This window comes from Heterodontus francisci, chromosome 1 (assembly GCF_036365525.1).
Source record: "Heterodontus francisci isolate sHetFra1 chromosome 1, sHetFra1.hap1, whole genome shotgun sequence".
NCBI classification, from domain to species: domain Eukaryota; kingdom Metazoa; phylum Chordata; class Chondrichthyes; order Heterodontiformes; family Heterodontidae; genus Heterodontus; species Heterodontus francisci.
Genome location: NC_090371.1, coordinates 195,911,189 through 195,983,277, shown reverse-complemented (window position 1 = coordinate 195,983,277; position 72,089 = coordinate 195,911,189). Strand labels below are relative to the sequence as shown.

The 72,089-nt window shown below is 44.7% G+C and overlaps 1 protein-coding gene across 1 annotated transcript; it reads left to right on the top strand.

Moving 5' to 3' along the window:
- The first annotated feature begins 18,821 nt into the window (after positions 1-18,821).
- On the top strand, positions 18,822-71,830 carry LOC137374178 (serine-rich adhesin for platelets-like). Its single transcript, XM_068039966.1, has 11 exons — positions 18,822-19,533; positions 29,205-29,291; positions 30,437-30,670; positions 38,176-38,198; positions 39,505-39,659; positions 43,685-43,788; positions 43,933-44,016; positions 53,977-57,019; positions 62,376-62,531; positions 63,078-63,145; positions 65,935-71,830. Exons 1-10 carry the CDS (start codon positions 18,988-18,990, stop codon positions 63,134-63,136), a joined length of 4,491 nt encoding a protein of 1,496 aa, XP_067896067.1. The 5' UTR covers positions 18,822-18,987; the 3' UTR covers positions 63,137-63,145; positions 65,935-71,830.
- The last annotated feature ends 259 nt before the right edge of the window (positions 71,831-72,089 follow it).

Here is a 72,089-nt window from a genome sequence, read left to right as displayed (position 1 = left end):
AGGGGCATCTGTTGCTCACGGCATTTCTCCTGCATCTGACGAAGGGAGAACAGCAGGTCAACGGTCGATCTCTCTGCACGAAAGCCACACTGTGCCTCAGGGTAGATGCACTCGGCCAGCTTCTGGAGCCTGTTTAGAGCGACTCGAGCAAAGACTTTCCCCACTATGCTGAGCGGGGAGATTCCACGGTAGTTGTTGCAGTCACCGCGGTCACCTTTGTTTTTATAGAGGGTGATGATATTGGCATCGTGCATCTCCTGGGGTACTGCTCCCTTGTCCCAGCACAGGCATAGCAGTTCGTGTAGTGCTGAGAGTATGGCAGGCTTGGCACTCTTGATTATTTCAGGGGTAATGCTGTCCTTCCCAGGGGCTTTTCCGCTGGCTAGAGAATCAATGGCATCACTGAGTTCCGATTTGTTTGGCTGTATGTCCAGCTCATCCATGACTGGTAGAGGCTGGGCTGCATTGAGGGCAGTCTCGGTGACAACATTCTCCCTGGAGTACAGTTCTAGGTAGTGCTCAACCCAGCGGTCCATTTGTTTGCGTTGGTCAGTGATTATGTCCCCTGATTTAGATTTGAGGGGGGCGATCTTCTTGATGGTTGGCCATCATACATTCCTCTGATGTTTCCGGTGTCTGAGGCCAGCTGAATATGACTGCATAGGTGTTGCCAGTAGTCGTTTGCGCAGCGCCTGGCTGTTCTTTGTGCAGTGCTTCTGGCTGCTTTAAGTGCTGCGGATGTTAACTCGCTGGAGGCTTTCTTGTAGTTCAACAGTGCAATGCACTTAACGGCTATGACAGGTTCCAGCTCTTCATTATGAGATTGAAACCAGTCTGCATTTCTCTTTGCACTTTTGCTGTCGGTGGTCAAAGCTGACTCATAGATGGCGTCTCTGATGTGGGCCCACTTGGTCTCAGCATCCCCTGTGGGAGTGTTTTGAAGGGCTGTTATAAGTGAATTTAGAAATTTTTGTTACAGCTGAGGGTGAGAAATTCTGCTCGTGTTGATGCGCGAGTGGCCCTTCTGCTTGGAATGATGTAACTTCTTTGGTTTGAGTCTAACCTTGCTGCACACCAGGGAGTGGTCGGTGTCGCAGTCCGCACTGTGGAAGCTGCGTGTGATTTGAACACTGTTTAAGGCGGCTCGCCTTGTGACAATGAGGTCTAGCTGGTGCCAACGATGCGATCTTGGGTGCCTCCATGAAACCTGGTGACAGGGTTTAGTGTGAAAGAACGAGTTGGTGATGCAGAGGTTATGATAGGTACACAACTCAAGCAGTCTCTGCCCGTTCTCATTCATCCTTCCAACGCCATAGCGCCCAAGGCAGGAGGGCCATGAGTCATGGTCGGCCCCAACCCTGGCATTAAAGTCCCCCAGCAGGAATAGGTGTTCGGTGATGGGGATGCTGCTAATGATGTTATGGAGTTCCTCGTAGAACTGATCTTTAGCTTCATGTGGGGAGCAGAGTGTTGGAGCATAGATGCTGAGTAGGTGTACTGGACCAGAGGCGGTGAGCAGTCGGATGGACAGTATGCGTTCCGAGCCATTTGAGGGAGGCTCTATCATGCTGAGCAAGGAGTTTCTGATGGAAAAGCCCACTCCATGCTGTCTTGGTTCTTCAGGATCCCTGCCCTGCCAGAAGAAGGTGTAGTCTTGCTCTCTTAGAGATCCACTCGCGGGGTGGCGTGTCTCCTGAAGTGCTGCAATGTCTACATTGAGTCTACTGAGCTCGTTGTTAATGATGGCGGTCTTCCGAGAATCGTTGATTTGTGTAAGGTCTTCTGACAGGCCAGGACACATAGTTCTGACGTTCCAGCTTGCAAAGTGAAGGGCTGGTACCTTCTTTCCTTTTTTCGTGTTGTTTGGTGCGGTGTATCAGTCCACCTTTCGGGCAATGACCCTGAGCTCCAAGCACCCATTGAAGCAGGTAGACTGTGGCGGGACAGGACCTTATTGACCGGGGGCTGCCCGGTTTGAGGCGGGCGGTAGCTGTCCAGTGAGGTGCAATGACCTCTCCCACCGACAAAGGCAACCCGTGGCGCCCAGTTTCTACGCCAATTTATCTGGACTTATAACCCGTAACTGCTGCCTTCCGTGTTGTTTCAGTCACTGTGAGGCAACTATGGAGTGACCTCTCCATGGCGCAAGCCTGGGCGTATGTATGGAGGTTGTGAGTTGCCCAAGCGTCAAAACCCCTTTCTCGGCCTTTCTGGTGGGGTCCAAAGGAGTGCAGAGCACGACGTTTGGCACCGGTATGGCTGCAGGAACTGCCGGAAACATGCCAAAGGTGACACATGACCGCCTACGGGGTTCCGCTCCTGATTTTCTGTTAGGGTTTACTCCCTTAGCCTTGGTCTCTCCCGAGACGCCCACAAGGCAGTGGGGTTGTTAGGGCCCCTACACAGGTGTAGGATGGTGCCGGTGGGAGGAGGGTATGCGAGGGGGAGGGGTGGAGGGAGGGGGGTGCGAGGCGGACCTGGGAAGGGGGCTGTAAGGGGGTGGGGAGGTGCAGGGGAAGGGGGTGCAGGGGGAAGATGGTGCGAGGGGGGGACTGGGACGGGGTTGTGAGGGGGTGAGTTGAGAGGGTGCAGCAGGGAAGGGGACGGGGGTGGGGAGAAGGGGGAGGGGAAGGGGGGGGAAAGCGGGTGCAGGTAATAAGCTATTTCCTCAGTGCCCACCATCGACGTCCGGAAAGCTCATCCGCGTCCTTCGGGACGTGAAGCATCTTTTGGTAGACTTACAGAGGTGATTACATTCGCTAAGGGTTTTTTGATGTGGTTTATATAAAGGCATACAGCATTGCCGACAGTGCGCTGCAGATGCTCTCCGAGCCATCTCCCACGGGCGCTTTGAAGTTGCGGCCGAGGAGCCGTTTGTGGGTTTTTTGGGTGTTCGGGGCACCTTTTCTCAAGGCTTCCCTAGGGTCCCGCTGCTCCTTCTTCACCTCAATGGACTTACCGCACGCCGTGGCTGCAGTCACTCTGGACAGTGAAGGCAGCAGGATCGGAGATAACAGGCAGTTAATTGCCTGATGGGCACAGAATCAGGTCAGGCCTCCCGGTAAAGATGTGCAAAGGTAACCCGACCCCAGTCCGAATGCAGGAGCCGGACGCCCGACATGACCAGCCCGAACCCGACACGTGCCGTCGGATCCCGTCGGGGTCGAGTAGCAGGCCTTTACATCAGTACATGGGTAAAGCTGAGAGGTCAGAACCATCATCCAGCACCAGTTCCACTCCTCTCTGTAGTGCCAGGTTGTGCAGAGCGCAGCACACCATCACTATAGGTGAGATCCTTGAATGGCCAGATGAGGGCACCCCCAGACCGGTCAAGGCATTGAAACCACATTTACAGCAAACCAAGGGCCTGCTCAATGGTTTCCCTGGTCGTTAAAAGACTACAGTTATATCTATCGTGTGCCTCTATGATGGGTTCCTGCACTGGTGTTATCAGTCATGTCTTCGGCGGAAACCCCTTGTCATCCAAGAGCCATCCATGGAGGGGGTCCAGTAGCTGAAGAGTTGAGGCACCTGAGACTGCCTCAGTATGAAGGCATCATGGCAGCTGCCTGGAAACCCTGCACATGCTTGCAGCATTTTTTGTGGTGGTTGCATACCAGCTACATGTTGAAGGAGTGGAGCCCCTTCCTGTTGACAAATATACGTGGCTACTCTGAGAGAGCCTTAATGGTCACATGGGCAGTCTATCATGCCCTGTACCAGAGGGAATCCTGACATGGAGGCAAAGCCAATAGCCTTCTGAGTTTGACTTGCAGCATCTGTTTTGAAATGGATGTAGTCTGATGTCCTCACATACAAGACATCCGTCACCTGTGTGATGCAGATATGTGCGGCAGGTTGCAAGTTCCTGCAGATGTCAGCAGCTGACCCCTGGAATGATCCAGACACAAAGAAATTAATTACTACGATCACCTTGACTGCTATGGGCAATGTGTGTCCACCCCCTCCTTCTGCCCTTGGGTCCTCCACCAAAAGAGCTTTAGCCACAACCTTCGGAGGCACTGCTGTTCAGAGAGGTCCAGGAAGCTGACCCTTTGCCGGTACACCCTGTGTTGAGGGTAGTGCCTTCTTCTATCTCCTAGCCCTCAGCCAACCATTCTGTGCCGTCCAGCTGAATGTGCTTACTGCAGCTGCTGCTCGTCCTCCAGTTGCTGTCCATCCACCTGTGGCTGCTGAGTGGGTCTTGCTGCTGCTTCTCCTCAGTGGTCCACCCAACCTCAGAATAAATGTCCCATGGAGCCTAAGATACACAAAAGTCTGTAGCCCTTTTGAGTTGGCATATTATGGTGCAGAAAGCTTCAGCAATTTCTTTCTCCCCAACACTATCAGTAATAGCAGTCTCAATAAGCTATTTCTGCAATGGCAAGCCTGTCTATGGCTGACCTCAGCCTTGCTGCTTTCCCCCTTTATAGTACTGAGTACTTGTCAGTTTCAGGCCTCAATGACTTCCTGCTGTGCACTCACCTCCTCTGAGTTAATGAGTTCCAGACACTGTGTGGGTCCCGTGCGCCACTGGTAAAATGCCATTTCCATGGGGAAATGGCTGGGAATTGCCTCATTAACAAGTTCAAACGGCTTCCCTTGCCGACAGCACACACAACCCACCCTTGGGAAAAACGGGGAGGTGGGTGGTGGTGGTGGGGTAACATATTGAGAAACCGCCTTTTTTCCCAATTTTCCCAGCCCCCTGCCCTCCCACCTCCGATCCCACCTCCATGGGCCTGGGGAAAGTATCTCTGTTTCTCTCTCCACAGATGCTGCCTGACCTTCTGAGTATTTCCACCATTTTCTGTCTATATTTCAGATTTACAGTATCCACAGTATTCCGTCGTTTAGATTATTTATACAGATTGAATTGCCATTGAAAACGGAATTGAAAAAACTTTCCTTTGAATCATTTTTGAGGTTTAAGGAAATTATATATATAAAAAAACTGGAAGCTGCTTAAACAATAAAAGTTTGAGCATTTAGCTACAGTTCATTTGTTTATACATAAACACTGTATACATTAACAAACTCACCAATAGTGCACTAAATTTTTCACTCCTACAATCAGTGCATGTCAGGAGTACATATCAGGAAAGTTTAAACGCACCGTTTGTAATTTTCTGTTTAATCACTTTAAGCAGCAGTATATTTATACTTAACTTGCTTTAAGAACTGGTTAAAGATGAGGACATTGGTGACAGGCACACCTGAGGGCACGACAGGGGCTACAGATGGTCAGGAGAGAAGTATGGTGGGCTGAAACAGAGTGAATTCTGTGATTACAGCCACACTTGCCTCAGTTGGGATTGGCTAAATCTAAACAGACCAGAGCTCGAATTTGAGAACAATTGAGTTTGTAAGGCTCATTGCAACACAATGCAGTTTGTCCGTGCAATGTAAATGTTCTATTACCAGAAGTGCTTATTCAGGGACTGTTGTTCCTCAAGGCAGGATCCTCGTGGTTTTGTCATTTTGTCAAGGTTTTTTTTGGCATTGCAATCTTCATGGAGGTAGCATGACCAAATTCACAGCAGTGTTGTTTTCTGGAGATTTGAATATCATTATCAAATGTGATATTTAGTGAGACTAAATTAGAGAATATTCTGTTCCTTTAGCAGCCTTCAACAGTTTTTCTTCTTGAAAACATGATTTATTTGTGTATTGCTGAAAACAGAGACATTTTGTCGAAGCTTTTCATCTGGCACTCATCAAAACAATTCAAAAGAATACCGATGTATGGGACAGCAACAAATTTATATTACAGAAGAGAGTGCTGATTGGTTGGCAAGTGGACTCTGATTGGTCGAGGCATTGCCATGGAGAATGCACGCTGGAAGTAACTTGGGATAAGTTAAAAGCACTGTCTCTGGAGAAGTTGAGGAAAATGGCTGAGCAGTGTGGGTTTGCTGTTATTGGCAAGGTTAGGAAGTCTGAACTCTTAAGGCTAGTGGCCAACCATTTTTCCCTTGAATCTGAAGAAGCAGAAGCAGTGTTCGAAGCAGACCCAGACAGGGTACTGCTAGCAAAGATACAATTGGAATAAAGGAAATTTGAATTAGAGGAGAGGGAGAAAGAGAGAGCCTTCCTGATGGAACGTGAAGAAAAACAAAGACAGGAGAAAGAAAAAGAGAGAGAGGAGAGAAAGACAGGAGAGGGAGAGAGAAAGAATATTCCGGAAGGAATGCGAGGAAAGAGAGTTGAGGCGGCTTGAGTTAACTAGGGGGGGGGGGGGGGTGATGGTGACAGAGTAACCCCAGTGAAAGCATGGCCAATATGGAGGAGGGTAAATCAGGGCTGGGTACAGAATTGTTAAAACTAGCTCATCTAATCCCAAAATTCAATGAGGAAGATGTGGAAGAATTTTTTATGTCTTTTGAGAAATTGGCAAGGCAGCTAAAATGGCCAGCCGAGACCTAGCCTCTTTTATTGCAAAGCAAGCTAACTGGAAAAGCCCATGAGTTTTATTCCCTGTTGCCAGATGACAGCTCATCAAATTATGAACTGACCAAAAATGCTATCGTCAGGGCATATGAATTAGTATCCGAAGCCTATCGTCAAAAGCTTAGAACACTCAAGAAGCAAGCAAATCAAACTTATCTGGAGTTTAAAAGAAGGAAACAGCTGGCTTTTGACCAGCTCAGCTATGAGAATCTCCGGGAAGTAATTCTGTTAGAGGAATCTAAACACACTCTCCCACTCTCCATAAAGACCCATGTAGAGGAGCAGCGGATTCAGAGAGCCTGGCAAGCGGCCGTTCTGGCTGATGTGTTTGCTTTAATTTATAACTCAATTTCCCAGGGGAGAACCTTTCCTAATCACTCCCACAAATCCGAAAAGGACAAAGGGTGGGAAGGTGATATCCGCCCAGGCAGTCCTGGGAGAGAAAGGAAAGCAGGAGACACAGGGTGCCCTCCTCCAGCCAAAAAGGAAGGTGCTGTAAAAGCAAGAGTGAGACCCGGAGACCTGTGTGCTTCCATTGTAATAAAGCAGGGCATTTAAAAGCTGACTGCTGGAAACTAAAGGGAAAACCGGTCGGGTTAATCAGGGCACACCCGCTCGGTGAAGAAAAGAACCTGATGGAAAGCACAGCAGAACAAGCTGTGGCTTTAAGAACTGTGCAATAAGAGTGAGACCCAGGAAGCTTACTACTGCAAGTGCAGGAAAATTTAATAGGATTCCTGAAGGTTATCAGGTTTATGTTTGAAGGGAAAGTAGCCCCTTACCCCTTGAGTGGGGCAAGCAAGCCAATAGTGATTCTCAGGGACACAGTGGGCAGTAGATCCCTTTTTACTGGGAAAAGGCCTGACCTTTCCCCCAGACAGTACAGTGAACACCGAAATGGTGGTGAATGGTATTGGGAGGGCAATGTATGCCTGTACCTGTACACCGGGTGCATTTGGAGTGTGACCTAGTTTCAGGACCGGTGACCATTGGGCTTGTCCCTCATTTGACTGTGGACAGGGTTTCAAGGCCGGCTATCTGACCCGAACCCAATGGAACCCGACGATATGTGTTGGGTTCGAGTCGGGTCGGGCCACACTTCCGGGTCCGGCATTCGGGCTTGGGTCAGGACGGGCTGAATTGGACACACTCTATCACCACCTCTGGTAAGTGGCTCCAATGTTAATGTACTTTTTCGACTTCAAAGTTGGTTTTGTTGCAGTTATTTTAAGCTTGTGCAGATAAGCAACAAAGTGAAAAATGGAAGGTAGGTTAACTGATGGTCAGGTCGGGCGCGGGAAAAAATGAAAGGACTCGGGCCAGGTCGGGCTCGGATGTGATTCTGTCAGGCTTGGGTCAGGTTTCATTTGCAGACCTGAGCCAGCCTTTAATGGGGTTGACCTGCTCCTAGGTAATGATCTGGTGGGGGTGAAGGCGGTAACCCCCCCCCCCCCCCCCCAGTAGTGAAAGAAAGACCACAGGAGGTCAGAGAGACAGGGCAGTGGCAGGAGACGGACCCCTGTAGTTACCCTGTATGTGTAGTGGATCAGGCCATGATAATACCAGCTCCCCCAGAGGAGACTGCACTGGCACTGCAGGCAGACGACCATGAGGTTTGCCTTTCCAAGACTTTCTTTGGAAAGTTAGGAGACCCAGGGAATCAATTAAATGGATTTTCCTTCAGCAAGCTGACCCAGTATTGGGAGAGTTAGCACAGGTTGCTCAGTCTGAAAGTGAAGCAGAGGGAATCCCTGATTGCTACTATTTAAAGAATGAGGTACTGATGAGGAAATGGAGTTCTCCTCACAGACCTGAGAGCAAGGAGTGGACAGTAGTGGTGCCGCAGAGGTACCGGGGAGAAATATTAAGAAGCGCCCACGAGACTACAGTAGCTGTACATGCCGGTATATGAAAGACCAAAGCCTGCATTAAGACAGCAGTTTGACTGGCCAAAACTCCACAAAGATGTGGTGGAGTACTGCAGGAGTTGCCACATGTGCCAGATTGAGGGGAAACCCCAACCTACAGTGAAACCTGCACTCCTAAGTCCTGCACGGTGTTAGGAGGACCTTCCAGCAGAGGCCTGGTGAATTGTAAGGGACCCCCGCCGAGAACAAAAGGGGACAGGCAGGCACAAGGCTGGCAAAAGTTTAGAAAGGGAAAGGGAAAAAGCGAAGAAGAGAGCAGGTTAAAGGATGTCCAGGAGGAATGCCGGATGAAAACCCCTACAGTCCGGTCAGCCAACCCCAAAAAATTTGAAAAGTTAGACCCCACATCCTCCTATGTAAATGCAGACTTTAGAAGCACCCCACCAGAGCTGCTAACAGCATTTACAGGAACCTGCAGAGACAAAGAAAGACCTTTGCTCTTTGTAGTAATTATAAATGATTTGGAGGAAAATGTAGCTGGTCTGATTAGTAAGTTTGCTGACGACACAAAGATTGGTGGAGTTGCGGATAGTGATGAGGATTGTCAGAGGATACAGCAGGATATAGATCAGTTGGAGACTTGGGCGGAGAAATGGCAGATGGAGTTTAATCCGGACAAATGTGAGGTAATGCATTTTGGAAGATCTAATACAGGTGGGAAGTATACAGTAAATGGCAGAACCCTTAGGAGTATTGATAGGCAGAGAGATCTGGGCGTACAGGTCCACAGGTCACTGAAAGTGGCAACACATGTGGATAAAGTGGTCAAGAAGGCATACGGCATGCTTGCCTTCATCGGTCGGGGCATAGAGTATAAAAATTGGCAAGTCATGCTGCAGCTGTACAGAACCTTGGTTAGGCCACACTTAGAATATTGCGTGCAATTCTGGTCGCCACACTACCAGAAGAAGGTGGAGGCTTTGGAGAGAGTACAGAAGAGGTTTACCAGGATGTTGCCTGGTCTGGAGGGCATTAGCTATGAGGAGAGGTTGGATAAACTCGGATTGTTTTCACTGGAACGACGGAGGTGGAGGGGCGACATGATAGAGGTTTACAAAGTTATGAGTGGCGTGGACAGAGTGGATAGTCAGAAGCTTTTTCCCAGGGTGGAAGAGTCAGTTACTAGGGGACATAGGTTTAAGGTGCGAGGGGCAAAGCTTAGAGGGGATGTGCGAGGCAAGTTCTTTACACAGAGGGTGGTGAGTGCCTGGAACTTGCTATCGGGGGAGGTGGTGGATGCAGGTACGATAGCGACGTTTAAGAGACATCTTGACAAATACATGAATAGGATGGGAATAGAGGAATACGGTCCCCGGAAGTGCAGAAGGTTTTAGTTTAGACAGGCATCAAGATCGGCGCAGGCTTGGAGGGCCAAATGACCTGTTCCTGTGCTGTACTGTTCTTTGTTCTCCAGGGGGCACAGAATCCATGAGGATGAGGCCTCACATAGTTGAAGTGCCACAGGGACTGCAGTAAAGTCTGTACACATACCTGCAGGCAGGAATGTCCGAGAGAACAAAGGGGAGATTAACAAAGAATCCTCCCCCACAGTCAGGGAAAAAGGGAACCACCCATCTCCTGAAGTCAAAAGCCTTTGCATGACTCAGCAAAGCACTGAAAGCGAGTTCAGGAAAGACTCGCCCACTACTAACTCTCCTGAAAATAAATTACCTCAGCAGGAACAAAGGCCCTGGGCAGTCATGGAAATGGGCAAATTGAAGAAAAGCTCCCCACAGAACGACATGGTTACTAGGATGCCAAAAAGGAGAAATTAAAGCAGCACAGACACCCAGAAAAGACAGTTTTAATAAGCTTTAGTATTTATGAATGAATCAGAATGAGTGAGAGAAATGCATGGTTTCCTGTATCTTATATATATTCTCTCAACCCTTTTAATGAGATGAGCCTTTTTTCAGATCGCATTTCATTCCCCTAGATGTGGAGGTGTCATGCAGGCCTCCACCCGCCAAGAATGAGGCACATTAACTTTGCCACATGGACATTAGACTCCAAACTGTTGCTGGGAAGAAGAGAAGGCCTGTTACAAGGAATTGCTAGGCCCCTGGCCCGAAAGACATTTTTGCATATTAGCCGACAGTGTTGAAACAAAGGAGCTATCCCCTGCTCCCATACAAAGAACAGACCTGGTCAAACCTGTCGATCACGTGACCACCTGGCCAACTTGGGCAGTTTTAAATTGTAGAGACAGTGTTTGAACTGGCATAAAAGCTCTTTGCTCCTGGACTGAAAAGGACCTCCTCTCCTCCTGTCTGCTCCCATCTCTTTCTCATGGAACTCCAAAACTCATTGAAGACAGGTGAACCCCAAGAGAGAGAAAAGTCTCCTACAGTAAAGAAGGTTTAAGAAGAATACTAGGCCCAACGAAAAGCAAGACCATATCTTCAATCAAGGACTCTACAGCGAGTTCGAAACACAGTAACAAAAAATCCTCCTCAGAGATTGTCTCAAAGTTTTCCACTTTATTTTTTCTTCAGCTCTTTTCTGTCCCTATCTGCATGTGTGTATCGCGTATGCATGCTAGCGTGGGTGCGACGCGTATCCATAGACGTTAACCGAATTAGAGTTTAAGTCTAAGTTTTAATAAATTTCAACTTTTCTTCTTTAAAACTAAGAAAGCCTGTTTCTGTTTATTTCTTTGCCTTATAATTGGAAAGCGGTGAACAAGGATTCACCAAGGAGGAGCTCAAAACACTGTGTTTAAAATTAAACCCTGTTACAATAAGACCAGGTGAAGGCTGAGAGGGACCCCTGGACACCTTTCTCACCTGGTCGTAACATTGTTGCTTGCACTATTTGGCATGCAAGTAGTCCTGTGTTGTAGCTTCATGGGTTGATACCTCATTCTGAGGTATGCCTGGTGCTGCTCCTGGCATGCTCTCCTGCACTCGTAATTGAACCAGGGTTGATTCCCTAGCTTGATGGTAATGGTAGAGTGAGGTATATGCCGTGCCATGAGGTTACAGATTGTGCTTGAGTACAATTCTGCCGCTGATGGTGGCCCACAGCGCCTGATGGATGCCCAGTTTTGAGCTGCCAGATCTGTTCTTGATCTATCCATTTAGCACGGTGGTAGTGCCACACAACACGATGGAGGGTATCCTCAGTATGAAGACGGGACTTCGTTTTCACAAGGGTTGTGCGGTGGTCACTCCTACCAACACTGTCAGATGCATCTGCAACAGGCAGAATGGTGAGGACAAGGTCTGATAGGCTTTTCCCTCTTGTTGGTTCCCTCACCACCTGCCGCAGGTCCAGTCTAGCAGCTATATCCTTCAGGACTCGGCCCGCTCGGTCAGTCGTGGTGCTACCAGGCCACTCTTGGTGATGCATATAGATGAGGGATTTAAATGTAATATATCCAAGTTTGCAGAAGACACAAAGCTGGGTGGGAGCGTGGGCTGTGAGGAGGATGCAGAGAAGCTCCAGTGTGATTTGGACAGGTTGAGTGAGTGGGCAAATACATGGCAGATGCAGTATAATATGGATAAATGTGAGGTTATCCACTTAGGTGGCAAAAACAGAAAGGCAGATTAGTAGCTGAATGGCGAGAGATTGGGAGAGGGGGAGGTGTAGCGAGACCTGGGTGTCCTGGTGCACCAGTCGCTGAAAGTAAGCATGCAGGTGAAGCAGGCAGTTAAGAAGGCAAATGGTGCGTTGGCCTTCATAGCGAGAGGATTAGAGTACAGGAGCAAGGGTCTTGCTGCAATTATACAAGGCCTTGGTGAGATCACATCTGGAGTATTGTGTGCAGTTTTGGTCTCCTTATCTGAGGAAGGATGTTCTTGCTATGGAGGATGTGCAGAGAAGCTTCACCAGACTGATTCCTGGGATGGCAGGACCGACGTATGAAGAGGGATTGGGTTGATAAGGCTTGTATTCACTAGAGTTTAGAAGAATGAGAGGGGATCGCATAGAAACCTACAAAATTCTAACAGGACTGGACAGACTAGATGCAGGAAGGATGTTTCCGATGGCGGGGGAGTCCAGGACCAGGGGTCACAGTCTAAGGATAAGGGGTAAGCCATTTAGGACTGAGATGAGGAGGGATTTCTTCACCCAAAGAGTGGTGAACCTGTGGAATTCTTTACCACAGAAAGCAGTTGAGGCCAAATCATTAAATATATTCAAGAGTTAGATGTAGTTCTTAGGGCTAAGGGGATCAAGGTATACGGGGAGAAAGCGGGAACAGGGTACTGAGTTTGGATGATCAGCTATGATCATATTGAATGGCGGTGCAGGCTCAAAGGGCCGAATGGCCTACTCCTGCTCCTATTTTTCTATGTTTTTATGTTTCTAAATTCCCACCCAGAGTACATTCTGTGCCCTTGCCACCCTCAGTGCTTCCACCAAGTGGTGCTCAACATGGAGAACTGATTCATCAGCTGAGGGAGGGCGGTAAGTAGTAATCAGCAGGAGGTTTCCTTTCCCATGTTTGACCTGATGCCATGAGACGTCATAGAATCTGGAGTCAATGTTAAAGACTCCCAGGGCAACTCCCTCTCGACTGTATATCACTGTGCCACTGCCTCTGGTGGGTGTGTCCTGCTGGTGCAAGAAGACATACCCAGGAATGATGGTGGTGGGTTCTGGGACATTGGATTTAACGTACGTTCTCGTGAGTGTGATTATGTCAGGCTGTTGCTTGACTAGTCTGTGGGATAGCTTTCCCAATTTTGGCACAAGCCCCCAGATGTTAGCGAGGAGGACGTTGGAGGGTGGGTTTGCCATTGTCATTTCCGGTGCCTAGGTCAGGTGTTCCGTCCAGTTTTATTCCTTTTCAACTTTTGTGTAGCAGTTTTGTACAACTGAGTGGCTTGCTAGGCCATTTCAGAGGGAAGTTCAGAGTCAACCACATTGCATTTATACACCATCTTTCCCAGTCTCAGGATGTCTCAAAATGCTTTACAGTCAATTAAGTACTTCGAAATAAAAACAGAAAATGCTGGAAATACTCAGTAGGCCAAGCAGCATCTGTGGAGGGAGAAACAGAGTTAAATTTTCAGATTAATGGCCCATCATCAGAACTGAGAAAAGTTAGAAAACAAATTGGTTTTAAGCAAGTGAAAGGGGGCGGCACAGTGGCGCAGTGGTTAGCACCGCAGCCTCACAACTCCAGGGACCCGGGTTCGATTCTGGGTTCTGCCTGTGTGGAGTTTGCAAGTTCTCCCTGTGTCTGCGTGGGTTTCCTCCGGGTGCTCCGGTTTCCTCCCACAAGCCAAAAGACTTGCAGGTTGGTAGGTAAATTGGCCATTATAAATTGTCACTAGTATAGGTAGGTGGTAGGGAAATATAGGAACAGGTGGGGATGTTTGGTAGGAATGTGGGATTAATGTAGGATTAGCATAAATGGGTGGTTGATGGTCGGCACAGACTCGGTGGGCCGAAGGGCCTGTTTCAGTGCTGTATATCTAATCTAATCTAATCAAAAAAGGGGGGAGGGTTGAAAAAGAACAAAAGAGATGATCTGTGATGGGGTGAAAGGCAGGTGAGACTGAATGACAAAAAGGTCAATGGTGCAAGGTGAAAGGGCATGGTAATAGGACAAGTAAAGAAACAAAATGTATCTGGAGAAGGTGTGAATGGCAGAATGATGAACAGCTGCCATCTGAAAGTAAAGCAAAGAGAAAAACAAGAGTAAAACCAAAACCAGCAAAGAAAAAAAGAAACAAAATGGGGGCAGAGGAAATGCTCTGAAATTTGAGTTTCAGACTCAATGTTGAGTCCAGAAGGCTGTAAAGTGCCTAATTGAAAGATGAGATGCTGTTCCTCAAGCTTGTGTTGAGTTTCATTGGAACTCTGCAGGAGGCTGGGGACAGAGAGGTCAAAGTGGGAGTACGGTGGAGAATTAAAATGACAGGTGACTGGAAGCTCAGAGTCATGCTGAATGGAGGTGTTCTGCAAACGGACACCCAATCTGCATCACCCCAATGTAGAGCAGACTGCATTGTGAGCAGCGAATACAGTATACTAAATTGAAAGAAGCACACTTAAATCGCTGTTTCACCTGGAGTCTTGAATGGTGAGTCAGGAAAAAGTTGTAAGGAAAGGTGTCGTGGGAAAGGGAGGGGGTGTTGGGGGTGAGTGAGAATTGGATCAGGGTGTCACGGAGGGAACTGTCCCTTTGGAATGCTGTAAGGGGAGGAGAGGGGAAGATATGCTTGGTGATGGATGCACACTGGTGGTGGTGGAAATGACAGAGAATGATTCATTGAATGCAGAGGCTGGTGGCTTATAAGATGAGGGCAAATAAAACCCTATCGTGGTTCTGGGAGTGAGGGGAAGGGGTGAAAGCAGAAGTGCGGGAAATGGTATGGACATGGTTGAGGACCCCAGAACAACAGTGGGGGACAGGGGGAAATCCTCGGTTGAGGAAAAAGGAAGACATATCAGAAGCGCTGGTATGGAAGGATGTAACGGAGATGAGAAACTGGAGAATGGAATGGAGTCCTTACAGGAACTGTGGTCAAGACAGTGAATATGGGTCAATAGCCTATCCCCAGAAATGGAGATAGAGAAATCAAGGAAGGGAAGGGAGGAGTTGTAGATGGATCATATGAAGATAACAGGGTAGAAATTAGAAGCAAAGTTGATGAAATTTTCCAGTTGAGGGCAAGAGCGGGAAACTACACCATTACAGTCATCAATGTACCAGAAAAAGAGATAAGAAAGAGGGCCTGTGTAGAACTGGAACAAGGAACGTTCCACATATCCCATAAAAAGGCAGGCATAGATAGCCCCATGCGGTGTTACAATCAGATGAGGAGGGGTCGAAGGGCTTCCCTCTTTTTTCCTCTCCTTGTTTGACCAGAACAGGTTTAATTCTTTCTTAAAATGAATGTACTGGCCAAGGTACTTGCTATGATCATAACAAGTACCAATCGGACAGGTTTTCTTGAGTTTAACAAAGAAAGAGGTTAACTTTATTGTACTTAAACTGAACTAATGAAATTAATAAACTATGTACCAACTTTCACACACACACACACAAATAGGTTACAGAGTGGGGAAAGGTAGATCTGTTGAGTTAGAGTCCATAGAAAAAAGGGGTATACAGTCTGTGGAGTTTGGTGTTTTGGCTGGCTTCTAGCTGAATTCGGTGGTCCTGAGGCTTTTAGTTTAAAGAGATAGATGTATGATTTGGTGGGTCTCTTGGAGACAGCGATGTGGATGATTTCCTCCAATGGTGTTTCTGATTGTAGCTGGAGTATGCAAATGTGGTCAGTCAACAGGGCAGGATTTGAAAGCTTTCAAGCTAAAATGGAAGGAGAGAGGGACCCCCACCTAGGTCTGCACATGTCAGAGTCCAGTTGCTTCTCCTTTCTCTGCTGCAGAAAGACACAAGCTTAAAATTACAGATGGGGAGGGGCTTGTCACATGACAGTCATTCAGTGATTCAAACATAGCGGTTAGCAGTATTTCTCTGCTTGTTGAAAGAACAGGTAGTTCCTTTAAAACTCCTGGGTCCTAGTTCTTGCTGCGATATGAGCAGACATTTTGTCCCCCTCCTCACAAGCCTTGCATTGTTGAATATAGTGTTGCAAACTAGGTGACGATCCTAAGCTGCCAGCAAAGTCATCCTTTTAGCTTTTCTTTTTTAAATGTGTTTTAAAAAATATATAAAGTCAGATCTCCGGTCAGTGGAATAAAGAAAATAATTATTCAACAATGCACATTTGCGTTAAAAGTGAGTAACCCTAGCAACACCTTTTATTTGGAGGAAGTGAGTGGAGTTAAAGGAAGGTTGTTCAATTTGAGAACAAGTAAAGTCAGGCAGAGGAGGGTGGTGATGGATAGAGACTAGTTGGGTGTTCATTCAAGGAGGAAGTGGACAGCCCTTAAACCATCCTGGTGGGGGATGGAGGTGCAGTGCGATTGGATGTTCATGGTGAAGAGGAGACTGTTAGGGCCAGGAAATTGGAAACTGTTAAAGTGACGGAGAGCATCAGAAGATTTACGGATATAGGTGGGAAGAGATGGGACAAGGGGGAGAAGAAAATAGAATCGAGATAGGAAGAAATCAGTTTAGTTGGACAGAAAGAGGCTGAAACAATAGGTCTACCATGGCAGTCCTGTTTGTGGATCTTGGGAATGAGGTAGAAGTGGACTGTTTGGGGTTGGGGGGTCTATGAGGTTGGAGACTATGGAGAGAAGATCTCCAGAGGAGATGAGATCAGTGGCAGTCCTGGAAAGGATGGCTTGATGTTTGTTGGTATGATCATGGTCCAGGGGAGATAAGAGGAAGTGTCGGAGAGTTGGCGTTTGGATTCTGCTAGGTAGAGGCCGGTTCACCTGCCAACAACAGCACCACTCTTGTCAGCAAATTTGATGAAGTGTTAGGGTTGACCCTAAGAGAAGTGGGCGCAGCAAGTTCAGAGGGAGACAGATTAGAGTGAGTGCAGGGAGCAAAGAAATTGAGGCAGCCAATGTCACGCCATCAGTTCTCAATGAAAAGTTCTGGAGAGGGTAAGAGGCCAGAGGGAAGGGACCAGGTGGAGGGAGAATACTGAGGATGGGGAAAAGGGTCCATTGTGCAGGGGATGACTCCTGGCCAAAGAAGTGGACGCAGAGGCAAAGGCAGTGGAAGAAGAGCTCAGTTTTGTGCCGTGCTCGAAATTCACTGATGTGGGGGCTTAAACAGATATAGCTGAGGCCTTCGCTGCGGACAGGGTCAGAGAGGGGAAGGTTGGACGGTATCATCAAACATGGCAACGGGTGAGATTGGAAGCAGTTATGGGTTCAGAGGAAAGTGAAGGGGAAGGAGGATCCAGAGAGGCGTGGGTACCCATTAGTCTTTGAAGCTTGCGATCCTTCACAACTGAAAGCAAGAAATAAAGTTCTTTGTTAAAGCACTGGATGAGACAAAGGATGAAACTGAACCAGCCCAGCTTTGAGATAAAGTGGGTGCTGCTTAAGGGTGAGGTTGAGATTGCCACGCGCCGCCGCATGCACATTCAGTGTGGATCTCAGGATGCAGCGACGACAGCAGTTCAAGGAACGCTGAATATCTAGGAGATACCAGTAATCGTGGGTGGAATTTTTGTTGGAGTCCATGTGGAATAAGTCAGAGCCGGAGACAGTTGCTGAGGAAGGAGAGGTGGCTGTGAAAGTGAGTTTTCGTAGCCACCTGATGAAACACGAGAAGGAAAATAAGAAGCAATGAAGGTGAACAAGGTCCTTGGCCTCCTGCAGCGTTCCAATGAAGTTCAACGCAAGCACGAGGAACAGCACCTCGTCTTTTGACTGGGCATTTTACAACCTTCCAGACTAAACATTGAGTTCAACAAGTACTTTGAAATATAGTCACTGTTGGAATGCAGGGAGAAGTGGCAGCAAATGACACACAGCAGGATCCCACAAACACCAGTGAGTTAATGACCAGATAATCTGTTTTATCAGTGTTAGTTGAGGGATATACTATTGCCAGGACACCAGGCAGAACTCCCATGCTCTTCTTTGAATAGTGCCATGGGATCTATTACGTTTACCTGAGGGGGAAGTCAGACTTATCTGATTGTTTGCCTTTGCTCCGTGACCTTTTGGTCAGCTATGCGGCCTGGTCCAATCTAGACTTCCTTTGTTACCTCTTGCCCCACCCCCACCTCACTTGCTTATAACCTGTGACTTTTCTAATATTTGTCAGTTCCGATGAAGGGTCACTGACCCGAAACGTTAACTCTGCTTCTCTTTCCACAGATGCTGCCAGACCTGCTGAGTGGTTCCAGCATTTCTTGTTTTTATTATCTGAAGTATGGCAGCTCTAAAAGTGCAGCACTCCCTCAGTATTGCACTGATATGTCAACCTGGATTAGGGGCTCATAGAATGGTTACAGCTCAGAAGGAGGCCATTTGGCCTATTAAGTTTATGCTGGCTCTCTGAAAGAGTAACTCAGCTAGTCCCATTCCACTGCCTTTTCCCCGTATCCCCGCAGTCTGGCTTGAGCCACTCTAATTTGGAGGCAGGCCCAGGTGCAAAATTGCATACCTTAGAAAGCATGGTGGCGGTCATTTGGAGGTCCTGGCCTCAGATGAGAGTATCTTCCGTGACTTGCTCCTGCTTATCGGGACTGCAAGGGTGTCTGGTGGAGATATTTCTCAAAACCAAATCGATTGTGGAGAGTTGAGTTTGTAGACAGTGGGGGTAAATGATTTTGACCAAAGATGAATGATTTCAAAAGGAAATTGGATGGGCATTTCAATGAAATAAACTTACAGGGCTACAGGGAAAGAGCTGGGGTATGGGACTGATTGGATTGCTATAGAGAGAGCTGGCATGGACTCGATGAGCCAAATGGCCTCCTTCTGTGCCATTATGACTCTTTTGGCTCTAAAGACCCACACTAAAAGCTTTGAGCCTCTTTGTAGATGCATTTCCTGTCTTTGCTTTGTGACATGGTGGGTGACAAGGGGCGTGTTGAAGGCAGGACTTCCTGGAGATGCGTTGTAACAGCGCTTGGGAGAGTTTCATTTTCAATTCCTTGTTTTCTGTGCAACACTTTTTGTTAAAAAAAAACCCTTCAACTCTCGGCTGGTTGACATTATCTCTATGTGAGAGAGAGAAGCGGGGAGGAAGGAGGGTGTTTTAGCTGAAATGGAGGCCAGCCTGACCTGTGCAGTTTGTTTGTCGGTGTTTGAGAATCCCACCACCCTGCCCGTCTGCTCGCACAATTTCTGTAAGAAATGCATCTTGGAGTGTGTCACCAAGTCCTTCTCCTACGGCCTGGGCTACAGCAGTAGCAGCAGCAACAACAACATCTGGAGGAACAGCCAGCTGGAGTGCCCCCTCTGCAGAAAGAGCAACTTCATCGCCGAGGGAGCCGTCAACCTGCCCGGGAACACCACCTTGGCCGAGGTGGTGAAACTTTTCCGATCGCAGCAGCAGGCGGCAGGAGCCGGGCTGGAAGAGGAGGAGGAGGAGGTGGAGGCGGGCGGCGCGCGGGGCCCCGGTCCCGGGGGCGCGAGGGCTCCCAGCGGGAGGCCCGGGGAGCGCGCGCTCTGCCAGCGCCACCCGCACAGGAAGCTACAGCTTTTCTGCAAGGTCTGCAAACAACTGGCGTGCGGCCAGTGCGTGTCTGAGGATCACCGCGGGGTCTTCCACGCCGTGAATCTGGTTGACATGATCTACCAGGAGGAGAAGGTAAATGCAGACATCATGGTATATTCTAGGTGACCACCAGGTCAGTCCGGGGTTCACAGGGTTAGATACTGAGGACAGGTTGCATAGCCTAGGCTTTTTTCCCCCTCCACGATAGATTGAGTCGTGATCTAATTCTGGTATTTATGATGAGTAATAAATTTGATAGGGTAGGTTATGAGAAACTATTTTCTCCACTGGGGGAGTCTAGAACAAGGGGGCATACCCTTAAAATTAGATTTAGGCCATTCATGGAAAGATTTATTAGGGGTGGTGCAGTGGTTAGCACCACAGCCTCACAGCTCCAGCGACCCGGGTTCAATTCTGGGTACTGCCTGTGTGGAGTTTGTAAGTTCTCCCTGTGGTCTGCATGGGTTTCCTCCGGGTGCTCCGGTTTCCTCCCACATGCCAAAGACTTGCAGGTTGATGGGTAAATTGGCCATTATAAATTGCCCCTAGTATAGGTAGGTGGTAGGGAAATATAGGGACAGGTGGGGATGTGGTAGGAATATGGAATTAGTGTAGGATTATTATAAATGGGTGGTTGATGGTCGGCACAGACTCGGTGGGCCGAAGGGCCTGTTTCAGTGCTGTATCTCTAAACTAAACTAAAGTATGCTGGCACTCTGGAGGAGCAATTCACCCAGTACCACTCCACCACCACCTCCTTGTAGCCCAGTACATTCTTCCTTTTCAGGCAATTCAATTTCCTGTTGAATGCCTCCACCACACACTCAGGCAGTGCATTCCAGATCCTAACCAGTTATTGCGTGAAAAAGTTCTCCCTCATATCGCCATTGCTTTTTTTGCCAATTACCTTAAATCTGTACCCTCTGGTTCTCATTCCTTTCACCAATGGGAACAGTTTCTCCCCATCTGCTCTGTCCAGACTCCTCATGATTTTGAATACCTCTATCAAATCACCTCTCAACCTTCTTTTCCCCAAGGAAAACAGTCCCAACTTCTCCAATTTATCTATGTAACTGGACATATCTATGTAACATAAACTATGTATCCTTATCCCTGGAACCCTACTCATGAATCTTTTCTGCACCCTCTCGAACACCTTCACCTTCTTCCTAAAGTGTGGTGCCCAGAACTGGATGGAATACTCCAGTTCAGGCCGAATCAGTACTTTATACAAGTTTAACATAACTTCCTTGCTTTTGTACTCTATGCCCCTGTTGATAAAGCCTAGGATGCTGTATGCTTTATTAACTGCACTCTCAACTTTCCCTGCCACCTTCAAAGATTTAGAACAAGAAGAAAGAACAGTACAGCACAGGAACGGCCATTCGGCCCTCCATGCCTGCTCCGATCTTGATGCCTGCCTAAACTAACACCTTCTGCACTTCCGGGGCCCTATCCCTCTATTCCCTTCCTATTCATGTATTTGTCAAGATGTCTCTTAAACATCGCTATCATATCTGCTTCCACCACCTCCCCTGGCAGCAAGTTCCAGACACTCACTGCCCTCTGTGTAAAGAACTTGCCTCGCACAGCCCCTCTAAACTTTGCCCCTCGCACCTTAAACCTATGTCCCCTAGTAACTGACTCTTCCACCCTGGGAAAAAGCTTCTGACTATCCGCTCTGTCCATGCCGCTCATAACTTTGTAAACCTCGACCATGTCGCCCCTCCACCTCCGTCGTTCCAGTGAAAATCTGAGTTTTTCCAACCTCTCCTCATAGCTAATGCCCTCCAGACCAGGCAACATCCTAGTAAACCTCCTCTGTACCCTCTCCAAAACCTCCACGTCCTTCTGATAGTGTGGCGACCAGAATTGCACGCAATATTCTAAGTGTGGCCTAACTAAGGTTCTGTACAGCTGCAACATGACTTGCCAATTTTTATACTCTATGCCCCGACCGATGAAGGCAAGCATGCCGTATGCCTTCTTGACTACCTTATCCACCTGCGTTGCCACTTCAGTGATCTGTGGACCTGTACGCCCAGATCTCTCTGCCTGTCAATACTCCTAAGGGTTCTGCCATTTACTGTATACCTCCCACCTGCATTAGACCTTCCAAAATGCATTACTTCACATTTGTCCGGATTAAACTCCATCTGCCATTTCTCCGCCGAAGTCTCCAACCGATCTATATCCTGCTGTATCCTCTGACAATCCTCATCATTATCTGCAACTCCACCAATCTTTGTGTCGTCCGCAAACTTACTAATCAGACCAGCTGCATTTTCCTCCAAATCATTTATATATACTACAAAGAGCAAAGGTCCCAGCACTGATCCCTGCGGAACACCACTAGTCACATCCCTCCATTCAGAAAAACACCCATCCACTGATACCCTCTGTCTTCTATGACCGAGCCAGTTCTGTATCCATCTTGCCAGCTCACCTCTGATCCCGTGTGACTTCACCTTTTGTACCAATCTGCCATGCGGGACCTTGTCAAAGGCTTTACTGAAGTCCATATAGATAACATCCACTGCCCTTCCTTCATCAATCATCTTCGTCACTTTCTCAAAAAACTCAATCAAATTAGTAAGACACGACCTCCCCTTCACAAAACCATGCTGTCTCTCGCTAATAAGTTTGTTTGTTTCCAAATGGGAGTAAATCCTGTCCCAAAGAATCCTCTCTCATCGTTTCCCTACCACTGACGTAAGGCTCACCGGCCTATAATTTCCTGGATTATCCTTGCCACCCTTCTTAAACAAAGGAACAACATTGGCTATTCTCCAGTCCTCTGGGACCTCACCTGTAGCCACTGAGGATGCAAAGATTTCTGTCAAGGCCCCAGCAATTTCCTCCCTTGCCTCCCTCAGTATTCTGGGGTAGATCCCATCAGGCCCTGGGGACTTATCTACCTTAATGCTTTGCAAGACACCCAACATCTCCTCCTTTTTGATAATGAGATGACTGAGACTATCTACACTCCCCTCGGCTCATCATCCACCAAGTCCTTCTCTTTGGTGAATACTGATGCAAAGTACTTGTTTAGCACCTCGCCCATTTCCTCTGGCTCCACACATAGATTCCCTTCTCTGTCCTTGAGTGGGCCAACCCTTTCCCTGGTTACCCTCTTGCTCTTTATATGTGTATAAAAAGCCTTGGGATTTTCCTTAATCCTGTTTGCCAATGACTTTTCATGACCCCTTTTAGCCCTCCTAACTCCTTGCTTAAGTTCCTTCCTACAGTCTTTATATTCCTCAAGTGCTTCATCTGTTCCTAGCCTTCCAGCCCTTACAAATGCTTCCTTTTTCTTTTTGACTAGGCTCACAATATCCCGCGTTATCCAAGCTTCCCGAAACTTGCCAAACTTGTCTTTCTTCCTCACAGGAACATGCTGGTCCTGGATTCTAATCAGCTGACATTTGAAAGACTCCCACATGTCAGATGTTGATTTACCCTCAAACAGCCGCCCCCAATCTAAATTCTTCAGTTCCTGCCTAATATTGTTATAATTAGCCTTCCCCCAATTTCACACCTTCACCCGAGGGCTACTCTTATCCTTATCCACAAGTACCTTAAAACTTATGGAATTATGGTCACTGCTCCCGAAATGCTCCCCCACTGAAACTTCGACCATCTGGCCGGGCTCATTCCCCAATACCAGGTCCAGAATGGCCCCATCCCTAGTTGGACTATCTACATACTGTTTCAGGAAGCCCTCCTGGATGCTCCTCACAAATTCTGCCCCATCCAAGCCCCTAGCACTAAGTGAGTCCCAGTCAATATAGGGGAAGTTAAAATCACCCACCACCACAACCCTGTTACCTTTACATCTTTCCAAAATCTGTTTACATATCTGCTCCTCTACCTCCCGCTGGCTGTTGGGAGGCCTGTAGTAAACCCCCAACATCGTGACTGCACCCTTCCTATTCCTGAGCTCCACCCATATTGCCTCACTGCATGACCCCTCTGAGGTGTCCTCCCGCAGTACAGCTGTGATATTCTGCTTAACCTGCACATATACACTCGGTTCTGCTCCTGCACCCACTTTAGAGTTGTACCCTTTATTTTACATTGTCTCTCTGCGTTCTTTATACCAAAATGAATCACTTCTCTGCATTAAATTTCATCTGCCACTTGTCTGCCCATTTCACCAACCCGTCTGTCCTTTTGAAGTTCTACACTATCCTCCTCAGAGTTCACAATACTTCCAAGCTTTGTATCGTTCCGCACATTTTGAAATTGTGCCCTGTCCACCAAGGTCTTGGTCATTAATAGATACCAGGAAGAGCAGAGGTCCTAACACTGACTCTTGGGGAACTCCACTATAAACCTTCCTCCATTCTGAAAAACATCCATTAACCATTACTATCTGTTTTCTGTCACTCAGACAATTTTGTATCCATGTTGCTGCTGTCCTTTTTATTCCATGAGTTCTAACTTTGCTCACAAGTCAGTTGTGTGACACTTTATCAAATGCCTTTTGGAAGTCCATGTACATTAACAGCATTACCCTCATCAACCCTCCCTGTTACCTCATCAAAAAGCAAGTTATTTAAACACAATTTACAGCAATTAATGAAGCAATTTGGCCCATGTCTGTGCCAGCTGAAAAAGTGCTTATCTAGTCTAATCCCACCTTCCAGCTCTTGGTCCGTAGCTATGTAAGTTATAATATCTCAAGTGCATATCCAAATCTTTTTTTTAAATGTGATGAGGGTTTCTGCCTCTACCATCCTTTCAGGCAGTGAGTTGCAGACCATCACCTAGGTGAAAAGATTACTCCTCAACTCCCCTCTAATCCTTCCACGAATTACTTTATGACCCCTGGTTATTGACTTATTTGCTAATGGAATTAGGTCCTTCCTAGCCACTCTATCCAGGCCCTTCATAATTTTGTACACCTCAATTAAATCTCCCCTTCAGTGCCTTTGTTCCAAATTTTAGCTATGAGGAAAGATTGGATAGGCTGAGTTTGTTTTAGAGTCATAGAGTTATACATCACAGACACGATGGGCCAAAGGGCCTGTTTCTGTGCTGTATAACTCTATGACTCTAAAACAAACTCAGCCTATCCAATCTTAGCTTATAGCTAAAATTCTCCATTCCTGACAACATCCTCATAAATCTCCTCTGTACCTTTTTTAGTGCAATCATATCCTTCCTGTAGTGCGTTGACCAGAACTGTACGCAGTACTCTAGCAGCAGTCTTACTAGTGTTTTATACAGTTCTAGTATAACCTCCCTACTCTCATACTCTAAGCTTCAGCCAATAAAGGAAAGTATCCCATATGCATTCTTGACCACCTTATCTATCTGTCCTGCTACCTTCAGGGATCTATGGACATGCACTCCAAGGTCTTTATTCCTCTACAATTTTCAGAATCTTACTATTTATTGTGTATTCCCTTGCCTTGTTTGCCCTGCTCACATGCATTACCTCACACTTCTTCAGATTGCATTCCATTTGCTATTTTTCTACCCAACTGACCAGTCCATTGATTATCATCATGCAGTCTACAGCTTTCTTCCTTACTAACAGCCACACGGCCAATTTTCGTATCATTTGCAAACTTCGTAATAATGCCCCCTATACTTAAGTCTAAATCATTGATTTATATCACAAACAGCAAGGGACCTAGTACTGAGTCCTGTGGAACCCCATTGGAAAAGGCCTTCCAGTCACAAAAACACCTGTTGAACATAACTGCTTCCTGCCACTGAGCCAATTTTGGATCCAACTTGCCACTTTCCATGAGCTTTTACTTTTCTGACCAGTCTGCCATGTGGGACTTTGCCAAAAGCCTTACTAAAATCCATGTAGACTACATCAAACATGCTACCGTCATCAACGCTCTTTGTTACTTCCTCAAAAATTTCAATCATGTCAGTCAGATACGACCTTCCCTGAACAAATTCATACTGACTCTCCTTGATTAATCCGTGCTTCTCTAAATGATGATTTATATCATGTCTCAGAACCTTTTCCAATTATTTGCCCACCTCTGAGTTGACTGGCCTGTAATTACTCGGTCTATCCCTTCCTCCCATTTTAAACAATGGTACAACGTTAGCAGTCCTCCAACACCATGCCTGTAGCCAGATACGATTGGAAAATGGTGGTCACAGCCTCCACCATTTCTTCCTTCGCTTCCCTTAGCAGCCTGGGATTCATTTCATCCGGGCCTGGTGATTTATCAACTTCCAAGGATGTGAAACACCTTATTATTTCCTACCACAGTATGTTTATCGCAATCCAATATTTCACATTCCTCCTCCTCCTTAACTACAACGTCTGCTCCGTCCTCTTTTGTGAAAACAGATGCAAAGTATTCATCAAGAACCATGCTCAGATCTTGCACCTCCACATACGCAGGGCAAGGCTAGAATACTTAATGAGTACATTGTATCAGTGTTTACTAAAGAAGAGGATGCTGACAAAATATGCTAGAGGTAATGGATGAGGTGAAAGTTGATAGTCAGGATGTACTGGAAAGGCTGGTTATGCTTCGAATGGATAAGTCACCTAGTCCAGATGGCTTGCAGCCCCAGGTTGCTAAAGGAAGTGGGAGTGGAGATAGTGGAAGGGCTTGTTATAATCTTCCAATCTTTCCTAGATATAGGGGAGGTGCCAGAATATTGGAGAGTGGCAAATGTGACACCCTTATTCAAGAAAGAGTGTCAGGCCATTAGTTAGGACGGGTGCTTGATGGTCAGCGCAGGCGCGTTGGGCCGAAGTGCCTGTTTCTGTGCTGTAAAATTCTATGACTCTATGACATCCCTGGTAACTGTAGGTTGGTCAGTTTAACATCTGTGGTGGGTAAAGTTTTAGAAACAATAATCAGGGAAAAAATCAACAGGCACTAGGAGAGATTTGAATTAACTGAGGAGAGCCAGCATGGATTTGTAAAAGGCAGATTGACTAATTGATTTTTTTTTGATTAAGTAACAGGGAAGGTTGATGAAGGGAAAGTAGTGGATGTTGTCTATATGGATTTTAAGAAAGCGTTTGACAAAGTACCACATAAAAGGCTGGTTAACAAAATTCAGGATCATGGAAAAGGAGGGTCATTGTCAGCTTGGAGTAAAAGATTGGCTTAAGGACAGAAAACAGCGAGCCGTGGTAAATGGTTGTTTATCCGACTGGAGGATGGTATACAGCGGTGTTCCCTAAGGTTCAGAGCCAGGACCACTGCTTTTTTGATTTATATAAATGACTTGGAAATTGGAATACTGAGTAAAATTTCAACATTTGCTGCTGATATGAAACTTGGAGGTGTGGCAGAGAGTGAGGATGATGCCAATTGTTACTGCCAGATGAGGAGGGGGCCTCAGGCTCCCCTCTCGCCATTCCTCTTATTTAACCGCAACATGGTTTATTCCTTTTTTAAAACAGTGGTTGTGCTTACCACCTCAGTGAGTGTTTTACCTTTCTGCTTTAATGTGATTACAAAAGAACCAATCGGACAGGTTTTCTTGAGTTTAAACAAGAAAGAGGTAAGTTTATTATACTTAACACTCTAACCTGGTTTAAAAATACGCTCCACATTCACGCACACATTCACACAAGAATGACACACACACAAATAGATTACAGAGTCAAACAGATTTGGTGGTTGGATTAAAATCCAGAATAAATGGAACTTAAATACAGTATGTGAATCCAGTAGTCCTCAGCTGAAGCTGTATTCTTGAAGTTCTTGGTTGGTCAAAGTGCACTATGGTTGACTTGCTTTGCTCTGAGTTTTCCTGAAGGCAGAATTGGTAGTTGATTCTCTTCCCCTGGTTGCTGGCTGTAGCTGTCTGTAGGCTTGGATGGTACCCCAGTCGCAGACGGTTCTTTTGATATTTTCTGGGGGGAGAGAGAGAGACGGGAGTAGCTGCCTTCTTTGCTGCTGCACACTCAGTTGCTGCCAGTCTGCTGTCTATGTCACACAACTTCCAGTTTCTTCAGAGATGAACAGGCAGTCACATGGTTCTATCAATCCCGTTTGTTTTTCATGAGGTCCAAAGTCTAAAACCCAAAAGTCCCCTTAGGTTGGTTGCCATTGCTTATCTCCTGGAGGGACATCTGCACTTATGAGTGCCTCAGGCTGACTTTGAATGGCTCACTAACGGGGATCATCTGGCTAATCTACTCAGTTAGCCAAAGCATTGAGCTGGCTGGGCTTCTTGTGAGACTTTTTGTCTTCTATTCAATCTTCTGGTGTTTCAGATGTAAATGGCAGTGGCCATGTTGACTACTAGTATTTTTTAAAGTTACTGTAGAGTTTTTTTTTCATTAAAAATCTAATAAGTTTCCAACTGATGACATTAATATTTCCCATTTGGCATATAGGGTTTTCTTGACACCAGTCAACTGCAACAGGACATAGATAGGCGAGCAGAATGGGTAGACAAGTGGCAGATGGAATTTAACATAAGGAAATGTGAGGTGATGCATTTTGGCAAAAGGGATAGGGAGAAGCAATATAGACTAAATAGTACGGTTCTAAAGAGTATGCAGGGACAGAGGGACCTAGGGGGTTCATTTGCATAGATCTTTGAATGTGGCAGGACATATTGAGAGAGTAGTTAACAAAGCATGTGGGATCTTGGGCTTCATTAATAGAGATATTGAGTAAAAAAGCAGGAAGTAATGCTGAACCTTTATAAAGCTCTGGTTAGACCACAACTAGTGTATTGCATCCAGTTCTGGTCACCACACTTTAGGAATTATGTGAGGGTCCTTGAGAGGGTGCAGAGGAGATTTACCAGAATAGTTCCAGGGGTGAGGGATTTTAGCTACAAGGTTAGTTTGGAGAAGCTGCAGTCATTCCTGAAGCAAAGGTGATTGAGGGGAGATTTGATAGAGGTGTACAAGATTCTGACAGGTTTGGAAATGGCAGACAAAGAAAAGCTATTCCCATTAGCTGATGGCACAAGGACAAGGGGACATTGGTTTAAGGTTCTGGGTATGAGATGTGGGGGGGATGTGAGGAAGAACTTCTTTACGGAGTGAGTGGTAATGACTGGGAACTTGCTGCCTAGAAGGGTGGTAGAAGTGGAGACGATGAATGATTTCAAAAGGAAATTAGATGGGCACTTGAGTGCAATAAACTTACAGGGCTACATGTATAGAGCAGGGAATGGGATTGATTAGATTGCTATACAGAGAGCTGGCATGAATGCGATAGGCCAAATGGCTGCCTCCTGTGCCTTTATGACTCTGTGACTCGAAGTTACCTTTTCGGTCTCTAATTGACCCTACTCTTCCCTTAGTTATCCTCTTGCTCTTTATGTATTTATAAAACATCTTTGGGTTTTCCTTGATTTTACTTGCCAATATCTTTTTCATGCACGGGTGATGTCAGAAAGTATTTCTTCACACAAAGGTTAGTGGAAATCTAGAACTCTCCCATAAAAAGCTGTTAACGGCTAGGTTAATTGAAATTTTCAAATCTGAGATTGATAGGTTTTTGTTAGGCTGGTGTATTAAGGTTTATGAATCCAAGGCAGGTAAATGGAGTTAAGGTACAGATCAGCCAGGATCTAACGGCCCGTTCCTATTTCTATGTTCAAGTGATAATGGCTTGTGTGTTAAGTAGCCAGTGATATTCACAGCAAACATACCATTATACATTGCTGTTGTGTACTGGTGAATGAAAAGGCAATTTTTCAAAGTTTTCAGATTGTGACTAGCTAATTTAATTGCCTTTAAATAAATCATTAGAGTTGTATTCTGTATCTGCGAAATGGAAACATGCATCTGTTTTTCACAGCTCGAATACTTCAACAACCTGAGAGAACTGCGGCAGCTGAATAACAGTCTAAAGATTGAAATTGCAGACACCCCATCAGATAACGAGGTACGAAATGCTAGTTGGTTTGGTAAATGTTCTGTCCCAAAGTTCCACGGTTTAAGTAGTTAAGTTCTGCAGCATTATTCGGCAGACCGTACCAAACCCCAGTGCCCTCCTCATCTATAATATCGGGTGCTAAAATCATTCCAAATTATTAAATTATCTATACATTTAACTCCAGAATAAAAATGGATATTGTCTCTCTGTACCTTCTACAGCACGTTCTAATACTTATATTTTTATTTGTGTTTTTAACTGAACTTGTAGTTGCTGAATCTGAACTTAGCATCAGGTTAACCAGAGGAAAAATTACTCGGCGCCCTGTGCTCCTGATTGCGAGCCACTGGCCCTGGCTGCAAGTATACTTGTTATCTGAGGAGATGGTGGCGTAGTGGTAATGTCACTGAACTAGTAATCTGGACGTCCAGGCTAATGCCCTGGAGACAGGGGTTCAAATCCCACTGTGGCAGCTGGTGGAATTTAAATTCAATTAGTTAATAAATGCAGTTAATAAAATCTGGAATTGAAAGCTAGTTTCAGTAATGCTGCCATGAAACTATTATCGATTGTTGTAAAAACCCATCTGGTTCACTAATGTCCTTTAGGGAAGGAAATCTGCCATCCTTACCTGGTCTGGCCTGCATGTGACTCCAGACCCACAGCAATGTGTTTGACTCTTAACTGCCCTCTGAAATGGCCAAACAAGCCTCTCAGTTGTCAAGGGCAATTAGGGATGGGCAACAAATGCTGGCCTTGCCAGCGGCGCCCATATCCCGTGAAAGAAAAAATAAAAACTTCAACATGAGTTGTTTCCTTCAGGGTTAATGAGGAGAAACCGGTAGAGGCAATAAATAATGATGGATGTATAGTAAGATTCAGCAATGCAAGACGAAGACAAAATTATATGGTGTTTTATATTTGAAGATAACGTTTTTGATGGGGTACTGTGGAAACGTTCACTGAAGATTCTAGTATTTATCAAATGCAATACACACCCTATTGCAAATTAGAAATTAAATTGTTCTCCTGAACTAACTGCAGATCTTTACTATGAAGTTCTTCAACAACCTTTACTACATTATATAAAAGTTATGATCCAGTGATGGGCGCAGGCTGAAGTGCTGACGTGCTGATTAATGCTGTTTATTTAGCACATTTTGGACTATGAGAAGGAAATTGTTAATACTAAGTTCGATGAGATTTCGGAGAAAGTGGAGCTGAAAAGAAGGCAATTGTTAGATGAGATTGAAAAGCAGCAAGAGTGGAAAAAGACTGAACGTAAAGCTCGACTGGAGGGAAAACGAACACAGAAGGAAAGGGTTGAGGAATACCTGAAGGAATGTGAAGGATTGGTGAATGAATGTAACCCTGTAAATTTTCTTAAGGTAAGTCATCTTGTATGAATGGGATTGTCAGTTAGAAACTCATGTCCCAGATTACTAGTTACTGAATTACTCGTCCAGTAATGCAACCAGTATGCTACTGTTCCTTCATATGAAACTGTCTATTCATGAAATACAGATTTAGGAACCTGGAAGATAGACTTTTGGGCACAGCTGACTTATTTTTAACACCTCCTAATGTTAGTGGCTTTGTCAGTGTGAATTTATTCAAATTACAGGAAAGTTTCAGGTAGAATTTGGCAAATCATGGGATTTGGTTAAAACAGCAGTGTTGCTGTATAAGTTGCAATTAATCCACAAAAGGAGGAATTTTTTTTTATACAAATGTTCCAATCGCTACATTTAACGGAGGGATGAATCCTCATTTTTAGCAGCACCTGTGTGTACATGATTTAGTTTGTATGAAATTGTAACTGGATCTAATTGGCCTTATTGGAAGTTCTGTCAAAGGTTTGGATTGCAAAGTTCTGGAGGATATACTAGTTAAATCCTAGTTTTGTGCCCCCTCCCACCAAAAAGGTGAAAACCATAATGTAGCCATGCTTGCATTGTGTAAGTGTGTCACTTGTCTATGATTAGTTTTTATTTCCATCTCTGTTTTTACTCTGTAATTAGGCTTAAATTTGTAGTGAGCGTATGTAAAATAGACCAGAACGCTGAAATGCCACACCATTGGATCCCTTATTGCCTGCATATAAGTAGTTTAGTTCAGAGTTGGAATTGAGTTGCATCAGATCTCCCCACTGTACAATAACAGATTCAAAATCTAGATCGAATAGATGAGTTTTAATTCAATTTGAATGTAAAGTTTATAGCCCTAATAAATTCACATAACCTTTGTCCCACAAAATGGAATTGATCTGGCTTTAGAAAGTTTGCTATGACTTTTGTTAGCTGAATGATTTGAATGCTCTTGCATTAGATCTGAGAATCTTCCTTTTTACATTGCTTTAGAATTTTTTATTATACAAAAATACATTAATTTCCTAAAGGTGCAAGAATCTCAATCCGTGCCCTCTGGTTGAAGACTGATTGATTGCTGGGATTTATTTCTGGCACTCCTATTCCTCAACCTACTTAATAAAACTGTTATCATTGTGAATAAAGATGAAAGCTGATTAGGGCTTTTATTTTCTTCACTAGAGCCCCAATAATATATTACAGGATTGTTTTTTGCATGCACCCATCCACCAACAGCCATTTTCCTTTTAAAAGATATTAGTACATTTGAACAACAATAACAACTTGCATTTGTATAGCACCTTTTAATGTAGAAAAATAATCCATGGCACTTCACAGAGGCATAATCAAAAAATGGCTGCTGATCCAAAGGAAGAAGTATTAGGAGTGGTGAACAAAAACATGACCAAAGAAGTGAATGTTAAAGAGTGTCTTAAAGGGCAGTAGGGTGCGAGAGAGGCAGAGGTTTTGAGACGTAATTCCAGAACATGGGGCTTAGGTGACTGACGCAGTTGCTAATTGTGAGACACTGGGAGGTGGATGGACACAAGAGGCCAGAATCAGAGGAAAGGAGAGTTTGATGGGGGAGTGGTGGCACTGGAGGAGCTGTAAAGAGGTAGGGAGAGAGAAGGTCATGAAAAGATTTAAACAAAAGAATGAGAATTTTAAATTTGAGGTAGTGTGGGACTGGAAGCCAGTGTAGGTGAGTTCAGGGATGATGGGTGAATGGTACTAGTTTAGAGAGACGGCACTGAAACAGGCCCTTCGGCCCACCAAGTCTGTGCCGACCATCAACCACCCATTTATACTAATCCTACACTAATCCCATATTCCTACCACATCCCCACCTGTCCCTATATTTCCCTACCACCTACCTATACTAGTGGCAATTTATAATGGCCAATTTACCTACCAACTAAGTGCAGGATAGGATGGGCAGCAGAGCTTTGGATGAGCTGAAGTTTACAAAGGGTGGTGGATGGGAAGCTGGCCAGAAGTGCGTTTGAATAGTCAAGTCTGGAGGTGATAAAGGAATGAATGAGGGTTTGGTAGGGGCAGAGATGTAGGTAGAAGTAGGTGGTCTTTGTGATAGAGAGGATATGGAGGTTGGAAATGCAAATTGGAGTTGAATAGGATGTGGAGGTTACAAACAGTTTGGTTCAATCTGACAGTGGCCAGGGAAGAGGATGGATTTAGTATCAAGGGTATGACATTTGTGGCAGGGACCAAAGACAGTGGCTTCTCATTGTTTAACTTGAGGAAATTGTGGCTCATCCACAAGTGGGTGTCTGACGAGCGGTCTGACGGCACAGAGACGGTGGAGATGCCAAGAGAGGTGGTTGAGAGGTAGATCTGGGTGTCATCAGCATGCATATGGAAGCTCAATCCCTGTTGGTGGATGTTGTCACCGAGGAGGCAGCATGTAGATGAGGACACAATCCAGAAAAACTACACATCTATTAGCCTTGCATTGTTCAATGGAAAATAATTATTATGAATACATCTGCAGAGTACCTATGTGGAAATAACTTAATTTAGTTGCAGCCAACATGGTTTCAGAGGGGGTAGATCCTGTCTGACCAAGCTCCTTGAATTTTTGAGCAATTGACACCTCAAGATTGGGAAGCCCTATAATATCCAGAAAGCATAGAAAAATAGGAGCAGGAGTAGGCCATTCAACCCCTCGAGCCTGCATCGCCATTCAACACGATCATGGCTGATCATCCAAACTCAGTTCTGAAGAAGGGTCACTGACCTGAAACATTAACTCTGCTTCTCTCTCCACAGATGCTGCTAGACCTGCTGAGTATTTCTAGCATTTCTTGTTTTTATTTCAGATTTCCAGCATCCGCAGTATTTTGCTTTTATCCAAACTCAGTACTCTGTTCCCGCTTTCTCCCCATATCCCTTGATCCCTTTAGCCCTAAGAACTATGTCTAACTCTTTCTTGAATATATTTAATGATTAGGCCTCAACTGCTTTATGTGGTAGAGAATTCCACAGGTTCACCACTCTGAGTGAAGAAATCCCTCCTCATTTCAGTCTTAAATGGCTTACCCCTTATCCTTAGACTGTGACCCCTGGTCCCGGACTCCCTCGCCATCGGAAACATCCTTCCTGCATCTAGTCTGTCCAGTCCTGTTAGAATTTTATAGGTTTCCATGAGATCCCCTCTCATTCTTCTAAACTCTAGCGAATAGAAGCCTAATCGACCCAATCTCTCTTCATGTGTCAGTCCTGCCATCCCAGGAATCAGTCTGGTGAACCTTCGCTGCACTCCCTCCATAGCAAGAACATCCTTCCTCAGATAAGGAGACCAAAACTGCACACAATACTCCAGATGTGATCTCACCAAGGCCTTGTATAATTGCAGCAAGACATCCTTGCTCCTGTACTCTAATCCTCTTGCAATGAAGGCCAACATACCATTTGCCTTTTTAACTGCCTGCTGCACCTGCATGCTTACTTTCAGCGACTGGTGTACAAGGACACCCAGGTCTCGTTGCACCTCCCCCTTTCCCAATAACTCGCCATTCAGATAATCTGCCTTTCTGTTTTTGCCACCAAAATGGATAACCTCGCATTTATCCACATTATACTGCATCTGCCATGTATTTGCCCACTCACTCAACCTGTCCAAATCACACTGGAGCTTCTCTGCATCCTCCTCACAGCTCACACTCCCACCCAGCTTTGTGTCATCTGCAAACTTGGATATATTACATTTAATTCTCTCATCTATATCAATGTATATTGTGAATAGCTGGGGTCCTAGCATTGATCCCTGCAGTACCCCACTAGTCACTGCCTGCCACTCAGAAAAAGACTCGTTTATTCCTACTCTTTGTTTCCTGTCTGCCGACCAGTTCTCTATCCATGTCAGTACCTTACCCCCAATTCCATGTGCTTTAATTTTGCAAGCTAATTTCTTATGTGGGACCATATCGAAAGCCTTCTGAGTCCAAATACACCACATCCACTGGTTCTCTCTTATCTATTCTACTAGTTACATACTCAAAAGATTCCAGTAGATTTGTCAAGCATGATTTCCCTTTCGTAAATCCATGTTGACTTTGTCCGATCATGTCATTGTTTTCCAAGGGCTCTGCTATTACATCTTTTATAATGGATTCGAGCATTTTCCCCACTACTGATGTCAGGCTAACCGGTCTATAATTCCCTGTTTTCTCTCTACCTCCTTTTTTAAATAGTGGGGTTACATTAGCTACCCTCTAATCTGTTGGAACTGTTCCAGAGTCTATAGAATTTTGAAAAATGACCAGCAATGCATCCACTATTTCGAGAGCCAGTTACTTAAGTACTCTGGGATGAAGATTATCAGGCCCTGGGGATTTATCAGTCTTCAATCCCATCAATTTCCCTAACACCACTTCCCTATTAATACTGATTTCAGACTGTTCCTCCTTCTCACTAGACCCTATGTTCCCCAACAATTCTGGGAGGTAATTTGTGTCCTCCTTTGTGAAGACAGATCAAAGTATGTATTTAATTGGTCTGCCATTTCTTTGTTCCCCATTATAGATTCCCATGTTTCTGACAGTAAGGGACCCACATTTGTCTTGACTAATCTTTTTCTCTTCACATATCTATAGAAGCTTTTACAGTCAGTTTTTAGGTTCTCTGCAAGCTTACTCTCATACTCTATTTTCTCCTTCTTAATCAATCCCTTTGGCCTCCTTTGCTGAATTCTAAACTGCTCCCAATCCTCAGGTTTGCTGCTTGTTCTGGTCATTTTATATTTCGCCTCCTTGGATCTAATAATATCCCTAATTTCCTTTGTAAGCCACGGTTGAGCCACCCTTCCTGTTTTATTTTTGCGCCAGACAGGAATGAACAATTGTTGTAATTTATCCATGCGCTCTTTAAATGCTAGCCATTGCCTATCCACTGTAAACCTTTTAAGTAACGTTCCCCAATCTATCATAGCCAACTCGGGCCTCATACCTTCATAGTTTACTTTATTTAGATTCAGGACCCTAGTCTCAGAATCAACTCTCTCATCCTCCATCTTAATGAAAAATTCTATCATGTTATGGTCACTTTTCTCCAAGGCACCCTGCACAACAAGATTGTTAACTAATCCTTTTTCATTACACAATACCCAGTCTAGGATAGCCTGTTCTCTAGTTGGTTCCTCAACATACTGGTCCAAAAAACCATCATGTACGCACTCCAGGAATTCCTCCACTACAGTATTATTGCTAATTTGGTTTGCCCAATCTCAATGCAGATTAAAGTCACCCATAATTACAGTTGCACCCTTGTTGATTGTGTCTCTAATTTCCTGTTTAATGCCATCCTCTACATCACCACTGCAGTTTTGTGGTCTATATACAACCCCAACGTTTTCTGCCCCTTGGTGTTTCTTAGCTCCACCCATACAGATTCCACATCAGGATTCTCTGAGCTAATATCCTTCCTCACTATTGTATTGATTTTCTCTTTTACTAACAATGCTACTCCACCTTCTTTCCCTTTTTGCCTGTCCTTCCTAAATATTGAATAGTCCTGAATGTTCAGTTCCCATTCTTGGTCACCCTGCAGCCATGTCTCCGTAATCGCAACTATATCGTATCCATTTACAACTATTTGCGCATTTAATTTGCCGACCTTATTGCGAATACTCCTCGCATTGAGACACAATGCCTTTAGGCTTGTCTTTTTAACATTCTTAGTCATCTTAGCATTATTTCACACTGTGGTCCTATTTGTTTCTTGCCCTTGATTTCTATGCCTTCCACTTTTGCCTTTTTGTTTCCTGTCTTTCGTTTCTATCCTTGTTTCTTCCTCCTCAGTCTCCCCACTCAGGTTCCCATTCCCCTGCCATTCTAGTTTAAATCCTCCCCAAAAGCACTAGCAAACGCCTCTGCGAGGGCATCGGTTCCAGTTCTGCCTGGGTGTAACCCATCCCGCTTGTACCTGTTCCAATGTCCCAGGAATCTAAATCCCTCCCTCCTGCACCATTTCTCCAGCCACGCATTCATCTGGTCTATTCTCCTGTTCCTATACTCACTAACATGTGACACAGGAAGTAATCCTGAGATTACTACCTTTGAGGTCCTGCTTTTTAATTTAGCTCCTAACTCCTTAAATTCATCTTGTAGGACCTCATCCTTTTTCTACCGATGTTGTTGGTATCGACATGTACCACGACCACTGGCTGTTCACCCTCCCCCTTCAGAATGTTCTACAGCTGCTCCAAGACATCCTTGACCCTAGCACCAGGGAGGCAACATACCATCCTGGAGTCTCGTTCGTGGCCACAGAAACGCTTGTCTATTTCCCTTACAATTGAATCTCCTATCAGTATGGCTCTCCTAGTCTTTTTCCCTCCCTGTTGTGCCGCAGAGCCATCTGTGGTTCCATGAACTTGGCTGTTGCTGCTTTCCCCTGGGAGGTCATCCCCCCCGCCCCCCCCCCAACAGTATTCAAAGTGAAAAATCTGTTTGGGAGGGGGATGGCCACAGGGGGCCCCTGCACTACCTGCCTGTGCCTACTACTCCGCCTGGTGGTCACCCATCCCTTTTCTGCCTGTGCAGCCATTACCTACAGTGTGACCACCTCGCTAAACGTGCTATCCATGGCGTCCTCAGCATCATGGCTGCTCCACAGTGAATCCATCCACAGCTCCAGCTCCATAATGCGGGTAGCCAGTAGCTGCAGATGGATACAATTCATGCACACATGGTCATCAGGGACACTGGAAGCGTTCCTGATTTCCCACATTGCACAGGAGGAGCATATCACGGGTACTAATAAAGTTCCATATAGAAGGCTACTGGTCTGCTAAGTAAAACTTGCAAGTGGATGGAGGAGAGGAACAGGCAGTTATTTGTAGTGGAAGTGATGTCAGCTTGGAGACAAATACTGAGTAAAATGCCTCAGGAATCAGTGGTGGGGCCTCTGTTGGCTCTGATAAGAATTACCCAGATTGAGGAATGCAATACATCTTGTCCACATTTGCAGATGGTACTAAAGAGGCAGGGAAGTGGGTGGTGGGGGTGTCATGGAGTTTGATGAAACTGCCAAGGAATTACTGAAGAAATCAAATAATATTTGGAAGTAGGCAGAACCAAGGCAGATGAAACTCAGTAATGACAAGTATAAGGTCATACATGTTGAAAAGCAATTTGGGGGACAGAATGAGTGGTATTAAACTAGCTCGGAGAAAGATGGTGAAAGAGATTTGAGAGTAGTAGTAGACTCAATTCTGATTCTGTTCACTATTGCAGCACACCAACTCATAAAACAAATAGAATAATGAGATCAGTAAAATTGAAGACTGAGGCTATTGGGCTGAGCTGTACAGGTTGGACCTTGTTTTGATCTCTGAGGCACCAGGAAAATGTGCAAGGAAGGAGGGTAGAGGAGGACTACAAGGCTGATCTCTGGATTCAGAGAACTGAGTCATGAAGGTTTGCAGTCTGTACATAATATAAGTATTGATATAGACTATAAAATCTATTATACCATTATTTCTAATGCAGTGCTTGTTTCATTTACAGGTGGCTTGTGACTTAAATGAAAGGTAATGTAAAAAAGAATTACACTCCAGTTGGTCAATTGCCTTTTTGATACTTTCTTTTAGCATTAAGAGCATTTTATTTTCATATCTGTAACCTCCTCCAGTCCGACAACCCTCAAAGAATTCTACGTTATTTAATTCTGGCCTCTTGTGTATCCTCGACTTCCTTTGCCCCATCAATGGTGGTCATGCCTTAGGCTGTCCAGGTCTTAAGCTCTGGAATTCCCTTCCTAAACCCCTCCAAGTCATTCTCTTCCTTTAAGACTGAAAACCTACCTCATCAGTTCTAATGTCTCCTTTTTTTGATCAGTGTCAATGTTGTTTGGCTGAGAACATTTCTGTGAAGTGCCTTGGGATGTTTTACTGCATCAAAGACACTTGTATAAATGCTATAATTACTTGAGTTAATCTTCTAATACTTACATGCTACTAGTTCATCATTGGGTGACAACTGAATTTGATTCTGTATAGAATGTGGGTGCAATATTCTAAGAATCAAAATTTAAACCATCAATACACTAATAAAATTATTTTAAAATATTGTAACATGTTAATAGAAACTTGCGTTGTATTGATATAATTAGTTGTTATGCCATCATTTCATACTTACCTGTATTAAATTCTCACTCCTGTCCAACTTTGAAAAGACAGCATCATCTACCTAAAGGCAAACCATGCTATTATTGCATCATTATTAATATAAACTTATACATAGCTATAGAATAATGTACTAATGAGTTAACAAATACAGCAGTAAAATAGTATGCAAGATTCTTGGTGTTTGATTCAGATCAATAAAAATCTGGTAATCTTGTAGATCTTGTTTGATCCCCTTGAAACTCTTACTTTCCAAACTTGTGAGATCAGTTAGCCTCTACCTTTACTGCATGTTTCCTTCCTACACTCAATTCAGTTTTGCCAGTATTAGGAATATCTTTTTAAAAAATTGTTTGCATCTAATTTAGGCTGGTATTTGCATCTCTCGCAGAGTTTTAACATTTTATTACAATATCCCTTATTATCTTTTGGACTACATTTTCAGAGTAGTCCATTGCATTTATGCTACAAAGTACAATAATAAAACTGAAGTGTTCTAGATTTTGTACATTTAGAAGGAGAACTGAGTGTTCCTAATTTTGAAGTCTGACAGTGCTATTATGGGGTGCTTTCTGTACTGTGACCTTTTTAAGTTAGCTTATAATTATTATTATAGTATTTTATGAGCTGGACACCATTAGCTTTTGGTTAATATTACAGCTGCTATTATATCGTGCCTATTGTAGCTATACTTCTGCTTTGTTCCCTAAAGGGTAAAGAGCAACCTTGCTATCATCCTCCCTACTTTAGAGAAGCATGATGAATTGACTTGTCTGCAACCACACCAGTTTCTTATAAAACCAGTGATGGATAGTATCTCTGCACTCCAGTTGACCAAAGATACAACAAAACCCAATAGCATCTTAGGTAAGCTTTCAGTTTTTTAAAAAATGTACATGATTCTAATTTTTAATTCTGCATTAAAAGGTCTGGTCTTTCACTCCTGGGTCCTGGATTTGAATCCAGCCCAGACTTGGGAAGCAAGTCTTCTCTGTCTGCAAGCATCCTATATGAATTGAGCATTGGCCACCTCTGTCCAGTCCCGAGGGAGCATAGGGCCATGGGACAATATATTCCTTAGTTCAGCGGCGATTGGCACTAAAATTAGCATCATCCGTCAGAGAAACCACAGGATGGTTGACGTCACAAATGGAAGAATTATCAAAACAGGTGGTCTTCTGAGTTGTAGTTAAAACACATTTTTGGGACACAGAAAGGATCTTTACTCTGTTTGTAGACATTTTATTCCTGCCTATGAGTGAATGATGCTGACAGTGAGTGCCCAAAATAGAAAATGTGCCATTTTTCACATTCAGGACCAAATTCACCAAAAAGGTTACATATGAAAAAAAAATGATGTACCTACAGTGGTTTTGTTTTTCTGATATTTGTTTCTCTGTCTAATATATGGAGGGATGTGCCCCGGAACAATTTGAACCCAATTTTTTATTATTTGACAATCACATATACGGAGGGCTAATTTTGACCAGAAGAGAAAAATGCAGTAGTTCCATTCTGCTTTGTCATATTATGATCCACATAAGTCTTCTAGTACTGATGAAATATTTTCCATCATTGTCAAGATGCAAGTCTTGGAGCTTACGGTACTGTTCTATTACTTCTCTTCAATCTCTCTTACTCCTTCCTGATCTCTCTTCCCTTCAGAATCCCAGCTTATTGCCCTGATATTGATGCTTCCTAAAGTCATGGAAGCTGCTGTTAACTCTAATTACCTTCATCTTGGAAGTTCTCTCTTAATAATCTGAAATGCTATTTTAAGATGCCAGTGTCTGTTCTGTGATCACCCAGTAGATGCTGGCATGTACCTTCTGGTGGTGGGTCTTGCAACAGTGTCATTACAGGGCTGCAGGAGGTGGCCTTTGTATCTTATGAGTGCAAATCTGGCTTCTCATGTAAGTAACCCAGGCATAGATGATTTTCTTAAAATGAAAGAACTGTGGCTGCCACCTGATCTGCAAGATATTGTGCTGGACATCAAAATAATGGAAGCCTGTGAGGTTCATTATCCCCATGGTCTTATGTTTATGTCAATATGAGTATGTTTAGTTTAGTTTAGAGATACAGCACTGAAACAGGCCCTTCGGCCCACCGAGTCTGTGCCGACCATCAACCACCCATTTATACTAATCCTACACTAATTCCATATTCCTACCACATCCCCACCTGTCCCTATATTCCCCTACCACCTACCTATACTAGGGGCAATTTATAAAGGCCAATTAACCTATCAACCTGCAAGTCTTTTAGCATGTGGGAGGAAACCGGAGCACCCGGAGGAAACCCACATAGACACAGGGAGAACTTGCAAACTCCACACAGGCAGTACCCAGAATTGAACCCGGGTTGCTGGAGCTGTGAGGCTGCGGTGCTAACCACTGCGCCACTGTGCTGCCCTATGATCAGTAATTTCCTGGATCTTGGGGAATCCTGCCACTGGAAGAGTTGCAATGTCCTGGTCATTCAGATTGTTTATTTTCCTTATCAAATGTGATTAAAGGAGGTTTCTGGTAAACAAAACAATATATATATATTTACTCTGGTTCACAAAGCATCAGAGAATTACTTGATGCATCTGGCTGACTGAGGAATGTTTCAGATGTGGCCTGTGGCGATCTAGAAGGGCTCAAAGATGTAGATGTTGAGAGTAATCATGAATTTGATTCACTAGTAGTGTAGTCCCTGTGGTTGAGGCTGGCTGCAGGGCAGGTTACAGCAGAATGCATGCTGTTAGCATGGTCTGTGTCACTGCCTCCCTGGTAAACCTGAGACTGCAAAGGCAGTTTTCTTGCACTTGGTTCTGTTATCACAGTTCAGTCGGTAATGGCAAGTGGAACTAGATACTTTTGGGAGTTTGAAATTCTGAACCGCTATTAAGGAGTGAATGAAGGTTGAATTTGTACTTGAAGAAATGTTCTGATTAAAATGTTTTTCTTTACCTTAAATTACATTGTATAGGTTACATTTTCTTGTAGGGTTTTATGACTTGCAAGCCTGGGGGTGTAGCTAAAATGTTATCAGTTAGAAATAAAACTCACAGGTGCAACTTTTACTTCAGTGCAACCAATACACAGGACCTCGCAGTACATATTGTCGCGCTCACGCAATCTGAACTTTTGAAATAAACCTGAAACAGGCACTTTTCTTGTGAGACAAAATGGAGTTGAGTGGTCAGGTGACGTTTTCTTTCTTGCCAATATACATGAAACTGCAAGAACCCTGAGCTAATTTTCATATCGGAACAAGTCTTGGCAAAGTCATCCAAATACAAATGATCTTTCTGGACATACCTTTGAGAAGTCATTAAGATGCAAATGGCCCTTTCTATGGTAATGGCTGCATCTCTCCAACCAATTGGGTTAACAATACTGTGGCAAACTTTTTGACTACAAGCTTGAACTCCAGAGAATGTGTGTGAAAAGCTCCATCAGGGTGGTGTGTGATTGAGTGACACCTGAACTCCATTGTCTGACAATGGCCTAACCCTCAGAAACTATTTATGAATTCAATGGAAGAGAAACTCTGGTCATATGACAAACTAGGGCTGGGATTTTATCCAGGCAACGAGGGTCTCGACATCCAGCAAAAATGCTGCCGAGAACCCTGCGTTGCCCCTTCTGTGGAAGGCCCGCCAAATCAAGTGCCGATCAGGCACTGGACGGTGTCTGGCCTTCCATGGCCTTTCAGATGCCAGCAGCTTTTTAACTGAGCAGTGCCACCATGGAGTACCCACCCGAGGCTCAGGAACGATGCTGGACCCAGGCCACAGCTAGGTTAGGGTGAGGGTTGCGGGGAGTGGTGTGCAGGGGGTTGGCAGCAAGGGCAGGGGGGTGGCCTTCAACGGGCCCCCCCTTCCTGATGCCGGGACCCTCATGCAGGAACTAAATGTTTTTAGCAAGGTACCGCTCCCGCCACCCCCCTCCCCCCCCCCCCCCCCCCACCCCCCAACCACCACCACCACCACCCCCCCAGAGCCAGCAAGTAACCCGCATGGTTTTTCTTGCCGTGCTCCACGACAGGCTGCCCACCACTGGGCTAATTGCAGCGACGGCATGAGACCCTTAACTGGGCATTAATTGTCCACTTAAAGGCCTCGATTGGCGAAGGCCAGGAAAGCCGTTCGCAGACTTAATTTCAGCGGAAGCGGGAAGGTGACGGGGCCCCCCCACCATTATCCCACCCAATTACATGCTCTCCCCACTGCCAAATCCGCCACTGGAGAGAGCATACAATTTCCTGCTAGGTTTCTGATCAGGAGTTTTAATAAAGGTATATTCCGGGCAAAGACAGAGAGAGAAACTTCTGTGTCATCGAAGAGAAAAGACCCTACCTAATACTACCAGCTTTTAAGCTACATGTCGGCAGAGACTGGAGTTGGCCTTGAACTTCTCACTTGAGAAATCGTACCAGGGTTTCGACTCCTAGACCTCCCAAGTTATTTTTTTTCTTCAGGAAACAAGGAAAAAGATTACAGGCCAGCGCGATTTCAAGTTTTCACCCCTGGCAATGCAAGTGTTTAACAGAGAACTCTTAAAATCATAAGACCTAAACATATGTTACTTTATTATCTGTATCTTTCCTTGTGTGTGTGTGTATTTGCATGAGTGTGAGAGGGGGTGTAGTTGTGTATATTTCAGGTGTTGTACAATAAACATTTATCTTTCTGTTTAAAATTTACTAGAAAACCTGCAATTTGTCTCCTCTTAACAATTAAAGCACTCGGATTAAAACACCTATTTCAGTCAGTCAAGAGGTGAAAAAGGGGGAGCCATCCTTAACTTTCACCAGTCCATAATATCTGGAAGTAAGCTGTCAGTGATGGTGAGAATAATATGGAATGACTGAGAATTGTGTCTATTGTATTTTTTCCACAGATACTGGCAATACTGCAAGTAAACTATGCACAGATAGTTACCGATTTAAAACTACCTTGAAAATGTGGAAACAGCCCAAGGATTTTAAAGAAGCAAAGTTTTCTGTAAGTCAGATTCAGCGGATTGACAAATTCTTAATGTACGCAACCAAGATTACATGCAGTAATTCACAACATTTTTCTAATGCAGAGCAATAATTTTAAAAGTAAGTGTTGGGTCTTTTTTTTAATTAAACCAACATCTTTCAGCCAGAAACTGTCACTGAATATGGCTATCACGATGATCTTTGGTGTATTACTGCAAAAGACGAATATCGAGGCATGAGTCTAGAGGTAAGTTGCTACATTTTGGATTTATACAGAACCAACTTCACCATCAACTGCCTAACAGCTCCTAACAGTTCCTCTAAGTAGAACTTGTCCCCGACAACTCAGAAGCTGTATCTTTTACTTTATTCTGTCTGGAAAGGCTGAAGTGTAGAAGTTGAGGTTAGATATGAACTTGATTGAGAAAGAAATCATGTAGCACACATATGTGGTGCATTCACGTCCTCTGGACATTTTCAAAGCATTTCACAGCCTATTAAATTATTTTGAACTCATCCTAAACTGTGGTGGCTATGCCTTCATCTGCCTAGGCCCTAAGCTATGGAATTCTCTCTCTAAACCTCTCCACCTCTCTCCTCTTTAAGACACTCCTTAAAACCTATCTCTTTGACCAAGTGTTTGTTCACCTGTTCTACTATCTCCTTATGTGGCTTGTTGTCAAATTTGCCTGATAACACTCCTCTGAAGCATCCTAACCACTCATTGTGTACAAAAGCTTTTCCTCAAGTTGCCTTTAGTTTTTTTGGCATTCACCTTAAATCCTCTGGTTCTTGATCATTCTGCCAATGAGAACCTATATTCTCTGTGTAGACCCCTCACGATTTTGAACACCTCTATCAATCCTCTCGAGCTCCTCCAAGGAGAAGAGCCTCAGCTTCTCCAGTCTATTCACATATCTGAAGTCCCTTGTCTGGAACCATTCTCGTGAATCTTTTCGGCACCATCTCTAAAGCCTTCACATCCTTCCTAAAGTGTGGTATCCAGAATTGAACACAATACTCCAGTTGACACCAAACCAGTATTGTATAAAGCTTTACCATAACATCCTTGCTTTTGCACTCTATGTCTCTATTAATAAAGCCCAGGATCTTGTATGTCTTATGTTATGATCCCATTAAGGACTGTTAACTTCTAAAAAGAGAAAGTCGAATTTCCAGTTATTACTGAAAGAATTATGACACAAGATTTCATGTTTTAAAGAGAAAAACTTTACTGTACAAGAGTTCAACAAAGCAAAACACTACTAACAACACTACAATTTGAAATCACATACTTTAAACTTAAAACCTTAACAAAACTTGAAGATGTATACTTTAAACTCTAAATCTTAACAGAGCAGTCCTGTTTGACTTTTACTTCCACCCCAAGAGTTCCCCTATACTTTACAGGATCTTGGTGGTTTGTTCACTTCTCCTGGAACCAGTCCAAAGTTTACTGCATCTCCTAGGATTCACTTTGATTTCCTTAATTTCTCAGCTACCTTCCGAGGTGTAAGATCTCCTGGGAATTTTCCCTTTAGCATCTGGTCAGGAACTCCTCCAGTTTTTTTCCAACACTTCCCGAATCTGGGCTTCCCAGCTTGAGCCTGGGCCTTACTCAAAACAGAAACACCCCTGGTTCCTGATGGCGTCGGCTCTTGAGTCCTGCTGCTCCCAAATCCAACTGCTTTCTGAGCAAGCACAGAGGCAAAAGAAACCTGACCAAAAGCATCTCCCTGCGTCATCTATCTCCACAGCAATGTGGGATGTCCCAGATAGCAATTTAAGCTAATTACATAGAAACAGAGAAAATAGGAGCAGGTGTAGGCCATTCAGCCCTGCGGGCCCGCTCCGCCATTCAAAAAGATCATGGTTGATAGTCTAATTCAAAACCCTATTCCCACTTTTTCCCCATATCTCTTGATCCCTTTGGCATTAAGAAATATATCTGTCTCCTTCTTGAATATAATTAATGACTTGGCCTCCACTGCCTTCTGTGGTAGAGAATTCCACAAGTTCACCACCCTCTGAGTGAAAAAATTTCTCCTCCTCTCTGTTCTAAATGGCATACCCTGTATCCTAAGACTGTGACCCCTGGTTTTGGACTCCCCAGCCATTGGGAACATCTAGCCTGTCTAGTCCTGTTCAAATTTTATAGGTTTCTATGAGATCCCCTTTCATTCTTCTGAACTCTAGTGAATATAGGCCTAGTCAACCCAATCTCTCCTCATACGTCAATCCTGCCATCCCGGGAATCAGCCTAGTAAATTTTCTTTGAACTACCTCCATGGCAAGCACATCCTTCCTCGGATAAGGAGACCAAAACTGCACACATTACTCCAGATGTGGTCTCACCAAGCTCCTGTATAACTGCAGTGAGACATACTTGCTCCTGTACTCCAATCCTCTTGCAATGAAGGCCAACATACCATTGCCTTCCTAATTGCTTGCTGCACCTGAATGCTTGCTTTCAGCGACTGGTGTACAAGGACACCCAGGTCTTGTTGCACCTCCCCCTTTCCCAATCTGTCACCATTCAGATAATAATCTGCCCTCTGCTTTTACAACCAAAGTGGATAACCTCACATTTATCCACATTATACGGCATCTGCCATGCATTTGCCCACTCACCCAACTTGTCCAAATCACATTGGAGCCTCTTTGCATTCTCCTCACAGCTCACATCACCCCCCCCCCCCCACCAGTTTTGTGTCGTGTGCAAAGTTGGAAATGTTACATTTAGTTTCCTCACCCAAGTCATTAATATATATTGTGAATAGCTGGGGTCCAAGCACTGATCCCTGCAGTACCCCACTAGTCACTGCCTGCCACCTGGAAAAAGATACGTTTATTCCTACTCTCTGTTTCCTGTCTGTCAACCAGTTCTCAATCCATGCCAGTATATTACCCCCAATCCCATGTGCTTTAACTTTGCACACGTGGGACCTTATCAAAAGCCTTCTGAAAATCCAAATACACCACATCCACTGGTTCTCCCTTATCTATTCTACTAGTTACATCCTCAAAAAACTCCAGTAGATTTGTTAAGCATGATTTCCCTTTCATAAACCCATGCTGACTTTGCCCAACCCCATTTATGCTTTCTAGGTGTGCTGCTATCACATCCTTTATAATAGACTTCAGCATTTTTCCCACTACTGATGTAAGGCTAACTGGTCTGTAGTTCCGTTTTTTCTTTCCCTCCTTTTGTAAATAGTGGGGTTGCATTTGCCACCCTCCAATCTGTAGGAACTGCTCCAGAGTCTATAAAGAATTTTGGAAGATGACCACCAATGCATCCACTATTTCCAGGGCCACTTCCTTTAGTACTTTGGGATGTAGATTATCAGGCCCTGGGGATTTGTCAGCCTTTAACCCCATTAATTTCCCTAACACTATTTTTTTTACTAATACTGATTTCCTTCAGTTCCTCCCTCTCATTAGAGCTTTGGTTCTGTAACATTTCTGGGAGGTTATTTGTGTCCTCCTTTGTGAAGACAGAACCAGAGTATGTGTTTAATTGTTCTGCCATTTCTTTGTTCCCCGTTATAATTTTCCCCGTTTCTGACTGTAAGACATTTGTCTACACTAATCTTTTTCTCCTCACATATTTATAGAAGCTTTTACAGTCAGTTTTTATGTTCCCCGCAAGTTTATTCTCGTACTCTATTTCCCACCCCCCACCCCCCCCCCCCCCCCCGCCCCCTGGCTTAATCAGTCTCTTTGTCCTTCTTTGCTGAATTCTAAACTGCTCCCAATCCTCAGACTTGCTGCTTTTCTGGCAATATTATATGCCTCCTCTTTGGATCTAATACTATCCCTAATTTCCTGTAAGTCACAGTTGAGCCACCTTTCCGGTTTTATTTTTGCGCCAGACAGGAATGAATAATTGTTGTAATTCATGCACACGTTCTTTAAATATTATCCATTGCCTATCCACCCTCAACGCTATCTACCATAGTCAACTTGCACCTCATCCCTTAGTAGTTTCCTTTGTTTAGATTCAGGACCCGAGTTTCGGATTTAACTACTTCACTCTCCATCTTAATGAAGAATTCTATCATGTTATGGTTGCTCCTTCCCAAGGGACCTCGCACAAGATTGTTAATTAATCCTTTCTCATTGCACAATACCCAATCTAGGACAGCCTGTTCTCCAGTTGGTTCCTCAATGTATTGGTCTAAAAAACTGTCAGGTACGCGCTCCAGGAAATCCTCCTCCACAGTATTATTGCTAATTTGGTTAGCCCAATCTATATGTAGATTAAGGTCACCCATGATTACCGTTGTACCCTTATTGCACGCGTCTCTAATATCCTGTTTAATGCCATCCCTGATATCTCCGCTACTGTTTGGGGCCTAAAGGCAACCCCCACCAACATTTTCTGCCCCGTGGTGTTTCTTAGCTCCACCCATACAGATTCCACATCATGATTTTCCTCACTGTCCTACCTCACGTCTCCCGTTTCTCCTCCCCCCCCGTTTCTCCTCCCCCCCCGTTTCTCCTCCCCCCCCCGTTTCTCCTCCCCCCCCGTTTCTCCTCCCCCCCCGTTTCTCCTCCCCCCCCGTTTCTCCTCCCCCCCCGTTTCTCCTCCCCCCCCGTTTCTCCTCCCCCCCCGTTTCTCCTCCCCCCCCGTTTCTCCTCCCCCCCCGTTTCTCCTCCCCCCCCGTTTCTCCTCCCCCCCCCGTTTCTCCTCCCCCCCCGTTTCTCCTCCCCCCCCGTTTCTCCTCCCCCCCGTTTCTCCTCCCCCCCGTTTCTCCTCCCCCCCGTTTCTCCTCCCCCCCGTTTCTCCTCCCCCCGTTTCTCCTCCCCCCGTTTCTCCTCCCCCCCGTTTCTCCTCCCCCCCGTTTCTCCTCCCCCCCGTTTCTCCTCCCCCCCGTTTCTCCTCCCCCCCGTTTCTCCTCCCCCCCGTTTCTCCTCCCCCCCGTTTCTCCTCCCCCCCGTTTCTCCTCCCCCCCGTTTCTCCTCCCCCCCGTTTCTCCTCCCCCCCGTTTCTCCTCCCCCCCGTTTCTCCTCCCCCCCGTTTCTCCTCCCCCCGTTTCTCCTCCCCCCCGTTTCTCCTCCCCCCCCGTTTCTCCTCCCCCCCCGTTTCTCCTCCCCCCCCGTTTCTCCTCCCCCCCCGTTTCTCCTCCCCCCCCGTTTCTCCTCCCCCCCCGTTTCTCCTCCCCCCCCGTTTCTCCTCCCCCCCGTTTCTCCTCCCCCCCCGTTTCTCTCCCCCTCCCTCTTGCTCAGTTTTCCCCCCCCTCCCCCCGCCCATTTCTCCCCCCTCTCTCTCGCTCCGTTCCCCCCCTCTCTCTCGCTCCGTTCCCCCCCCTCTCTCGCGCCGCCTCCCCCCCTCTCTCGCGCCGCCTCCCCCCCCTCTCTCGCGCCGCCTCCCCCCCCTCTCTCGCGCCGCCTCCCCCCCCTCTCTCGCGCCGCCTCCCCCCCTCTCTCGCGCCGCCTCCCCCCCTCTCTCGCGCCGCCTCCCCCCCTCTCTCGCGCCGCCTCCCCCCCCTCTCTCGCGCCGCCTCCCCCCCCTCTCTCGCGCCGCCTCCCCCCCCTCTCTCGCGCCGCCTCCCCCCCCTCTCTCGCGCCGCCTCCCCCCCCTCTCTCGCGCCGCCTCCCCCCCCTCTCTCGCGCCGCCTCCCCCCCCTCTCTCGCGCCGCCTCCCCCCCCTCTCTCGCGCCGCCTCCCCCCCCTCTCTCGCGCCGCCTCCCCCCCCCTCTCGCGCCGCCTCCCCCCCCTCTCTCGCGCCGCCTCCCCCCCCTCTCTCGCGCCGCCTCCCCCCCCTCTCTCGCGCCGCCTCCCCCCCCTCTCTCGCGCCGCCTCCCCCCCCCCCTCGCTCCCACTCTCTCAGTTGCAGAGAGCAGGAGCGCTCTGCACAACTGCTTTGTGGCAGGTTCTGACATCAGGAACAGTAGTTTCCCAACTTCGGATAGATTTGGGGTTTCCGGTGGGCTTTTAAAAAATAGTCGGAAACCTACTGGAATACCCCAAATCTGTCCAAGTTGAGAAGTTTTGTTCCCAATAAAGAACAAAGAACAGTACAGCACAGGAACAGGCCATTCGGCCCTCCAAGCCTGCGCCGATCTTGATGCCTGCCTAAACTAAAACCTTCTGCACTTCCGGGGACCGTATCCCTCTATTCCCATCCTATTCATATATTTGTCAAGATGCCCCTTAAACGTCATTATCGTACCTGCTTCCACCACCTCCCCCGGCAGCAAGTTCCAGGCACTCGCCACCCTCTGTGTAAAGAACTTGCCTCGCACATCCCCTCTAAACTTTGCCCCTCTCACCTTAAACCTATGTCCCCTAGTAACTGACTCTTCCACCCTGGGAAAAAGCTTCTGACTATCCACTCTGTCCATGCCGCTCATAACTTTGTAAATCTCTATCATGTCACCCCTCCACCTCCGTCGTTCCAGTCAAAACAATCCGAGTTTATCCAACCTCTCCTCATAGCTAATGCCCTCCAGACCAGGCAACATCCTGGTAAACCTCCTCTGTACCCTCTCCAAAGCCTCCACGTCCTTCTGGTAGTGTGGCGACCAGAATTGCACGCAATATTCTAAGTGTGGCCTAACTAAAGTTCTGTACAGCTGGAGCATGACTTGCCAATTTTTATACTCTATACCCCGACCGATGAAGGCAAGCAATGTCAGCACCTGTCAGCTGTGAACCTGACATCCAACTTTTTTAAAAAGCCGATCTGATAAAAGACGACATTGGGAAATTTCTCATCTCTGAAATACATCCGTGGGCCGGATGGAAACCTTTGGCGGGCCATTTCCTGGCCGAGTGGCAGTATTTCTTTTACTCATTCATGGAATGTTTGCGTCGCTGGCTAGACCAGTATTTATTGCCCATCTCTAATTGCTCTTGAGAAGGTGGTGGTGAGCTTCAACTGCTATAGTCCTTGGGGTGTAAGTACACCCACAGTGCTATTAGGAAGGGAGTACCAGGATTTTGACCTAGTGACAGTGAAGGAACAGCCATATAGTTCCAAGTCAGGATGGTGTGTGGCTTGGAAGGGAGCTTGCAGGTGGTGGTGTTCCCATGCATCTGCTGCCCTTTTCCTTCTAGGTGGTAGAGGTCGCAGGTTTTGAAGGTGCTGTCGAAGGAGTCTTGGTAAGTTACTGCACTGCATCTTGTAGATGGTACACCCTGCTGCCACTGTGTGTCGATGGTGAAGGGAGTGAATGTTGAAGGTTGTGGATGGGGTGCCAATCCAGCAGGCTGCTTTGTCCTGGATGGTGTCAAGCTTCTTGAGTGTTGTTGGAACTGCAGCCATCCAGGCAAGTGGAGAGTATTCCATCACACACCTGACTTGTGCCTTGTAGATGGTGGACAGGGTTTGGGGAGTCAGGAGGTGAGTTACTCGCCACAGAATTCCCAGCCTCTGACCTGCTGTTGTAGGCACAGTATTTATGTGGCTGGTCCAGTTCAGTTTCTGGTCAATGGTGACCCCCAGGATGTTAATAGTGGGGGATTCAGTGATGGTCATGCTATTGAACATCAAGGGGAGATGGTCAGATTCTCTCTTGTTTGAGATGTTAATTACCTGACACTTAGGTGGCGCGAATGTTACTTGCCACTTAACAGCCCAAGCCTGGATGTTGTCCAGGTCTTGCTCTATCTGGACACGGGTTGCTTCATTATCTGAGGAGTCGCAAATGATGCTGAACGTTGTGCAATCATCAGCGAACATCCCCACTTCTGACCTTACGATAGAGGGAAGGTCATTGATGAAGCAGCTGAAGATGGTTGGACCTCGGACACCACCCTGAGGAACTTGTGCAGTGATGTCCTGGTACTGGGATGATTGACCTGCAATGACCACGACCATCTTCCTTTGTCTTAGGTATGACTCTAACCAGCAGAGAGTTTTCCCCCTGATTCCCATTGACTCCAGTTTTGCTCGGGCTCCTTGATGCCATACTAAGTCAAATGTTGCCTTGATGTCAAGGGCAGTCATGCTCACCTCACCTCTGGAGTTCAGCTATTTTGTTCATGTTTGTACCAAGGCTGTAATGAGGTCAGGAGTTGAGTGGTTCTGGCAGAACCCAAACTGAATGTCAGCGAACAGGTTATTGCCGCCACCTCTGCTAAGTCTGTCCTGCTGGTGGGACAGGACATACCCAGGGATGGTGATGGTGGTGTCAGGGTCATTGTGTTTTTAAGGTATGATTCCATGAGTATGACTATGTTAAGCTATTGCTTAACTAGTCTGTGGGACAGCTCTCCCATTTTTGGCACAAGCATCCAGATGTTAGTAAGGAGGACTTTGCAGGGTCAACAGGGCTGGGTTAGCCGTTGTCATATCCAGTGACTAGGTCTATGCAAGTAGTCCGGTTTCATTCCTTTTCGTACACTTGTCGTGGTTTAATACAACTGAGTGGCTTGCTCGGCCATTTCAAAGGGCATTTAAGAGTCAGCCACATTGCTGTGGGTCTGGAGTCACATATAGGCCAGACCAGGTAAGGATGGCAGATTTCCTTCCCTAGGGGACGTTGGTGAACCAGATGGGTTTTTGCAACAATCGACAGTGGTTTCATGGTCACCATTAGACTAACTTTTTAATTCCAAATTTATTAATTGAATTTAAATTTCACCATCCGCTGTTGTGGGATTCAAACCCATGTCACAGATCATTAACCAAGGTATCTGGATTACTATTCCAGTGACATTATCACTACGCCACCAAAAACCCTGGTATAACATTTGCAATTCTCCAGTCTTCTAGCACCATGCCTGTAACTCAGGAGGATTGGAAGGTTATGGCCAGTGCCTCTGCACTTTCCAGCCTTACTTCCCTTTGTATCCTTGGATGTATCTGATCCGGTCCTGGTGACTTATCAACTTTAAGTATAGCCAACCTTTCTAATACCTCTTCTTTAGCAATTTTTAGCCCATCCAGTGCCTCAGCTACCTCCACTTTCACTGTGACTTTGGCCACATCTTCTTTGAGATAGACAGATGCAAAGTATTTAATACCTCAGCCATGCCCTCTGCTTCTATGTGTAATTCCCTGTTTTGGTCCCTAATCAGCCCCACTCCTTCTTTTACCATCCTTTTACTATTTATATGCCTAAAGAAAGCTTTGGATTCCCTTTTATGTGTGCTGCCACTCTTCTCATATGCTCTCTTTGCCTCTCTGATTTTCTTTTTCACTTCCCCTCTGAACTTTCTGTATTCAGCCTGGTTCTTGCTTGAATTATCAACTTGACATCGGTCATGTGCGCCCTTTTTCTGCTTCATCTTACTCTCTATTTCTTTCATCATCCAGGGAGCTTTGGCTTTTTTTGTCCTACCTTTCTCCTCTGTAGGAATGTGCCTCAACTGTACCCCAGCTTTCTCCTCTTTAAAGGAAGCCCATTATTCCATTATTATTTTGCCTGCCAGGCTTTTATTCAAATTTACTTGTGCCAGATCTGGTCTCACCCCATTGAAATTGGCCTTCCCCAATTAATCATTTTTACTCTAGATTGCTGCTTGTTCTTTTCCCGAGCTAACCTAATCCTTATGTTAGAATGATCACTGTCACCTAAATGTTCCGCTACTAACACTTAATTCACTTGACTCACTTCATTCCTCCAAAACTAGATCCAGCAATACCTCTTTTCTTGTTTGGCTGGAAACATACTGATCAAGAAAATTCTCCTGAACGCACTTTAGAAACTCTTCCCCTCTCAGCAAAGCAATTAAGAATGCTAACAAAGCACTGGGATTTATTTCTAGTGGTATAGAATTCCAAAGTAGTGAAATTATTTTAAACCTTTTTCAGAACCTCATCAGACAGTATTATGCACAGTTCTGGTCTCGATACCTTAAAAAGGCCACAGAAGCACGAGAGAAAGTGCAACAAAGCTTTACAAACATGATACCAGATCAAAAAGATTGCAGCTATCGAGAAAGATTGAACAGGTTGGGGCTTTTTTCTTTAGAAAAGAGAACACTTAGAGGTGACCTAATAGAGATCCTTAAAACTATGAATGAGTTGGACAGGGTAGATGTGGAGAAATTGTTTCCAGTTGTGGGAGAATCCAAAACTCGGGCCCTTAAATACAAGATAATTACTAATAATTCAATAAAAAAGGAGAAATTTCTTTAGTCTCACAGTGGTTAGAATGTGGAACTAGCTACCACAAGAATTGGTTGAGGAAAGTAGAATTCTTTCAAAGGGAAAATGACACATTTCAACATTTGTTTTCTGATGTTGTCATAGGAACTGCGCTACAAACACTATCAGTCCTATAGAAAAGACTGGAATTGCTTTGTGACTGAAGAATATTCTGATAATGAAAATGGTGTGGACCCCTCAGTATCTTCTGGTATTTCTACAGAGCTGCTCAAAACACCTGATGGAGTACAACAGCCTCACGTTAAACTGTTCAGTTTTGGTCAATCCAGTAAAAATGTAAAAAAGAAATTTTGTGGCAACAGTTCAAGCAATTTAGAGTTGTCCTTGCCTCTTGATTCAGGATCCACTACCAGTATTTCATCAGTTTCAAACTCTGAGATGTTGTTATCCAATAGTTTTAAAAAGTTGCTTAACGTAGGAGATAAAAAGCAAAAACATGATCCTGTTTCTTCATCATCTGTTCAATCTAAAACCATCTCGAGCATCACGAGCGTTGTTAGAAGCCTGGGGACAACAACTGCCACAGTATCTCTTCCAGTTACTCTGAACTTGTGCACAACAATGACGGGCTTTGACAAAACAGGCGAACATCAGCAAAAACTATTTTACTCCACTGCTGGTGGTGTCACGGTATATAAGTGCTCTGGCTCACCACTCACCCAAAAAAATTCCAGCAATTCAAATTTTGTTATAGTTAACCCCACAATCACTTCTGGAGTTTCACTGTCATCTGTGTCATCCAGTGTCTTTACATTTGGAAATACTTCAGCCTCCAAAACAGGAAATCAGCAACCACTGCCAGCATCAGCAAGTTTCATGTTTGAGAAGCTTAATTCGTGTTCTGCTGCAAGTAATTCAACTAGTGGTTTGACTTCTGTGTTTCACAATAAAACTTTATGTGATTCACCTGGTAAAGATGTAAATCCTCAAAATAGGCAAGCAACCTGTATGACATCAGCCACTTACAACAGCAAAGTGCTTTCGGACTCAATTGGAACAGCACTCAAATTTTCCTTTGGAAATGTGACAGAACAAAGTTCACAAGAAGGCTCACCAAAAACTTTTAAGTTTGGTACTTCAGGACCATTGTGTGGTCAAGCCAAGACAGCACCATTATTTTCTGTTTTCAATCCTGGAACTGAAAAATTTTCATTGAACCTTATCCCCAACACAAAAGCAGCAACCAGGTCAAGTGAATCTTTAAGAAACCAGGAAAGTTTAACATCTATCACAGGTTCAGTTGTTGCAAGAGCTGTATCTGACCTCTTTACATTTGCCCAAGTACCCAGGAATGATGTTCCAAATTTGAATGAAAAACAATATTTATCAACTATCAGTAGATCAACTACAGCAAGCTCTGAATTTAAATTAGAAGATCCAAGTATTGTCACATCTGCTTCATCTTTGTTTGCTTCACCGTCATCAGTTTCCTCCTCCTCAAACTCAACACCATTTGCACAAAGCTTTCTTACAACTCAAAGCAGCATAAAGTCTTTGAATTTTTTTACTCGTGCTGCTGAAACGTCCCCTGTTTTCTCTAGGACAAATTCAACTGGCTCCAGTTCTGTGGTTTTTACAGCCGGCTTCAGTCAGGACCACCCCTTAACAGTCAGTCAGCAGCAGAGCACTGTTACACCAGTCGACGTTAACAAAGTGAAGAAATCCTCAACCTCAGAGCTGCTGATAACTGCTGAGCCATATAAACATAACAGGGCACATTCATCTAGCTTGAATCATGAGGATTTGTCACCAGCAGTAATTCAGCAGCAGAGTACTGATAAAACAACAACTAATATTGGTGTTGAAACCTGCAAGCTAAAAGAAACGTCACTAATAGAAATATTAACTTCTGAACCAGCAGTATTTCATAGCACAGAATCAGCTAGCTCTGATTGTGAGGATTTTGCAGCAGGTTTCAGCAAGGATCTCTCTTCAGTCAGTCAACAACAAACTCATGTTGCACCCATTGATGCTGTCGCTACCTGCAAAACAAAGGAAGCTTCAGCGTTTGAAGTGCCCATAAGTACGCAGCCATCTGTAATTGAGAGAGAATCAGTTCCACTTTTACAACCTAGTAATGTAACACCTGCACTTGAAAATCCTTTGGAGAGATTTGATAATATAAATAAAGAAGGCAAAAAAACTCTTATTTTCAATGATCAAAGCAGTGATGTGCAAGAATTACATTTTTCTGAAAAGCTAGGCCATTCTAAAGTTCACCAGAGTTCTGCCGCCACCAGTGACCGATGCCATGTGGAACAGGAAGATAGCACAAGTGATAAAGAGGATCCTTCTCTTAGCACAAAGAGATGGCTGAATATAGAAGCACTAAATTTGTCGTTACCTGGAGGAGATTCTGCATCTAATGTTCCATCTAATAGCAGTAGTTTTGCAGAAGCTAATAATGGTATCACAAAAGAAGATATCCAGAGAACAGCAACAGATCACTCACTTTTCACTGCACTTTCTACTGTTTTTTGCCCAGTTTTTACATTTGGTGCAGGTAGTGATTTCCAGTTTAAACTGGGTGCAAGTGACCTAGCAAATGCCGCAGGGCAAAAGGGGAACAATAGGGGAGATTGTAAACCTGTACACGAACCAATGTTCCCATTCCCTCCACCAGTTAATTATCCACCTGCAGCGCTAGATGGCGAAAATGTTCTCTTCTCTAACAGAGCAAAGCTATACTGCTTTGAAAGGACATCCTTGCAGTGGAAGGAGCGAGCATTTGGAGAAATTAGAGTCTTAGAACACAAAATAACAAAACTACCACGACTAGTGATGTGGAATGCTGCAAATAAATGCTGTGCCAATCACTGGATCACAAGAGACCTGGAGCTGAAGCATGCAAAAGCCAGTTATCGGATCTGGACTTGGCGTGCACTGGATTATTCTGAGAATAAGCAGGCTTTTTTAGAGTTTGCCGTACACTTTAAGCTAAAAGAAATGGCTCAGGTGTTCAAGCAAATCATTGAGAGAGTGCAGAACACAACTGACATGTCTGGATTAGCAGAAAAAGGGTCGTGCTGTTCGACAGAAAATGAAAAGAATGATCAAAATGGAAATGACAATCCTACTTTACTTGTTGGGGCATCTGATTTGGAGCAGGAAGTAAAGTCTCAGCGAGGTAAAGTCCACAGAATGGTTTTTCAATCAGCATCTTGCAATATAGCATAATATTTCTCTGATGTGTGGAGTTCAGATATGTTTAATTAGAAGAGTTAGTAGAATGTTTATCTGCATTTTTAATAGCCACATACACTATTTGTTTTTATTTAAGCAACTGTATAAATCACATTTATTTCGAAAATATTGTTGATTGCAAACTATATGAAATGCATAACAGAACAGTCTAGTTGATTGGCATTCTGACAATTCTTGGGAGCAAACAAAAACCTTTTTTTGTGACTTTCTTTTCTCTCTAATTTTCTCGTCGTACCCCACTGCACTCCAGAACTGACTCCTTGCTGGGGAACAGTTCCACAAGTTTTGGTCACCTTATGGTACCTTATTCAAATAACCATTATTCATCTGTAGGCCTCAACAGAATGCGTCACCAGGCTATTTGATCGTCAAGTACTGATTCAAATCTCTCCAATTTTTTTTTTCTCACTGTGTTGCTCTCTCTTACCTCACCCAGTCACTCAGGTGCTCGATAGTCATCAGGAGTGGAAATAGTGTCCCTTTTCTGTCTTTTTTGTTGCCTGGAGCATTGAACTTATTTGTAGTGATTGCTGTAGCCCATCTGAGACTAGTTAATTTAGCAAAGGTGGGGATCGAACCTGGGACCTTGCTGGTGTCATGGGCTCAGCTACTCACTGGATACACTTCTTGTGCTATTGGGTGAACTGCACAAAGATTTACATTCTTTGTTACTGGGGAGGAAGAGTTATGTCTTATTTTCAATTTTATTGCAGCCACTTATATTTTGTTTGGATCGAGTAATTATCATTATTTGGAAACAAAACGTCCATTCTCACATCCAGTTTAATCTGCATTTAAAAAAAAAACCTAGCTATGGTTTATTGAAAATGTCAGACCGCTGTTGCTGTCATCCTCTATCTGGATAAGAATGAGCTAAAGTTAGATTTTTGTGACAAATGCAAAATTCTGCAGATGCTGAAAATCTGAAACAAAAACAGAAAATGCCAAATATTAGGGTTTTTTTTAAACTAGGGTCGGGAAACAATAAAGTCTTGTATTAAATTTATAGCTTATCCAGTTAATCTAATTAATAAAATTTCAATTGGGGTAAGTAGGGGAATTAGTATCAAAAATATGAGCACAGAGGAGGTCTAGAGGTATTAATTAAAACTAATAGTTTATACAGGTATTAACTAGATTCTAAAGGAGGGAACAGATTTTCTTCTTAGATCATGGATGGGAGCTGAGACCTGTTGCTTGCAATTCCTGCGACATGTGGGAACTTCAGGACACTTCATGTGTCTTGGGGAACCATGTGTGTAGGAAGTGGCTCCAGCTGCTTCAGCTCGAACTCAGCCTAGGAAACTTCTGGGAGTGACGACACCTTGAAGGAATGCAGTCCGGATCATGGCATTAATGGGCAAGGGACTGCACAGAAGGGAACAGCAAAGAGTAGCGATGCAGTCATTTTCAGAGATTCCGTAGTCAGGAGAACAGACAGACATTTCTGTAACTGTCATCGTGAGTCCCATATGGTGTGTTGCCACCCTGGTGCCAGGGTAAAGGACATCATGGAGAGGGTGCAGAATATTCCGCAGGGGGAAGGAAGTGAGTTAGACGCCGTGGTGCACATCAGTACCAATGGCACAGAGAACACCTATTGAGGTCCTATGGTCATATTTCCAGGAGCTAAGGAGGAAGTTAAAAAGTAGAACATAGAAGATAGTCATCTCTGGATTACTCCCAGTGCCACGTACTAGCGAGAGCAGAAATAGTTAAATGGGGAAGATCAGTGTGTGGCTTGAGGCATGGTGCAGGAAGGAGGGCTTCAGATCCTTGGGATGTTGGGACCAGTTCTAGGACATGTGGCACCTATTCAAAAGGAATTGTTGCACCTTAACATGACTGGAACCAATGTCCTCTAGGGCAGGGTCACTAGTGAGGTTAGGGAGGGTTTAATCTAAATTGGCAGGGGGATGGGCACCAGCATACAGAAGTATAGAAAGTATAATAAAGAGGAATAAGGTGCTAAATGCTTAGAGGTGCAGGGCAAGGCTAGAATACTTGATGAGTACATTGTATCACTAGGAAAGAGGTTGCTGACAATATCAGTAGAAGCAGAGTTGGTAGATATAATGTATGGGGTGAAAATTGATGGGAAGGATATACTGAAAAGGCTATCTATGCTTAGAGTGGATAAGTCGCCTGGTCCAGGTGGCTTGCATCCCAGGTTGCTAAAGGAAATGGGAGTGGAGATAGCAGAAGGGCTGGCCATAATCTTCAAGTCTTTCCTACATACGGAAGAGTTGCCAAAGAATTGGAGAGTACCAAATGTGACACCTTTTTTCAAGGGTGTAAGGACATTCCTAATAACTACTGGCCAATTAGTTTAACTTCAGTGGGTGGGTAAGGTTTTAGAAACAATAATCAGGGGGAAAAAATCAACGGGCACTTAGAAACATAGGAGCAGGAGTAGGCCATTCAGCCCTTCGAGCCTGCACCACCATTCAATACGATCATAGCTGATCATCCAAACTCAGTACACTGTTCCCGCTTTCACCCCGTATCCCTTGATCCCTTTACCCTAAGAACTATATCTAACTCTTTCTTGAATATATTTCATGATTTGGCCTCAACTGCTTTCTGTGGTAGGGAATTCCACAGGTTCACCACTCTCTGAAGAATTCCCTCCTCATCTCAGTCCTAGTTGGCTTACCCCTTATCCTTAGACTGTGATCCCTGGTCCTGGACTCCCCTGCCATCGGGAACATCCTTCCTGCATCTAGTCTGTCCAGTCCTATTAAAATTTTGTAGGTTTCTATGAGATCCCCTCTCATTCTTCTAAACTGTAGCAAATACAAACCTAATCGACCCAATCTCTCTTCAAACGTCAGTCCTGCCATCCCAGGAATCAGTCTGGTGAACCTTCGCTGCACTTCCTCCATAGCAAGAACATCCTTCCTCAGATAAGGAGAACAAAACTGCACACAATACTCCAGATGTGGTCTCACCAAGGCCTTGTATAATTGCAGCAAGACATCCTTGCTCCTGTACTCTAATCCTCTCGCCATGAAGGCTAACATACCATTTGCCCTTTTTAACTGCCTGCTGCACCTGCATGCTTACTTTAAGCAACTGGTGCACAAGGACACCAGGTCTCACTGCACCTTCACCTTTCCCAATCTCTCACCGTACAGATAATCTGCCTTTCTGTTTTTGCCACCAAAGTGGATAACCTCACATATATCTACATTATACTGCATCTGCCATGTATTTGCCCACTCACTCCACCTGTCCAAATCACACTGGAGCTTCTCTGCATCCTCCTCACAGCTCACACTTCCACCTAGCTTTGTGTCATCTGCAAACTCGGATATATTACATTTAATTCCCTCATCTATATCATTAATATATATTGTGAATAGCTGGGGTCCTAGCACTAATCCCTGTGGTACCCCACTAGTCACTCAGAAAAAGACCCGTTTATTCCTACTCTTTGTTTCCTTTCTGCCAACCAGTTCTCCTTATCCCCCAGTCCCAATTGCCTTAATTTTGCATGCTAATCTCTTATTTGGGAGCTTATCAAAAGCCTTCTGAAAGTCCAAATACACCACATCCACTGTTTCTCTCTTATCTATTCTACTAGTTACATCCTCAAAAAATTCCTGTAGACTTGTCAAGTATGATTTCCCTTTCATAAATCCATGTTGACTTTGTCTGATCCTGTCATTGTTTTCCAAGTGCTCTGCTATTACATCTTTTATAATAGACTCTAGCATTTTCCCCACTACTGATGTCAGGCTAACCGGTCTATAATTCCCTGTTTTCTCTCTATCTCCTTTTTTAAATAGTGGGGTTACATTAGTTACCCTCCAATCCATTGGAACTGTTCCAGAGTCTATAGAATTTTGAAAAATGACCAGCAATGCATCTACTATTTCGAGGGCCACTTCCTTAAGTACTCTGGGATGCAGATTATCGGGTCCTGGGGATTTATCAGCCTTCAATCCCGTCAATTATCCGAACACCATTTCCCTACTAATACTGATTTCATACAGTTCCTCCTCTCACTAGACCCTATGTTCCCCAACATTTCTGGGAGGTAATTTGTGTCCTCCTTTGTGAAGACAGAACCGAAGTATGTATTTAATTGGTCTGCCATTTCTTTGTTCCCCATTATAAATTCCCCCATTTCTGACTGTAAGGGACCCACTTGGAGAGGTTTGAGTTAATTGAGGAGACCAGCACAGATTTGTAAAAGACAGATTGTGCTTGACTAATTTATTTTTTTGATTAAGTAACAGCGAAGATTGATGAAGAGAAAGCAATGGATGTTGTCTGTATGGATTTTATGAAAGCATCTGACAAAGTGTCACATAAAAGGCTGGTAAACAAAATTGAGGCTCATGGAACAGAAGGGTCAGTGTCAGCTTGGATTAAAAATTGGTTTAAGGACAGAAAACAGTGAGTCATGGTAAATGGTTGTTTTTCAGACTGGAGGATGGTAGACAGTGGTGTTCCCTGAGGGTCAATGCTAGGACCAGAGCTTTTTTGATGTATGTAAATGACTTGGATATTGATATACAGAGTAAAATTTCAAAATTTGCTAATGATACCAAACTTGGAGGTGTGGCAGACAGTGAGGATGATACAAATCAACTGCAACATGACATAGATAGGCTAGCAGAATGTGCAGACACGCAGCAGATGGAGTTTAATACATAGAAGTGTGAGGTGATGCATTTTGGCAGAACTGATGGGGAGAGGCAATATAGGTTAAATGGCACAGTTCTAAAGACTGTACAGGGACAGAGGGACCTGGGGTTCATGTGCATAGATCTTTGAAGGTGGCAGGACATACTGAGAGAATAGTTAGCAAAGCATATCGGATCTTGGGCTTCATTAAGAGAGGTATTGAGTACAAAAGCAGGGAAGTTATGCTGAACCTTTATAAAGCTTTGTTTAAGCCACAACTAGAGAATTGCGTCCAGTTCTGATCACCACACTTAAGGAGGAATGTGAGGGTCCTTGAGAGGGTGCAGAGGAGATTTACCAGAATGGTTCCAGGGATGAGGGATTTTAGCTATAATGGTGAGTTGGAGAAGGTGGGGTTGTTTTCTTTTTGAAGCAAATGTGTTTGACGGGAGATTTGATAAAAGGTGTACATGATTATGACCGGTTTAGTTAAAGTAAACAAAGAAATGCTATTCCCATTAACTGATGGTACAAGAATTAGGGGACATAGAATTTAGGTGTTGAGCAAGAGATGCGGGGGGGATGTGAGGAAGAACTTTTTTACGCAGTGAATGGTAATGACTTGCTTTTCATTTCCTATATAGGAATGGAAGAACAGGAGGAGGGAGATGAAGATGTGGTGATGCTGAGTGAAATTACACCAACTCCAGAGCAGAGGGCTCTTGCCTTAAACTTGCTTCTTCCACCAACGTTCTTCTGTTACAAGAACAAGCCAGGTTACCATAGCAGTGATGATGAAGGTATGCTTTTAAGTAAAATTGGAATTGTGTCATGTAGTATTATTGATAAATTTAGAATAAAATAAATTGCTTATGGCATTATTCCCATTTAATAATGTAACATATTTCTTCCCCCTGCCTCCCACTCAAAAATATGAGGGAAATTTCACCTAATGGCAAAAAAAAGTCCTCTACTCCCTGGAGATCCACATTTTGGATCTCAAAACAGGAAAAGAGAATCGTGTCTGAATGCATTTATGAAGATTGACATTTTGTTGATCCCAGAGATCCACATAATGAATTACCTAGTGCTACTGAACTTTTTACTTTACTAACAGTTGTTGTATTTCCTCTTTTCTTGAAAATGAAGAGGAGAATACATATTGAGACTCTGGATTTGAGTCACAATATTGCGTATATTGTTTATTGTAAAATTCAAGTATCAGGGACAAAAACGAGCCCAATATAATTGCTATATCTCTTCGCCACAGCAAATAAATGCACAGAAGCATAACTTGACAATTTCAGCATTTGCAACATTTTCTTCCTTATATTTTTCTTAACCAGAGGAGAATTTTGAGACTGCTGTAAAGAAGCTTTACCCTGGCTACAATAAAAATGTTTAATGCCTTCTGGTAAGTCTAAGCTGCTTTTTACCTAAAATTCAGTTTTTTGTAATGATGGTAACTTCTAGTCTTGTCTTCTGACTGCATTATTTATCTTCTCATTGCTCAACCTGTACTTTTTCTTCACCCTCCACAATGAGGCAGAGATGAGTGATACTCCCCCAAAGAGTCAATTATAGTAATATTGAAGCAATTGTAGTTTTATACTTAACTCTGTGGGTTAATGGAGTGCATACTCTCTCCCCTTAGGGATACAGCCTACTTAAAACTAATCCAGAGAATATAATTTTAGGAACACCCAGGTGTGCTGAAGTTTACCCAGACTAAACCACACAGTTTAACAGCAGTGAATAAGGTTCCTACTGCTTGTCCAGTCAGGTCACTGTGCCATTTGAGTACTGATCTATGAACCTATGAAAAGAAGGGACCATGAAGCCTATTAATGCTTACCCTCAAATACTACCCTCCCAATCACTAGTAATAATCCCTACCGGAGGTGAGAAAAGGGATGAAACCCTGTGTCAAATTAAGGAAAAGCTATGGAAAAATGCTCTTTTGACCTCTGAAGGTCATAAAGCAAGCTCCAGGCGACTAAAGCTACCCATGAGCCATTATTAGACAAGCTCCTTTAATATACCCTGATGCTCCTAGGACAGGAAATGACCATTTTTATTCGTCTAGAAGTCTGAGTTCCTACCTCTCTTCAATAAACATGTCCATTAAATAGTATATGTCACTCCCTTCAAATATGTAACATGCCATGCTTGCATTGCCTCTTTGACTAGTCCTTCCACATATTTACCACCCTTTACACGAATATGTTATTTATTAGCTGTATATTCATCTTTACCGCTGTATTTCTGTTTCTTTGTCCTGGAGCTTTTGTTAATATGGAGCATTACTGTGGGCCCCGATTTTAATTCCAGGCAGGTTCAGGGTGGGTAGGTGGCAAACTGGTTTGGAAATTCATCCACTGCTGCAGAAATCAGGCCATGGCTATCTTAACTCCCGGGCCTCATTAACATGCAGAAACATGTGGGAAGCAGCAGAAGTTGCCCACTGACACAAGGTAAGTGGAGGGATTGGATTCTAGGGACATTTTGCAGGATCTCCCGTTTGGATGGGGTGTCCATGGCAACAGAGGCCTAAGTTTTCCTTGTGGGTCTCTGAGGAGCACTCTGCTGTTCTTGCTCCCACAAAGGAAAGGAAAATATTCACTTATGTTGGCCTCATGTCCTGGGTTGCCCGGCAAGAATGCCTCAGTGGATTCCCTGTTCAGACCCGAGTTAAAATTTCATGATGTCGTCGGGACCCAATGTGCATATGCCGAGATGGACTCCGGCAAATTTGAGCAGGGTGTCCTTGTTTCCTGTGGATAGTAGGATCCTGGCAGTTTCAGGGCAGGCAATTAATGTAGAGCGTTTTAACTGTGTGGGTAGGATTAAAATCAAAACTCGAGATTCAGTTTATCTTTTTGGAACTTTAAGTACCTCAACAATATTTCTTCTAAGCCCTTTCTTACCAATTTTATTTATCCATTTATTTACCCCTTCTTCATGCACCTCCAAGACCAAGATGTTCCCCCTGTATTAAAAGTACCCAGAACTGCACAATACCCACGTTCAATCAAACCAATATTTTGTGCAAGCTAATTATCCTTTCCTAGATTAAAACACACACAATGCTGGAAATACTCAGTAGGTCTGGCAGCATCTGTGAGAGGGAAACCAAGTTAACATTTTATGGAATTTAAATTCAATTCATTAATAAAACTCAATTACTTAATAAATATCTGGAATTGAAAGCTAGTCTCAGTAACAGTTTCATGGCACTATAATCGATTGTTGTAAAAACCCACCTGGTTCACTAATGCCTTCTAGAAAAGGAAATCTGCCCTCTTTACCTGGTCTGGCTTACATGTGACTCTAGACCCACAGCAATGTGGTTGTCTCTTAACTGCCCTCTGAAATGGCCTAGCAAGCCACTCAGTATCTCGAGGGTAATTAAGGATGGACAACAAATGCTGGCCTTGCCAGCAATGCCCACATCCCATGAAAGAATAAAAAAAGTGTTTCTCTCTCCACAATGCTGCCAGACCTGCTGAGTATTTCCTACACTTTCTGTTTTTATTCCCAATTTCCAGCAAGTTGTATCATTTCCTAGAACTTGTACCTTATTCCTTGAGTTGTACATCTTAAGATCCTGTTTACCTTTTTTCACCACCTCTGACATAAGGTAGGTATTTTCCTCCCCCCTCAAAACCTGAAGATTCCTCTTCTGTATCACTTTGTCCAAACTATTCTTATTTATTTTGTACTCCAGCTTTTTGCTTCTCTTCCTTAGTTTCATGGCTTTGCATTCCATCACCCAATGTGGCTAGAACACATCAAATTCATACTCCTCTGCCAAAACAGGCTTATCCTAGAGAGCAGAGATAACCCTTAGCTTCTTTTTACCACTACCAACTATCTCCTTAAATCCTTCTTCCATGTCCCCAATACTCTCACCTCCAACAAGAAGTGCAAGGAACTCATGGACTTTTTAGTCACGAAGATTGAGGCCATTCATTCAGTTGTCTTTGGTGCTTTGCCCCACCCTCGCTCTGAACCTGGGTCTCTCTAGCTTTTCTCCCATTTTGTCCCATGCCCTGTCCAAGCTAAGCGACCCATAAAAAGTTGACTGACGATCACTTTTTTAAAAATTCTATTTCATTTATTGCTGTTGTTGATGAATATGCAGTAAAGAGCTATAGGAACCTAATGTGCATTTGTGTAATTATTTATGTCTTTTTCATTCAGTGCCTTGAAAAGAATCTGAACAGTGCCAAGGATACTTCAAGTACTGAGTGGATCAGAATCATGTTTACTTTGCTATCCATTAATTAAAGTGTTTCTTGTTTATCTGTATAGGCAGTAAATTATTTTGCAGTTTTTTGCTGTATATACTGATGTGATAGGATGTTAATATTCTGCAATTAGATTCCTTCACACTCATGCAGTGGCACCATGCACCAACTTTAATTTTTAAAACCTTCTGAACTGAGTGAGTTTCATATTTTTACATAAAGGAGCACAGGTCCAGCAAGCACTTCTAAAGCGGTTTCAGACAGGAGTCAGATATCATGAGCCTGGACAATAAGTGTTGGTAGGCTATTAGACTTTGGAGTGAACCATAGTGTACTTTTCAGTATGAGTCGCTGAGTACCAATCAGCAGCAAAAACCCAGAAATCACCCGAGGTCAATTGTGGAACCCCATTGCTGCCCACGTTAAGACCAACCTGGTACGTATGGCTCAGCATCACACTGGCTAGTGCATTTATCTGCTGAGCTTTGGGGACTTACTAACTCTACTTGCACTGGTTTTAAATTTTTGTAGAATAAAATGTTTACACCTTGAAGACTGAAGTAACTCAAACTAAATAGAGGGCCTGGCAAAATTCAATGATAGCCTAATCATCATAACTTTTGTACTGCACACAGAGTTTCTTTATAATCATGATTAAGAACAGAAAGGAATGATCCCAAGTGAATTTTAGCAGTCTGGGTGTGCACAAGTCTTTTGTGCAAAAGCCTTCCTTGATTTGGTACCAAATAGAAGCACAGTCTTATGCAATGAACCATTATGAAGATAATATAGGAAGTAGAAGTTGACTGAAGATTTTTCAGACTGAAATATTTATCAGAGGCTAAGGTTAAAGCAAGAAGAGGGGAGCCCACATCACATGGGGCCAAGGTGTGCTTCATTGCTAATTCTGAAAGCATAAGGGCAAAATAAGATTCCATTGTTCAACAGTGTCATTATTCAACTTGGGAGCATGAGCAAAACCACATACAGTTTTGTCAAGTAGTGATGAAAATATCAGTGCACTTCTGGGTCTGATCAGGATCTAGAAGAATATTCATTGTTTCTACAGCAATTTTGTATATAAACCTGTTTCAATGGTATGTTTAAAAAAATTTTGGAACAAATTTGATCAAATAATGGGTTAATATGGATGAATTTGAAAAGTTGCTGTGTTGCACAGTGGTGGTTTGCAAGATTGTGGGCTGGATTTTTAAAAGGGTCGGGTCGGGGTCCGGATCAGGGGCGGGAGGGCATGCAATTTGGTGCCTCCGGCCTCTGTGCCAGTTTGCCGCCACAATCCTGACCCCAAGCCATTTTGAATGAGGGCAGCTTGGGGATGGATTGGCCACCCTACTTGAGGCCAGTTATTGTTAATTAAGGGGCCTGTTGAGATCCGTTCCTACTGACTGGGATTTCCATTCAGCAATGCGGACATCCCAAGTTGGCCTGGACTCCGTCCAAGCTCACATGGTGGGCTCAGTGCGGGAGGGTGCGGAGTGGCTGATGGATCATGCTGCGGCTGCTGGCTGTCCCCTGGGAGGGCTTGTCCCTCCAGGATCATGGCCAGGTAGCTGTGGCTTTTTAAATAATAAAATTAACTTACCTCCACTTGTCTGTCGCTGTCTCCATGTTCAGATTGGCAGCTGCCACCTCAGCCGGTGGGGCTGCCGATCACTGAGTGCTGGAGGATCTCTCGTTGGCCCTCCAGCTTCAGGAGCCTGCCCGCTGTCCTTGATTGGATGACGAGCCCGCTCCCTGACCTTTAATTGGCTGGAACATTGAAGATTGCAGTAAGCATGCTGTGCGGGTTTGGGACGTGGAACTAGCCCCCATTTCCGGTCCCCGACCCCTGATTAAAAATTCAGTCCTACATTTCAGTTCTTGCCTATCAGTATTTTATGTGGCAAATCAATGCTGGATTAATATTCACAATATTTCTACCTTAAATGTTACTATTTGTTAGAAATGGTTTTGAATACTCTGGTCTGCCCTTTCTGACAATTATAGTATTTCTTAAAATAAGGGTTCAAATGGAGGTCCCAACCCTGCAATATATGGGGAACAGTCACCCGGCAATGATTTTCCCTGAATTTGCCAATTAGTGGCCAGAGGGCATGCTCGCCATCCAATTAAGGAAAGTGGAAGGCTTTCGAAGCTGGAGGGCCAATAGAAGGTCCTCCAGCTCAGAGGAAGCTGCAGCCTGCCATTTCAGGTAGGAGAGAGAGAGAAAGAGAGCGCACCTCCGTCTTGAGATGCCCTCTCGGCTACTTTTAAAACTTCTAAATTAAGAAATGGGAAATGGTCACAGCTGCTGGTCTACCATCATGGAGGGAGATCTCGACAGGGCGGCCTGTTGCCTGCAGCAGTGGCCAGGTAGGCAGAGAGGGCCTCAAAGCCTGTCTGGAGCACTGGCCCCAAAGTCTGCCTCCGGGAGGTAAAGGTCTGCTACCCGACCCGAACCCAACAGGACCCAATGACGTGTCGGGTTCGGGTCGGCCCCCTCTTCTGGGTCCGGCTTTCGGGCTCGGGTCGGGTCAGGCTGGGTCCAGGTCCTGCCAGACACACACGGTAAGTGCTCTGCTCGTTGAGTATTAAAATTAAAAAAACTTACCTGAGCTGGGAGTCTGGGACATCAAGCAGAGAAACTGAGTCTGTGCAGTGAGTGAGTGAGGTCTCTATGATATCATCATGCACACGCTGCAGCTTCCTGGAGGTTCTGAATTGGAAGGTAAGTAAAGGGATGGTCAGGCTCAGGGCAAAATTGGAGGGTCTCGGGCCGGTTCGGGCTAGGGTCTGCTGTGGTTCGGTCGGGTTCGGGTCAGGTTCTTTTTCCCCGACCTCAGCAGGCCTTTACTGGGAGGCCACCTCCAGCCAGCTGGTCCTGTTCCCGACACCATGAGTGGCCCACAGGCGGACTGGAAAATTCTAGTCGACTTCTGTTAATTGGCCATAAATGGTCTGGGAGCGTGATGGTGTCAGTAAACTGGCATGCCAGCCGGGCATGAATTTTCCTGCCCGCCCACCTCTGTTTCTGCTCCCCCTGTCTCTGTACATTGTCTGTCTGAGACAAGCTGCTAGGAGATTTGCAACAAGCAGCCAGCCTTTTTCCCTCAATTTCTCTTTCCTCCCTTAAGCCAGAAGCTGGGTTTCCACAGTGGTACAGTTGAAATCAATAACTTAGCATATGGGGGTTTGTAGGTATAAACGAATGGCCCACCACTTGGTTATGCAGCATGGCAGCACAATGTCATGTTTTCATTATGATGCCTAATAGCTGCTTTTGGGGGTTTTTAAAGTTTTAAAATGTATTTTATTTGGTCTGCACCCCTTTAATAATTTCTGATTTGTTCTGTGGTTACCAGCAATCCTCTATTACCTCAACAAAATCTCCATTCATTTCTTACCATGTGGGCAAAATATTACCCATTGCTATTTGTCCCAAGAAGGTAATGGTGGTCCTTATTCTATCAATTGTAGAAATGAGTGGTGCTTTGGAGGACTATAAGAATCAGTCACATAATGTGGACTAGAGTTAGATCTAGGGCGATTCCCTTCCCTGAAGGACATGTGTGAACCAGAGCTGAGTTTTTTCAGTGTTCAGTTTGCAGTCATGGTACCCTATAAATTGCTGAATGTTACTGAATTTCACAGCTTGCCACAGTGGGATTTGAATTGAGCCTCTGGGTTGTTAGTTTAGTACCATACCAGAACCAGTACACTAAGATTCGTTTCCTCAAAATAAGTACAGCACACTGAGTGTCGATGGGCGTTTTGACCGAGGAGGGATGTGGAGTCAGATCCAAATTCAATGTTGACTTCATCCAATTTCCAGATATGCAGGTGTTTTCTCGGAGGGATCTCAATACTCGGAGCTGAATCTTGTGGTCCCACCACAGGGAGCGACAGCAGGCATAAAAATGATGGCTGGCACACATGGGCTGTGTGCCACCACCCCACTGCAATCTTGAACCTGGCGGCTCACTATCCGATGCAGGCCGGCTACCCCTCCACCCTTGCCCCCCAATCACATGGTGGGGTCGGCCTCAGCGACGCCGTAAATGGTGTCAACTGTTTCTGCGCAGGCGTGGCGTCATTTTTAAAGGGCTGCCAGCCCTGCAAAGAAACTGCAGTGTTGCTGTCCCCAACTACACCAAAAATGCATATTTGCCCTGTTTCTCTCTTTCCCCCCCCCAACCCACCCCCCCCCCCAGCTACACTACCAATGGAGGGTTCACCCCTTCCCCCACCTCCACAACTGCACTAAGTGCAGAGTTCACCCCTTCACTCCCCCCTCCCCCCACTACACAACAAATGTCGAGTTCACCCCGTTCCCCCCCCCGGATGGGAAAGTGAAGGCGCATGAGTGCCACACGTCGCGCTGATGATCCGGAACTGCAGGTAAGATTGCTCTGGATTAGATTTTAATTCATGCAAACAGGTAATTTAAATAAGTAAAGTCAGGTCCTGTTGCAGTGCGGCGGAGGGCCCACCATGGAGCTTCCCCGCCACCGGGAAGATTGGGCCCAGCAATCCCGGTGTCGGGTTCCATGGCGGGCCGCTGCCACTGTGATCTTCTGCGCCGCCGCCACGGAGCCCGACATTGGGAGGAGAACAAAATCCAGCCCTAGGTGTGGGAACATGGTTCTCACCTCTACCAGCCTCACTGAGATCACACCACATTTACCATAGAATCTCAAAGTAGCTGAAATGTCAGTTTTAAGAGATCTATCCGGAATAAGCATGACCTAAATTTGAGGAATAATTTTTTTGCAAAGTACCATGGTGAGCACAGCAACTTTTAACTTTATAAGGCAAACTTTATATAACAAGTTGAGTTTACAGAGCACCTTTTCCAAGAGCGTAATCAAACAAATTGACATCAAGCCAAAGAAGGAAACATTAGGACAGATGAGCAAATGCATGGTCAGAGAGAGGTTTTAAGGAAAGTCAAAGGAGGCGAGAAGTTCAGGGAGGAATTTCCAGGGCTTGAGGCCTAGATAGCTGAAGGCACAGCCAGCAATGGTGTGGCAAAGGAAGTCGGGGATGCACAAGAGGTTAGAATTGGAGAAAGAGAATTCCTGTAGGGTCTATAGAAGGTATTCAACAGTTATGTAAGTGTGTAAAGCTTGTTATTAATTTGAGAACACATTCCAACAGTGACCGTACTTTCAGAAAGTATTCTCATGAAAGTTTGACACTTTTACCAGCATTGTGCAATTGACAAGTTCAGTCATGAGCCAAGAGAGTGATCTCAGATCATCATAAAAACAATGGACTATGTATTGAGGGGCCAGTTTGACACATCAGGCTGGACCTTCCTCCACTGTCCAGCCCAGATCTGGCAAGATGGTGTAAATAGCAGTTACACATGATGTCGGTGGCACCACAGCCTGGCCTGGTCTGGGACATCCTGGGGATGTGATAGAGTTATATAAATGAACATACCTTTCCTCTTTACTGTTTATTATTAGTACTTAACAGGTTAGAATGTTCTTGTATCTCAGGGATCATTAAGTTAGGGGAAAATACTTTATGAAATTGTTTCATCCTTATATATTTAGGCATTAAATATTAAGTCTACTTTGGCTGAACTTTAATTACTGTGCTGACTACAGCAATGTGTAACAAGATTACAAGGATAGTTCATGACACTTGCTTTTAGAATGAAGAACATTTTTAGATTTCAAGGCAGAATTTTATTTCATACCATTGTTGAGTGGCATGAAGGTTGGTGCACACTCTGACTGTATGATTATCTGGACATGCAATTTCTTTGCAGTTTCCTGTCTTTTATGTTACCATTTGAATTTGAGCAATAGTTTGCTTTAATAAAGGAATTTTAAAAAGAACTTCTGTGCTTGCGGTAATTCACACTTCAAGATACGTCACTCAGTTTCCTTCCGTAATTCTGTTCTTATTTTTTGGAAACATGTTGGAGCTATGACTGCTAATGTAATACCATTCACTGGCTTAATTCATATGAACGATGATTTCCGTTTGAAATTTAATATTTTAGATCTGGGGGACGGGGTTGGGGTGGGGAGGGGGCAGGGGGAAACGTGCCCCCTCCCCAGTCCTTACATCCTGGATAACTCAGTTCTACTTGCA

Bases quoted from the DNA above. Each gene is read 5' to 3' on its own strand.
- LOC137374178 (XM_068039966.1), top strand. From the start codon at position 18,988: ATGGAGGCCAGCCTGACCTGTGCAGTTTGTTTGTCGGTGTTTGAGAAT. The intron at 43,789-43,932 runs GTAAGTCAGATT...AACATCTTTCAG, and splicing joins TTAAAGAAGCAAAGTTTTCT to CCAGAAACTGTCACTGAATA. The intron at 62,532-63,077 runs GTATGCTTTTAA...TTTCTTAACCAG, and splicing joins CCATAGCAGTGATGATGAAG to AGGAGAATTTTGAGACTGCT.